At 36.5% G+C, this 72,089-nt stretch overlaps 3 protein-coding genes and 2 long non-coding RNA genes across 7 annotated transcripts; 1 reads left to right on the top strand and 4 right to left on the bottom strand.

Moving 5' to 3' along the window:
* Positions 1-664: 664 nt before the first annotated feature.
* Positions 665-4,253, bottom strand: LOC142555314 (uncharacterized). The gene is made up of 2 exons (XR_012822375.1): positions 3,882-4,253; positions 665-904 (listed from the first exon to the last, which is right to left on the bottom strand). It is a non-coding gene; the product is annotated as an uncharacterized LOC142555314 (long non-coding RNA).
* An 865-nt stretch (positions 4,254-5,118) lies between these two features.
* Positions 5,119-6,960, top strand: LOC142504356 (uncharacterized). Its single transcript, XM_075617234.1, has 3 exons — positions 5,119-5,402; positions 5,494-6,061; positions 6,742-6,960. Exons 1-3 carry the CDS (start codon positions 5,119-5,121, stop codon positions 6,958-6,960), a joined length of 1,071 nt encoding a protein of 356 aa, XP_075473349.1.
* A 31,593-nt stretch (positions 6,961-38,553) lies between these two features.
* LOC142555109 (uncharacterized) lies at positions 38,554-39,578 on the bottom strand. Its single transcript, XR_012822329.1, has 3 exons — positions 39,277-39,578; positions 38,869-39,169; positions 38,554-38,791 (listed from the first exon to the last, which is right to left on the bottom strand). It is a non-coding gene; the product is annotated as an uncharacterized LOC142555109 (long non-coding RNA).
* A 366-nt stretch (positions 39,579-39,944) lies between these two features.
* LOC142504354 (protein FAR1-RELATED SEQUENCE 5-like) lies at positions 39,945-40,978 on the bottom strand. Its single transcript, XM_075617233.1, has 2 exons — positions 40,030-40,978; positions 39,945-39,952 (listed from the first exon to the last, which is right to left on the bottom strand). Exons 1-2 carry the CDS (start codon positions 40,976-40,978, stop codon positions 39,945-39,947), a joined length of 957 nt encoding a protein of 318 aa, XP_075473348.1.
* Positions 40,979-55,248: 14,270 nt separating this feature from the next.
* On the bottom strand, positions 55,249-57,934 carry LOC142555108 (ylmG homolog protein 1-1, chloroplastic-like). 3 transcript variants are annotated; one of them, XR_012822327.1, is made up of 3 exons: positions 57,165-57,934; positions 55,834-56,264; positions 55,249-55,700 (listed from the first exon to the last, which is right to left on the bottom strand). XR_012822327.1 is itself a non-coding variant. In XM_075665778.1 (2 exons), exon 1 carries the CDS (start codon positions 57,843-57,845, stop codon positions 57,201-57,203), a length of 645 nt encoding a protein of 214 aa, XP_075521893.1. In that variant the 5' UTR covers positions 57,846-57,934; the 3' UTR covers positions 55,249-55,700; positions 57,165-57,200. The 3 variants fall into 3 exon arrangements, 1 of the variants encoding a protein (XP_075521893.1); XR_012822328.1 differs by having other exon boundaries at positions 55,249-55,566; XM_075665778.1 differs by lacking the exon at positions 55,834-56,264.
* Positions 57,935-72,089: the final 14,155 nt, after the last annotated feature.

Genomic DNA, 72,089 nt, shown 5'->3' with positions numbered 1-72,089 from the left:
CAAGTCACTTTTTCTACACACCAGCCAGGCTTTTCAGATATCATTTAACCAATCATGAACATTAACTGATGTCTCTTAATGATTCAAGAATGTCTCCGAATAAGAAGAAGATACACGTCAGTCATTCTCTCTCATGATTCAACTTTAGCATGAGCCATTAATTGTTATACTTGGATATTTTCAAAGAATTATTCATTGTTGCATACTATGAAGGAAAAAGATACAAAAAATGTAACTTTTATGTCGGTTAAAGTTCTTTACTGAATGTTGAAGAAATCCGAAATATTGGATGAAGTTCAACTATTTAAAAGCAAGTTTTATCTTCACCAAATTTTACTGGAAAAACAAGATCTCTAAAACTCTAATCTAAACAATACTCAATATTCTCATCTCTGCACATGATTCAAGAAATATTTCATCATAAAAGATCACTTTGTGATAGCAACCACTCAAGTTACTCTATATAAGCTATCTATTTGAAATGATATATTATGTTTGATCCTAGGGTTCAAAAGACAACTTGTGAAACGTCTACTGCTTAAAATAACTGCTTAAATATATTTTTTTAAAAGCTCGTTTCGAAAATACTCAAACACATGCATGAAATAAAAGAAGTCAATCATGCATTTTAAAAACTCATCCAACCATTGAATAAAAATAACTGCAGTTAATTAGATCTTAAAATAAAATTATTCTCCTAGGTCCACTGTTTTAAAAGAACTCAACATCTGTCAAAATCATCAACGTATATAGAGATGCAAAAACATCTAAAATATTGTTTACACCCATGACTCCTTATTATAATATGTGGAAGAAATCAAGGTCCTCGGGTTAACATGTGCACCCCCAGCTCAGCCTACTCAGTCTTCAGCGCCTCTAATCTCCTCATCAACAAACTGCTCACCTGTACCATTTACGCCTAATGAGTCTAAAGACTCAACACACCTGAACCGTTATAACAAGTACATATACATAACATGCAACAGTGAAAATACTTTAATTAACATACATTTCAAGATCTTAAATGCATGAACTTAAACATATCATGTCAAAGCATAACAGGTCCAAAACATGTCTCAACATATCAACATATACGTGTTCAGTTTCTTTATTTGAATTCAGATCATTAGTTGTGACTTTCGTATCAGCTCTAATCGATGGATTCATCTACGTATAACCGCGGTACCCGGCGGTGGGGACATCAACGACAGTATTATCCATCCACTGAGCCTTGGCCTTACATGTTCATGTTCGTGTATGTATTAGTAACAACCAATTCGCATCCTTCAAAACATATCATCATATTCATTACTTACAAAAATCATGCATATACGTAAATTTCCTTAAAATCAAGCATGCAACGTATTTTTCGTGTTTTAATAAAAAGTCATGTTCGTGATTACATGTACATTTAAAACATGTCAATTTTTTATCAGGGCACTGTCCGGACTGCTAACTCGACCCGGGTGCAAAATGACCATTTTGCCCCTAGAAACCCTAATTGACCATTTTACCCCTGGACATCAAAATTTAGATCCGAAACCAACCAAACTTCTTAAAACACATCAAAATATATTTATAACCATTTCCTAGACATAAACTCAAGCACATGCATTAATTCTTATTATTCGTTTTAAAACTTGGACATAGGTCCCGGTTTTAATCCGAGTTAACCCGAAACTAAACCAAAATTTTCCAAACCTAAACCATGACTTGAACCCACATGACCAGCCCTTAAAATACTTATTTCAAACCATCTAAGACCCACGAAAGCCCTCGACCAGCTGCTGGAATTTTCTGAACGCAATAACAATCAAACCCTAGTGCACCTAGCTCCCGATTTCTCGACCCTAGACCAAACTCGCTTGGACCAGCCCCTAGCCGACTATCCTAAGACCTAGACCGAACCAAGAGCCCCCTTCTGGACTGACCAAAATCATGCCTACAGTCCCTGCACGATGGATCGCTCGAACACCTCCAAACCACAATCTAGCTTGCTACATAACACACGATCCCACCCACACCTTGCGTCCAACGGCTCACGGACCATTCTAAGCCTCGACACGTACCCACCAGGGTCTGAACCACAGCCCGGACTGAGCCCATGCACGCTGCCCTCGCCTTCTTCGCACAACCTAACCGCCCCAAGCCTTAGAACGACGAGATGCGATCGGCCACCTGCCGGACGGGTTCTAGCTCGACATTTCCCATCTGAATTCATGGTATACCTACTGTAAATCGCCCATATTTCTCAAGCCATGGCAGTCCCTTACAAATCAAGATCAAGGCGTGAGAAATATGCAAGAATGTCCAACGTTTTCGCATAAAAGCTAAGCAAAACCGATGCATAACACTATATCCTTAATATATCATGCAAATACAATTCAACATACATAATATTGTGTGATCAATGAGAAAATAAGGGAATCGAGCGTTCCTTTGCGCCTAAACGCTCGAAGATTTGCACAAACGAAACGAGGGACGAACACCGGAGGGACGAGATCACAACTCTCATGATTTTTCCTTGAAGATGGCATGACAATGCTGTTGCATCTTGTGAGGGGCGCTGGTGAATGAGGTGAGGGGTGGCCAAACATAAGAGGTGGGGAGAATAGGGTTTTGGGGTAGAGATTGACAAAATAAAAATGTATATTGGTTCCTTAATTAAAATTATTAAGGATGTATAGGAGTTTAGGTCCAACATAAATTAAAACAGGTCCATTAACCCCACTAACACACTCGTAAAATATTTCGTTTAGGTACGCTTTTTAAAATATTACCCAAACCCTCAAAAAGTCCTCTATTTTGCCAAAAAATGCATACCGCTTTAAAATATGACTTGATGAGTAAAAATACCACAAAAAGCCCATGTTTGAAGATCTCTTATATTTACATCATATATTAGATAATTAAAAAATAATTATTTAATAAAAACATTTTTCCTTAATTGTCCCTGATCTCCGTTTCTCGTTTAAGCGTGAAATACTTCTAAAAGCCTTAATACATGAAATCTTAATAAACCGTGAAATAAAACACATAACCATGCAATAGTCATGCATTTAATGCATAAAAAATAAAATAATTAAGATACATAAGAAATTTGATAACTTGCATGCATGTGGTTCACATGGACCTTCAAATTTTTGGGGCGTTACAACTTATGTTTGTAATTATTGTTGAAATAGAAACTAGAAATCTCAGTTTAGGCAATGTGTAAGTCCTAACTTAAGTGCACTGTTACAAAATATTGTAAAACCAAATTCTTTTATTGAATTCATTCCTTGTGTGGAAGAAGGGGAGAAGTAAAAATGATTTTACCTTTGAACTTCATAATAATTTGTGTTATTTACTTTAAGTGTTTTATTATTTTTATGCTGCTTCTATTTATTTCTCTATATTATTAAAAAAAAAAAATCTTGTCAAGTGAATACATTGTCTCACTAGTTCCAGTCGACAATATCTGCACTTTGAAAAATCATTTTAAAGTGGTCAGTTGCATCTAGCTAGTTTGTCAAGAAAAAGGCCATAATAGTCAAAATTTATTTAAGGCTAGCTTAAATTTAGCACAAAATTTTGAAAGAGGCTATTCACCTCTACTTACTCTTTCTCTGATCCTCACATCATCTATATCTTGCTAAATAGTGTCTGTTATTATAGTTAATCGTTTTTTTCATATCTAGTCCATTTGTTTCGGGATACTGATAAATAATAGTTCATGTTGCAAGAAAAATTTATTAAACTTAAAAACAATTTGAGAAACTAAAGAATAAAAATGCGTGAATGGTACTCCACTTCGACATCAAATTCACCATTGGGCTCACTAAGGAGAGAGAACAAAAATATAAGTGCAAATATATTGCAATATGAAAGTTGATGAATACCTTCTCCGGGCAGCGAATGAGAGTATTCATAGGAATAAAATCAATTATGACTTTGAGATCCAAGCTCTGAGGACTTGTACTTTGATTCGACGTCCGCTAATCCCACACATTAATAACAACCATTCCATATGATTATATCCTTAACCCTAGGTTATAAGTGAGATTATTGTTCTTCTCATGATTGAAGGCTTGGCCAACTCATACTGTGTAGCTCCGACCGAATCCTCCGTTATTCGAATAAGGTTTTGACAATTCGATCCATATCACCCAAGCTGTATATTTCGCTTTATTCCTCGACTCTACCACCTCGGCCTCAGGCTGCCTATCCGATAGGCCTATCCACTCCTGGACCTCTCGGTCTTATTGTCTTGGTTTATTATTTGAGTGTTGCAACACTGAATTTGGAAAAACAACCAATGTGAGTCAGAGTTGATAAATGCCACATCACCAACGCGTTAACATCTTTGAACGGATGTTCAAATTTTTTGTTTTGACACGCGCCATACTCAAATCCATTGGCCATGCTTGCACGCTCCCTTACAGTGCGTGAGTTTGGGAAATTGAGCCACTGTAGCTTTTCAATTCCTTGTTTGATTTTTCTTCTATTTTTTTAAAAAATCAATCTAAACTAAAAATAGAGATAAAATTCTTTTATAAAAAAACTAATGGTTATAATTTTTTATATACAAATTCAACGGCTAATTAATAAAAAAATTACCAATGTGATTTTTTGATATTTTTTTAAAAAATTCCAATCTGAATTAAGTAACGGCTAATTTATAAAAAAATTTAAGCCGTTGAATTTATTTATAAAAAAATTAGCAGTTGGTAATAAAAATTAGGTAACGGCTATAAAAAATATTACCTATAAATACTCATCACCTTAAACGACTTATTTCAATCATTCACACATCTAAATCACTCTAAAAATCTTCTCTCTACTATTTTATTCATCTAAAATTTATTTTGAATATTTCTTTCTATTATCCTATTTTCCTCCGAAATGGATGAAAATAACCGAGGATTTTTTAGAAATTTCGCGAATTATCCAAAAATGCCGTAAGAAAATACTTCTTCCCAAAATTCACAAGTTCCACCAAATTATCCATATTTTCCATACCCACCAAATTATCCACATCACACATATCCAACAAATTATCCCTATAATCTAGATCCACCAAATTATCCATATAATCCATATCCACCAAATTATCCATCTAATCCACACGCAACCGGTATGCTTTTTACATCTCCTACAGAGAATGAACCTCCCACTCCGACTTTCGTCCCAGAGACTCAATTGTCCGACCGTGAATTCCCAATTGAAGTCGCCAATATGGAGAATGTGGATTCTGGCGCTGAGGGTAGGAAAAAACGGTCAACCTGGAGAAAAGTTGAAGACGATGTCTTAGCGAGATCGTTTGTCACTATCAGCGATGACCCAATCATCGGCAATGATCAAAAGGCGGAAGCATTCTGGGGACGTGTTGCAAGCTACTACAATGAAAATCCGTCCCGTAGGTACACCCAATAGAAGTACAAGTGTCATACGATCGCACTGGCACAATACCATCCAAAAAAAATTATATCACTTCAATGCAAATTACAATAGCATTTATAGTGCATATCATAGCGGCCACAGTGATGAGGATATACTATGGCTTGCGTATGAAAAATATCGCGAGGAAAATAATGGCATCGCATTTAATCTCGAGCATGTCTGGAGAATCGCAAAAGACCGTCCAATGTTTACTCCACAGTCCGTTGATCACCTTGTTGGCACGAAGAAGGCAAGGACCTCGGAGTCGGGAGTGAGCAACATTTCATCCAACCAAGATGCGAGTCTATATGTAGACATCAACGAAGAAGAAAATCGTCCAATGGGTCTGAAGGCAGCAAAAAGAAAGGGAAAAGGAAAAACAAAATCGGACATCGAGTGTATGACAACAAATTTGGACAATATGTTCGCAAAGTTTACTAAGTATAAAAGCATAAAAAAAGCTGAAGTTGAAATGAAACAAAAACAACTCGAAGTAGAGGAGATGAAAGCAAAAGCTGCCATAGCCAAAGTTCAACTAAAAGAATATGCAATCCTCTCGAAAGATACTTCGCAAATGACATACGGGCAATTTATCATCCACGAACGTCTATGTCAAGAGATTAGGGGGAGATGGAATATTGTAATTTTCAGTTATTGTAATTTTAATTCAATGTAATTTTTATTTCAGTTAATGTAATTCTCGGGTCAATTAATGTATTTGTTGCAAAGTAGTAGTTGGAATATATCCGTTGCAAAGTAGTCGTTGGAATATAGCCGTTGCAAACATGGTCGTTGGAAATTAGCCATTGGAATATAGCCGTTGCAAAGTAGTCTTTGGAATATAGCCGTTGCAAATTTGGTCGTTGGAATATAGCCGTTGAGAAGAAATTATATATATAGACACCTTGTGCTATACGATTCTTCATTCTACAAACATACCAGTTGGCAAATACGTAGATTTGAATTTGTTTACTCCAAAATGTCTCAATATTCCAGTAGTTCCAGCTCTAGCTCAACAAGTGAAAACGAAGTCCAAGTTGAAGTCACTGACGGAGATTATGATCCGGGGAAAGAGCTAATGTCATTGATACTTCAACAAAGCCGGCAAATAGTCAAAGTATATCAAAGTAATAAAGTGATGCGGCGAAGAAGAAGGTTCATCGAAAGAAATCGTGAAGTCGGGCATGCCAGGCTCTTTAATGATTATTTCTCCATAAACCAGTGTATCCAGATCAAATATTTCGAAGACGATTTCGCATGCGAAGAGAGTTATTCTTTCGAATAGTGAATGCACTTGAGAATCGTTCATCGTATTTTTAGCAAAGAGACGATGCTGCGAGAAGAAAAGGCTTGTCACCACTGCAAAAATGCACAGCAGCAATTCGTCAATTGGCGTATGGAGTCCCGGCCGACCATCTTGATGAGTACCTACGCATGGGTGAATCAACTGCCATCAAATGTCTTTTCAAGTTCTGTGAACATGTGGTTGAACTATTTGGTGTTCGATATTTGAGAAGACCAAATGCTGATGATGTTTAACGTCTTCTTCAAATGCATGATGAAAGGCACAGGTTCCCTGGAATGTTGGACAGCCTTGATTGCATGCACTGGGAATGGAAAAATTGCCCAGTTGCTTGGAAAGGCCAGTTTACAAGAGGCCATGGGTCACCAACAATCGTGCTTGAAGCGGTCGCGTCTCAAGACTTGTGGATATGGCATGCATTCTTTGGTGTCGCCGGTTCACGTAATGATCTTAACGTGTTGTACGAATCTCCCATATTCAATAACGTCTTGCAAGGAAATGCCCCGAAGATTAATTTCGTGGTCAACGAGACTCAATATACGAAAGGATATTATTTAACAGATGGAATATATCCGGAATGGGCCACTTTCGTGAAGGCTTTTCCTTGCCCAGAGGATCCAAAGAGGAGGCTTTTTAAGGAAAGACAAGAGTCTGCAAGAAAGGATGTTGAACCAGCATTTGGGGTGCTCCAAGCTCGATGGACAATTGTCAGAGGTCCAGCTCGTTACTGGTACAGAAAAAAGTTAAAACATATTATGTTAGCATGCATTATTTTACATAACATGATTGTTGAAGATGAAGGGGTTCACGTGACAAATTGGTACAACGATGAAGGTAACGAATCCGCACAACCCGTCCAGGGCTCAAACCGAGGATTTCATGAATATCTCCGAACAAATTCCGAAATACGTGACACTCATGTGCATCACCAACTTCGTGCCGACTTAGTTGAACATATTTGGTCACAATATAACAACAATCCTTGAATTAGTATTTTGCATCTTCTCTTAAGTTTAATTTATATATTTTTTATTTTTATACAAGTGTTATTTATTTCTATATGTTGTACTGTTTCATTTTAAGTTTATAATAAATTTTTAATTTTAAATAAATGACACTCATAAAATAAAATAAAATAATTTTACGTACTAAATATATAAAAACGTTTTATTATTAATACAAAATAATAATGATTTAAATTTTGTAAATATTTTGAAATTGAATTTATTTAATATAAAGTAAGAATATGTCAGCGGGACCTACAAATAATGAGTGTTAATGTTAAAATGAGTGTGGGAGAATAGGTGTGTTAATATAATGTGTATGTAGCATGTGGACCCTACGATTTTTGATGAGGTGGTAGGTGTTATAACCATAACGAATGCGGGTGCTCTTAGTACTCTGCTCTAACCGACCTACGCGCCTAGGTTTGGGCCCTAGTGAGACCCGTTAAATACCTGGGGCATCAACCTTGACGTTCTCCCTCTCCTCTGTCCACTTCATCCTTCAAGTAAGTTCTCAAGTACTTCTTTATTACATCTTCCAATTCTACCTCGGGTGCTGCTAATGCCCTAGTTTCTCCTCAGGAAGGGTCTGCGGAGAAAAGCTCCTTACATTTTAAGCAATCTCGAGTTACTACTCCATATGTAGAGCCCAAAATCAGTACACGTAAAAATCATGCATTTATTTAATTGTTAAAATTATTTATTAAAGTTTAAAATGATTTTTAGCGATGGATGATTTATGAATTTGATTTTTTAGCGATGCATGATTTATAAAATGTTTTCTTGAGTTTTATGTTTAAGAAAGTGATATTTTAAATGATTTAATGAGTTTTAGCATTTTAATAGCCTAAATAATTATTTGATGATTTTAATATTTTAAGCCTTCCTAAAATACTAATTTGATTAGTAGAAGATTTTAAATTTTAAGATATGCCACTTGTGCATTTTATTGTAAATTAGGGGGGATATATATAGTTAGTATTTGATGAAATTTTTTTAATTAGCAGGTTAAATAGTGTTAGCTATTTTAGTTACTTTAATTAGTCCTAATTAACCTCCTAATCGTACTCACACACACGTTAACACTCAATCACACACACTCGGCACCCACAACACACACACACACATACACGTCCACTTTGGAGAGAAGAGGTAGGGTTCTTGAACCATTTCTTTTCAGCAGTCGCCACTCCCTTTCCCCTTCGATTTTCCCAGCAACTTTGCATTCAGTTTGTAGTAGAAATTGTGCCAGCCACAATTCGTCTCAGATCAACCCTCGCATCCTTCCCGCTTCGCAATCGCTGTTTCAAGAATTTTCGAAAGATCCAGGCATGTATATTCTATTGTTTCTGCATCGATCTCGTCCTATTATGTGTTGTGATGTTTATTATGCGTGAAAATCCATGTATGTTGTGAATAATTTTGAGCAAAAACATTTGAAATGATTTTTAAATCAAAATTTTTTAGATCTAAAAATGTGTCTGCTATCATTTCGATTGCTGCGAAAATTCAGTCAATTTTCTGGGAAATTTTGCAACATATAAAATATAGTACTCTTTGATACCTTCGATTTGACAGTAAATTCGTAATTTTTGGACAAGAAACTAGTGAGTTATGATCGTTTTCGTGAACTACTCAAATTGTGATTTTATAAAAATGCGTTCTTGACGTGTTCTTGAAGTTTATTTGTTACAGCCTTTGTTGGGGAACGTTGGGTGATCGCTGCTGCGTTTAGGTATATTGAGTATGAGATTGGATCAATTTTGGTGCTTCGTTTCGTGTCGATAGGCACTTAGTTGTATTAGAAGTCCTAGGAAGCGTTTTGGTGTCCAAGTATCATTTTCACGGGTTGTGTTGCGTTGTATGATTTGCATCGTTGTTTTGAGGCGTCGTGTAAGTTTGAATCATCGCCATAGCGTCCTATGATGAGTCTTGTTGCATCGGTTCGAGTTGTTTGAGCATGAATTTTAAAATTGCATCAAAATGTGTTTTTTTGGGTTGGTTGTGCGCAAGGTTAGCGCCGCAGCGCTCATCAGGGAGGGCCGCAGCGGCCGTTCTGCACAAGTCTAGCGCCGCAGCACCAGACCTGAGGCTTTGTTAGCGCTGCGGTGCTAGTGCCTAGCGTCTAGGCGCTAGGCAGTGCCGCAGCGCAGCGCTGTCCAGCACCTAGGCGCTTGTCCATGACTTTTTAAATCACTATTTTAGGCCCTTGTCTTCTATGTTTTGGGAAATGTTCACTCATCATTTTAGGATTTGTTTCGGGAGTTGATGTCATGGTTTAGTACGATGATTAAACGAGGTAAAGTCCCAAGTGATTTAGAATGTCATAAATAAATTATCATTTCGGGTGGTGAGCATGACTTTTACGTCCAAGTATGAAAATTAAATGCATGTAATTGTATTAGTATGTGCAACAGTGGCCCCAAGCGAGATCCACTGAATACCTCAACACCATGTAAGTATGTTCGACATGCAAAAGAAAATATTTTATGTTTTTGAGGTATGCTAAATATCTTGTAACCAATTATGAACGGGTTTCGAAGCAGATGAACGTGGCCGGTGACCTCTCCACCCCGGTAAAGCATGATCGGGTTTAGATCAGGATTGAAAAGCGGTAAAGCATGACCAGAGACCAATCCACCCGGTAAAGCATGACCGGGGATCTCATGTATGTGGTAGTAGATTTTCCCTGCCAGCCCAGTACGGTGGTTTAATCTGATCAGGCACATTTATGTATTGGTCTCTTGCTTTGAAACGTATCTCTACTGCAAAATGATGAAGTTTATGCATGTTCAAGTATGTATGATGGAAGCAAGTTTATGAAAAGTTTTATGATACGTTGGCACGTCTATGTTTACGTTAATACGTTCAAGTTTCAGTATGTACGCTATACTTTAAAATGCATGTGGTTTTATTATGTATTACTTGTCTAGTTTATACATGTTGAGTCTTTAGACTCACTAGACTTGATCGATGCAGGTGAGGACGAGTATGAGGAGACATGGGGTGGGGACCAATGAGCCGGGTTGGACTGAGCTGGAGGCTAAACCCTGAGGACCGCCCATGTTTTAAGAATTTATGAATGTTGATTCAAACACTCTGATTTTCAAGAGAGTGTTTATGTTGTTTAACCGTTTACCTTTTGCAAACTTTTTTTGTAATTGTTTCAACTTCGAATATTTTTAGGACGAGCAGTTTATATTTATCTCAAATTGAAAGTTTATTATTTGTTTAAGAAAATTTTTATTTTTCCACAAATTTTAAAATAGTTTAAAAGTACGGTACGTTGCAGTTGGTATCATAGTGGTGTTCTTGTAAAGGGTTATGCCTACTGCCAGTTGCGAGAAGCTCACGAAGTCACACCTCAAGTCTGTAAGTTTTAAAGTTTTAAATTATTTCATGTAGTAAGCATCAAATCATGATTTCAGCATGTACATGTTTTAAGTTCAAATTACGTGCATCGTATGATATTAATATTATGTTCGTGCATGCTGGTTTACGTTTGGATAACTTTTGGAACAGTATGCCTCCTAGACGTATGGTTGCCCGTGGAGGAAGGAATGAGGATAGAGAGCCTCAAGATGGGGAGAGGGCCACTCCTCCTCGTCCCCCGCCAGATATGTAGGCTCAGATTATTGCATGGATGACTTAGTTCTTCGCACAACATGCGGGGAATAATGCTGCAGTGGATACAGGGGCGAGGCCCATACCAGAGGCAGTTTATGAGAGGTTTAGGAGGATGGATCTTAAATAGTTCTCGGGGACTACTGACCCGATGATAGCTGAAAGATGGATTAAGTCCATCGAGGTAATTTTTGAATTTATGGAGCTGCAAGATGCAGACAGGGTCATGTGTGCCACATTCCTTCTGAGAGGAGACACAAGACTGTGTTGGGAGAGCGTATCATTGTCAGTGAACTTGCAAACACTGACGTGGAATGATTTCAAGGAGGTTTTCTACTCCAAGTACTTCACTTAGGAAATACACTCCCGCCTGACTAGGGAGTTCATGACGCTGCGACAGGGAGACAGCAGTGTGGCAGAGTTCGTCGGGAAGTTCGAGAGGGGGTGTCACTTTGTGCCCCTGATTGCAAATGATGCCCGGGAGAAATTGAGGCATTTTATTGATGGGTTGCGGCTAATTTTGCGCAGTGATGTGAAAGTTGTTGATCCGACCACCTATGTCTTTGCCGTATCTAGAGCCTTGGCGATAGAGCAGGACCAAAGGAACATCGAGTTTGATAGACAGTGCAAGAGGCCCTATCAGGCACCTCAAAGCAGCAACAGTAGCGAACTCAGTTAAGAGGCCTTTCCAAGGACAGCAAGGGAAGAGGTCGTTTCAGGGACTGCCGAAAGGCAAGGGTCCTATACCTCAACAAACGGCTCCACAGAAGCCCGATGAATACCCAGTGTGCCCGAAGTGCCACCGCCAGCATCCGGGAACAATATTTATGGGGATCGGGCAAATGCTTCAAATGCGGAGCCAGCGATCATATGCTGAAGGACTGCCCACAGTGGAGGCAGCCGACCTAGGAGAGAGTGTTCGCCATGCAGGCAGAGGAGGCAAACCCAGACACAACCCTGTTGACTGGTAACTTATTTAATTCAGCACTGCATTATTTTGCTATGCATGTTTCGAAATTTTATTTGGGAATATAAGTGTGCTAGATAGTATTTTGGTGACTTGTGTAGAGATTTTTCTTCTACTATGTTTGTGGTTAAGATTATAATTTTGGGATATAAGTTTTGTGTGTTGTGCTTACGTCTCAGGAAATATTTTCATAAAGAGAGTCGCCACGAAGATAGATTCTGGGGCCACTCACTCTTTTATTTCAGAGACGTTCGCTAATCATCTGGAAGTCAAGTCTATTGGACTCGACGTGAGCTATTCAGTTACAGTCCTATCAGGGGAAGAGTTATCAGCTACTAGCGTGGTCAGAGACATTGATCTGGAACTGCAGGGCCACCTAGTGTATACCGATCTAATTGTGTTGCCAATGCAAGAATTTGAAATTATCTTGGGAATGGACTGGCTGACGAAGAACAGAGTTCTTATTGACTTTCAGAAGAGGTCAGTGTTGGTAAGACCGTTGGGCATGGAGCAGTTTCTCTTTGAGCCGGATAGATGAAGAAGTTTCCCTCGCATGATCTCTTGCATGCAGGCACTGAGACTTATTCATAAGAGGTGCCAGGCTTTCTTGGCCAGCATTATTTCCGCACCTGACGTACCCACTCTGTCGATATCTGATGTACCAGTAGTCAAAGATTTTCCCGACGTCTTTCTAGATAACGTCACAGGCCTTCCACCAAAGAGAGAGAGATGGAGTTTGCCATTGATCTCATACCAGGCACCGTGCCAATCTCTAAGGCAACGTACCGTTTAGCTCCAGTTGAGATGTTAGAGCTCAAGCAGCAGATTCAAGAGCTCCTAGATAAAGAATGCATCCACCCTTGTTTCTCACCATGGGCGCACCAGTGCTCTTTGTAAATAAGAAAGATGGGAGCATGAGGCTATGCATCGATTATCCGAGAGTTGAACAAAGTGACGATCAAGAATAAATACCCACTTCCAATGATCGATGACTTATTCGATCAGTTGCAGGGAGCTACAGTTTTCTCTAAGATAGATCTGCGATCAGGGTATCATCAGTTGAAAGTAAAAGATGCAGATGTTCATAAGAAAGCCTTCAGAACCAGATATGGGCACTACGAGTTCTTAGTAATGCCATTTGGACTAACGAATGCTCCAGCAATTTTTATGGACCTCATGAACCGAGTATTTCAGCCCTACGTGGATCAGTTTGTCATAGTGTTCATTGACGACATTCTTATCTACTCGAAGAGCCATGAGGAGCACAGTCAGAATTTGGGTACAGTTTTGCATGTCTTGTAGAGTCGCAAGTTGTTTGCAAAATTCAGTAAGTGTGAATTCTAGTTTGGAGAAAGTAGCGTTTTTGGGTCACATTATATCTAGCAGTGGTTTTGAGGTGGATCCAGCTAAAGTGGCAGCAGTTAAGGAATGGGTTGAGCCGAAGAATGCAGTCAGAGATTCGCAGTTTCCTAGGCTTAGCAGGCTACTACAGGAAATTTATTCAGGGATGAGGCCAAGGACAGTGTACTCTACACAATGTCTGATGGTATTGTGAGATATAGTTGAAGGATATGGGTGCCTAGTGTTGATTTGTTCAGAGATGATATTTCGATAGAGGCACATACATCTCCGTATTCTATCCACCCAGGAGGTACCAAGATGTACAAGGATTTGAAGATTTTGTATAGGTCGCCAGGTATGAATCGAGACATCCGTCGATTTGTGTCTGAATGCCTCACTTGTCAGCAAATGAAAGTAGAGCATCAGAGGCCAACAGGAAAGCTTAGCCACTCCTATATCCAAGTGGAAATGGGAGAATATCACCATGAACTTTGTTATTGGTTTGCTGAGGTCAGTCAGAGGATTCAATGCCATTTGGGTTATAGTGGATCGACTTACTAAGTCAGCACATTACTTGCCAATGAAGATGACTTTCTCCATGACTCAGTATGCAGAGCTCTATATCAGGGAGATAATCCGATTGCACAAGACCCCAGTTTATATTGTGTCTGATAGGGACCCGAGGTTCACATCGTCCTTTTGGAAGAGTTTACATGCAGCCATAGGGACGAAGTTGCTATTCAGTACAACATTTCACCCTCAGACAGATGACCAGTCTGAGCGAGTGATTCAGATTTTGGATGATTTGTTGAGAGCTTTCCTGATCGATTTCCATGGGAATTGGGAATCAAAGTTACCTCTAGTGGTGTTTACCTACAACAACAGTTTCCAATCTTCTATAGGTATGGCTCCCTACGAGGCACTGTATGGGAGGAAGTGCAGATCACCTGATTCATTGGGATGAAGTCGGTGAGAGATCAGAACTTGGTCCAGAGATCGTTCAGCAGACTGCAGATGTGGTGGTAAATATTCGAGACAGGATGAAGACCACCCAGAGTCGTCAAAAGAGTTATGCTGACAAGAGGAGGAGAGATCTTGAGTTTGCCATAGGATATCACGTATTTGTGAAGATAGCCCCTATGAAGGGTGTCATGAGGTTTGGGTAGAGAGGCAAGTTGAGTCCGAGATTCATTGGGCCGTTTGAAACTCTTGACAGGTTTGGGACACTAGCTTATCGTGTAGCCTTACCGCCGAATCTGGCCGGTGTACACAATGTGTTCCACGTTTCAATGCTGAGGAAGTATATAGCAAATCCTTCGCATGTCTTGAGTTTTGAGTCGTTGCAGTTGGCTCCCGACCTGTCGTATGAGGAGAGACATGTCCAAATCATAGACAGACAAGAAGGAAACTTCGGAACAAAGTGACCAAGTTGGTCAAAGTCTGGTGGTTGAATCAATCAGTGGAAGAGGCCAGTTGAGAGGCCGAGGCAGATATGAGGAATCGCTACCCGGAACTGTTTGGTAAGATTTAATTTCGAGGATGAAATTTATTTAAGTGGGGAGGAATAGTAGAGCCCAAAATCAGTACACATAAACCCATGCATTTATTTAATTGTTAAAATTATTTATTTAAGTTTAAAATAATTTTTAGCGATACATCATTTATGAATTTGTATTATTTAAATTATTTATGTTTATGTGATGCGCGTTAAAATTTTTCTTGAGTTTTATGTTTCAGGCGATTATTCGATGCAGGATCGAGGAAAAGAGATCGGCGACGATTTTGAGCGATTTTAAAATGTGATATTTTATTTTAAGTCACTAAAGTGACATTTTAAATGATTTAATTAGTTTTAGCATTTTAGTAGCCTAAATTAATTATTTGATGATTTTAAGATTTTAAGCCTTTCTAAAATACTAATTTGATTAGTAGCATATTTTAAATTTTAAGATATGCCACTTGTGAATTTTATTGTAAATTAGGGGGGATATATAGTTAGTATTTGATTAATTTTTTTTAATTAGCATGTTAAATAGTGTTAGCTATTTTAATTAATTTAATTAGTCCTAATTAACCTCCTAATCATACTCATGCACATGTTAACACTCAATCACACAAACACTCGGCACCCACAACACACACACACACGTCCACTTTGGAGAGAAGAGGTAGGGTTCTTGAACCATTTCTTTTCAGCAGCCACCACTCCCTTTCCCCTTCAATTTTCCCAGCAACTTTGCATTCAGTTTGTAGTAGAAATTGTGCCACAGTTCGTTTCGGATCAACCCTTGTATCCTTCCCGCTTCGGTATCGTTGTTTCAAGAATTTTTGAAAGATCAAGGCATGTATATTCTATTGTTTCTGCATCAATCTCGTCATATTATGTGTTGTGATATTTATTATGCGTGAAAATCCATGTATGTTGTGAATAAATTCGAGCAAAAATGTTTGAAATAATTTTTAGATCCAAATTTTTATATCTAAAAACGTGTCTGCTGTCATTTCGATTACTGCGAAAATTAGGTCGATTTTCTGGAAAATTTTTCAACATATAAAACGTAGTAATTTTTGATACCTTCGATTTTGACAATAAATTCGTAATTTTTGGACAAGAAACGAGTGAGTTATGATCGTTTTCATGAGACTTCTCAAACCACGATTTTATGAAAATGCGTTCTTGACGTTTTCTTGAAGTTTATTTGTTTGAGGATTCGTTGCGAAACGTTGGGTGATCGTTGATGCATTTAGGTATATTTAGTATGAGGTTGGTTCGATTTTGGTGCTTTGTATAGTGTCGATAGACACTTAGTTGTATTAGAAGTCCTAGGAAGCGTTTTGGTGTCCAAGTGTCATGTTCACGGGTTATGTTGCGTTGTATGATTTGCATCGTTGTTTTGAGGCGTCGTGTGAGCATGAATCATAGCCATAGCGTCCTAGGATGAGTCTTGTTGCATCGGTTGGAGTCGTTTGAGCGTGACTTTTAAAATTGCATCAAAATGTGTTCTTTTGGGTTGGTTGTGCGCAGGATTAGCGCCGCAACGCTCACCAGAGAGCGCCGCAGCGCCCGTTCTGCGCAATTCTAGCGTCGTGGCGCTGCCCTTGTGGTGCCGCGGCACTAGACATGCGACTTTTCTAGCGCCACGACACTAGGCGCTAGGGAGTGCCGCTCACTTATCATTTTAGGATTTGTTTCGGGGGTTGATGTCATGGTGTAGTACGATGATTAAACGAGATCAAGTCTCGAGTAATTTAGAACGTCATAAGTAAATTGTCATTTCGGGTGGTGAGCATGATTTTTACATCCTAGTTATGAAAATTAAGTGCAAGTAATTGTGTTAGTATGTGCAGCAGTGGCCTCAAGCGAGATCGAGCGAATCCCTCAACGCCATTAAGTATGTTCAACGTGCAAAAGAAAATATTTTATGTTTTTGAGGTATGCTAAATGTCTTGTGACCAATTATGAACGAGTTTCGAAGTCGGTGAACGTGGCCGGGGACCTCTCCACCCCGATAAAGCATGAACGCGTTTAGATCAGGATTAGAAAGCGGTAAAGCATGACCAGGGACCAATCCACCATGTAAAGCATGATCGGATATCTCATGTATGTGGTAGTGATTTTTCCTGCCAGCCCAATACTGTGGTTTAGTCTGATCAGGCACATTTATGTATAAGTCACTTGCTTTGAAACATATCTCTACGCTAAATGATGATGTTTATGCATGTTCAAGTATGTATGATGCAAGAAAGTTTATGAAAAGTTTTTCGATACGTTGGCACGTCTATGTTTATGTTATTACATTCAAGTTTCAGTATGTACACTTTACTTTAAAATGCATGTGGTTTTATTATGTATTACTTGTTATTTCAGTTTATACATGTTGAGTCTTTAGAATCACTAGACTTGATCGATACAGGTGAGGACGAGTATGAGGAGACGAGGGGTGGGGACAAATGAGCCGGCTTGGACTGAGCATGAGGCTGAACCCGAGGACCACCAATGTAGGAATGTGGGGAATGAAAATGGTTTTACAAGGGAGGGAAACTAGATGTTTGAGGAAAAATATTTTATGTGATCAGGGTAGCAATGCAGCATGGCTGGATTCTCAAATCGACCTAGATGCTCCTCGAGATCAGTACTCCTATCATATTCTTGAATATGAGGTGGCTTATAATTCAAGTATAGGGGCTCCTAGACTATATCCATTGAGAAAGGGTTTCCCCTCTTTAGAGGTTGGGGTTGCCCCATCTCATTCCTCATATGTCTCACTTTCTCCTTCAACTTCTTCATCCACTTCACCATATCGAGGTCCCTGGACAAAAGTTTCCAAGACGCCTCTTCGTCCTCCCACTCTCTTCACACTTCTCATATTGCTTCTCTTCTCGCTTCCTCTTCGTACCATCCTCTTACTCACGATAACATTTCTCCTTGTATTGCTAAATCTTTTCCAAAACCTGCCAAACTGTTGTTTTGATCAGATAGGTGGGCTGACCTAAAGTCAGATTTCCAAGGCCAGCTCCCCATTTCCTCCAATTCTCCGCATCAGAGTTCTCCTCTTTATGGTTATCATTGATAATTTTTTGGGTGACAAAAGATTGTTAATCTTAGATCTGGTTCCAACAGACGGAGCAAACTATGACAATAGTGCTCAGAAAAATGGTGTAGAGTGGGAGCCCGATTTCCAAGCTGATAGTCCTCTTTGAATGATGATGTCCGATGTGGACAAGCAACGACAAAGCTCCAACAGTTGGATTCTTACACACACTCAAACAACAAATGCAAGAGTGGTGTGTTAGAGGAGTTTATTGGCGTGACCACTCTGACTTTCAAGTTACAATTGAGCGCATGAAAGAGAGAAAACTCAAATATAACTGCATATAGATTGAAATATGAAATTGAATAAATTCCTTCTCCATGTCGTGAATGGGAGTATTTATAAGGATAAAATAATGACGACCTCGAGACCCGAGCTCTAAAACTTGTACTTCAATTCGACGTTTGTTAACTCCACGCATTAATGACCGCCATTCTATCAGCCCCTAAACCGCAGCGTTCGACACTGACGTTGTGTAACAAATATAGAATTGATAATAATAGGCTCTAGACCAGTATATTTAACAAGTAATTCATAACTAAACTTGTCTTTACGATTGGAAATGATCAAAAAAAAATTACAGAAGTGTAGAAAAAACGATGAAAGTCCTAAAAAATAAAAATTTAAACGTGAAAACAAAAATATGAAATCTTGACCAACTCCAGAATTGGTTTCACTTGTCTTCTTCAATTTCCTTTTCGTTCTTATTTTGAAGAGAATGTAAGGGATGAATGTTTGGGAAATACTCATAAAATGGCGCCGATTGAATACAACATATAAGATTATTTATAAAATCAAATACATGTTACTTTCTAAACATATCATGACAGAACATATCATAAACAAATCATATTCTTATAGCACTTAAATTTCTTCTAATTTTTTTAATTGTTTATTGATCAGTCCCTTTTCTGTTATTTCTCTACGGGGTGTGTCATATAACAATAATAATCCCCCCTTATATAGACCGTATCATATCATAATTTTTGAAATTCCTATCCACTTAAGATTTCAAATAATAATAATGCCTAAAGTCATAATTTTATTTCAAAAACTTATATACATAAAAGAAGGCATGACCACTGTTTTAATGGTATATACTTATTATGAAAACACTAAGCTGACTAACACATTTTCTTCTCAATGATTTCGTATGCTGCTAAAACCTCAAAGATTATATTATTGACTTCTTGAAATTTGTATTCGAAGATCAGACTGTTGCTGCTAGTTTGTGACTCAGATCTTCTTCCTTCCATGAAAAACCTTCCTCTTACTCGAAATTTCAGAGTGCTATAGAAAGTGTGTGACTCGAAAATTTGGGTTTGAATTTCTTCAAAACTTGGAGGGAGTAGGTGTTAGAGTAGATGCCCGTCAATCCAAATTGTGGCTCGGGCTTTATTAACTCTAATGTAAAATAATCTTTATTTTAATAATATTTACGATTTTATTCAATTGTCACATTATACTTTATCTGTATACCCATGCAAGCTGCATAGATAAAGTTCATGAATATACAATAGGTACCATGAGGTCTGCATCACAATGTAAGATCATGAAAATCATTAGGGAGTGTACCGTATATTCTAAATCGGTTCCTAGTTGAATCAGCCGCCTAAAACAAGGATAAAGTTCGCTCGAGCTTGAGACTAGCATCTGTGGTGCAAACACCATGTTTCATTGGCAAGGTCATGGAGATGTCCATTCACACATATGGGTGATCATGTGATGATGCACTGAACAACCCTCTCTCGACTGTCCAAGTGGTTCTCACTTATCGAATGGATAGTCCGCAGTTATGGTTGTACACCATTAGTCCTTTGACCCGGGACAATATATGGGCTATACGTACTAGCATGTACTTTGATCCATTTACAGACTCCATTGAAGGTCATCAGGTGGCGAGGTTGGGTGTAGTTTTGAAATATGTAGGAGCAAATGCATTGTAGTCGGGGATTCACCGTTCGCTTATTGGTAAAGATATTATATGTGATCTGATAAGTTAATAGTACAAGGAGTCTCAGGCCAGAGCAAGAAATGTTCTCTAGAGAAAGGTGTTTCTCTAGTTGCACATACCATGCCACTTTTAGTACTCAAAGATAAATCGCATCGTTATCGAATTCATATGCAACTCTCGATATATCAATGGTTGCAGATTCCATCGGGATATATGTGTTGAAGGAACCGTACTGTACGCTAACCATGACTAAAGGTTCTTGCAAGCACTATCAGTGATACCTAGGGGTTCATGGGCCGATGCTACTAGACACTCTTACCATGATCCGATGGGTGCAATCAGAAATGAGTTCTGACATTCTTGATCAAGGAGTTGATGAAAAGAATGGGGTTAACTAGGGTAAACCCGAATAAGAATAAATGTTATTTTGAATCACATGGAGATGTGAACCCACGACTAGCTAAATCCCTGAACCAATGAGAGTCACACAAGTATCGGATTTTGTGTTCCCGTTGAGATAGTCGAATTTCAAGGAGTTAGAATTTGGCGACTATAGTTTGATGGAGATCAAACATGAAGCTTATAAAAGAGTTTATGAGCTGATTCCATATGATAGAATAAATTAAAGTTAGCATGATTGCTAAATAAGGAAGAAGAATAAATTGCTTCTTTTAGTAAAGGATTTTACAAAACTGACAGCTGCCAAATATGATAACTATCATATATGGTAAGTTCCAAATTTGGTAAATGAAAATTTTGATCTTCGAAATTTTCGATTTTCATTATATGAACAAGGCTTGTTTCCTTGATACATCGGCGCTCTCGGATCATCGATCGGGGTTTAATGAGTTCGTAATCATTTTTTTGTGAATTTAAAATTTACTAATTAAATGATTGTGCTAGTAGTGGTGACTACTAACATGCACAAATTCTCGTATGTGTTCTAGAAGAGTCTAGAATTAAATTAATCAAAGAGTTATTTTATAAATTAAATAATGATTCTTTAATTTAATTAATGTACATATATTTTTTATATTATGATATAAAATATGTGTATATGATATTATTATATCATGTATTTTTAAAAGTTAACAAATATATTATATATAAATTATATGTGAGTTTTAAAATAATGAAATTATTAGAGTTCTTGTGGAACAGGGACTCCTAATGGGATTAGGAGTCAACCTATATACATACACCACAAGGACTCATAATTGAATACCATAATTTTTCACAAAAATTCCTTTCCCCAATTGCAAAGAAACCCACAGCCACCGCTTGAAAGTTTGGAAGAAATTTTGCAACAAAAAGCAAATTAGATTTGCTTAATTATTGATACAAACAATGATATTTGTTAATGATTGATTAATAATCAATTAAGCAAAATCTATAGTTATGAATTCTTGGAACTCATGGCCACTTCACAAATTGTTTGTGAAAGTTTTGGCCACTTCCTTTCTTCCACTGTCGTGCCGCTTCGTCTCCGGATTTTGAAAATTCGAAGACTACAGTTCTCACATAAATCGTTTGGATTTTCTAGTGCGAACCAAACTGAAGAAAATAGATTCTGATCGTGGATCTAATTAGGTGATCAAATTGGAAGAGCTATTCGTAGGAAATTACAAGAAGAGCTATATCCGTCTAAACATCGGAATAGTTTGGAGTCCAACGTTAAGAACACAAATGTATAATTCTAAATGCCCTATGAATGTTTCTAAATATACGACGCCCAAAAAACGTTTCGATTATCGGGACGCAAAATTTTTTAAATTTCTACTGCGTCTTAGGTGAAAGAATACGATGTCGCAACAGTAGGCATTGAGTAGGGTTATCACGCTATCTCTAAAGTATAACATCTCTAAATTTCAAATTTTGAAGTTCGGTTGTCGATGGTGATAAGCTAGATATTCTTATCTCGTGGATCATGAATATCTGTTATCTAAAATAATATAGAGATGTGATTATCTAAAAAAATTCGTGGAGATATGCTATCTTGAAAACATGGAGATATAGTTACATAGAGAATAATTGATATTTGTTGTCTTGAAAATCATGTTCTAAAAATACCATATGATTATATACTTAACCGGTTCGTTCGAAAATTAAAAAAAAAAAATTGGGTCCAGAAAAAATTTCGTCCCTTGGATGTACGCCACTGTCTGCAGGGGTAGGATGGAATAATCCTACTTAACCCCAGGTCATTGGTGAGATGATTGTCCTTATCATGATCACATGTTAGGTCAAACCATACTGTCTTGCTCCGACAAAATCCCATATTATCCGGATAAGGCGTTGACAATATTATCCACGACTCCCAAGCTTTGTATTTCACTTTATGCCAAATTTTGAAGACGAATGCTCTTTGTTATGTTAAAAGAGTTTGGGCAGAAACAAGATATATTTTGTTATGCATGTAGATGATATCTTTTATTAAAACTTTAATCATGTATGGAAGGATTGTATGAAATTTTAGATGGATACTGGTTCTTTAACTAAACGCTTATGGTTTATTTTGTGTACTATTTTAATGGTTAAGTTGGATTGTTGGTTTAAAGAGCTTTGATTGTGACAGGTTGATGTGTTTAAATTATAGGTAAATTCTGCCGAAAATTTTTAAAATTCATATTGTCTCCAATTTTTAGTTAAGCTTCGGCGTAAAAGTTTTTATCTTCATTTTATTGAGTCAAAGGTGTTACATTGAGTGACTTCCATTCAATAGGCTTATAAAATTCCGGACCTCGATCTCACTTTCTTGGTCCTAAGTACTTTGCCCTAACCGACCTACGCAACTCGGTCTGGGTCCTGGTGGGACTGGACAAATACCATGGGACATCACCAATGACAATTGATAAAGGACAAGGAGTATAAACGAAGGTTCGGAGACTCGAGAAGATAAATATTACTTTGAAGAAGCTGATATATATTAAAAAATTCTTGAAAAACACAGTGATTGATTTCAGACAGCACAAAGAGTGTCATTCAACGCCAATAAATGATGTATAAAGCTTTCAAGTCACCATGGATATCCATCTTCCTTAGAAGAGAAACATCCATACTAATTCTTTGACATCACTGCATAATCAGCTCACTCAAGGAGGACATATCCAAGCACCGAAGCACCTCTTAAATATCTAACTCAGGTCATCAAGGATCATGCATTCTCGCTGTGAAACAACCGGTTGTTGGCTCCTCACTTAAACCTTCTCACCACTTCTATTCGGAAGAGATGTAGTAGTAGATGGTAGAAGTTAGAGTAGATCTCCATGCTTGTCATCTTGACTGATTGAGATTATGCTAGGAATTCTAACCGAGAATATGGATTCAACTGGATATGGTTTCTACAACATATTATACAAATCCAAGACTTTTATTAGAATCCTCATGCAATATAAGAAGGAGTGACAGATGTAGAAGGATTTGGTCTTGAAAACTTCCATAAGCAATTTCTGTCATGTGTTCGTTTAATTGTTTTGCACAATTAGTTTTGCACACTTATTGTCGGATTACAAGCTTTGTTCTTCCATCATTTTCAAAATACTCACTGCATCATCTTGAGTTGTTTCCGTAGTTTTATACAAAGTTACTCGAATGATCATTTTAGGTCAAGAAATAGCTCCATTGGTTGATAACATAACCCGAGACACTTTTATGATCAGTCTCAAACTGACCCTAACAATTTTTTTTAGAAAAGAGAACATTATTAATACTTGTATACGGTAGTAAAAATTAGTTTGTAATCTTAATTTTCAAGAAGAGAGAAATGTTGAAGTTAATTAAGTTTGTTGGCTTTTGTTTTCTCTGCAAGATTTATTTAAAAAAGAAATATACAATCTTGGTCTTTTATATTAGATTTTTTGTAATTTTTGGTCTATATGTTATCATATTTTAATTGTCTGTTGTTTTTTTTCCCTCCATTATTTTAGCCTTTTTTTTTTGCCTGATGGTGCCTTCTCCCGATTTAAATTATTTTTTTTCCAGCCACACTTTTTAACTTTAGCTAAATTTTTCAGGGAGAAGCAGAATGTCTTTTTAAAATTAGATTAGTATTAAATGTGCAACTTAATTATAAAATCCACGAATCAACCTTAAAATAGTAATTTCAATTTGCATAATCCAAAAATAATTAAATCTTATAAATTTTAATTATATTTTTTTTCCCTTCCTGGTGATCCATCACACCTACATGGGATAATGTTTTTGTTTGTTTGTCTATACTGACACATTATCATATGAAATAGTTGTGACAACCGGCTCATTCTCTCTTTTTTTAACATGAAAGTGATATTTTTAAACAAATTACGAATAATAATTATAAACACTTGTCATGATCTGTAATGTTATATTGAAATAGTCCTAAACTTGTCGAAATCCCAAAAAATATTCCAAGTCGTGTCTGACTTTCATAATCTTATGAATATCCATTTATTGAATAAAAAAATAATAAGTGTTGTGAGACGATTTTATAGATTCATATTTATAGTATAAGTCGATCGGATCCATACATGCAATAAAAGTAATATTTTTGACATAAAAATAATATTTTTTATGAGTTGAATGGATGGTCATATGATGAGTCACCGAACAACCTTAACCCTCAGAGTTTTCAAGTGGTTATGACTTATCGAGTGTGTTAGTCCCCGTTAATGATTGTACAACATTAGTTTTTTGACTCGAGAAGACATAGAGACTCTAAGTACTATTGTTGCATTTTAAATCATTTACCGACTCCCTAAGGGTCATGAAGTGGTGTAATTGGGTGTAGTTTTGACATGCATAGGAGTCAATGCATTGTATTCTAGGATTCATCGCTCACCTACGACTGTGAATATCCTATGTGATCTATGAGTTAATAGTATAAAGAATATCTTACCTGAGTAATTGTTGTTCTTTAGGGAAAAGTGTTTATCTAATTGCACATACGATGCTACTATGATTACTAAAAAATACATCACAAATTTATAGTATTCATATGCAACTCTAAATATACTAATGTTTACAAATTCGATCTGGATATATAAATTGAAGGTAACATACTGTACACTAGCCACAACCTACTTGTTCTTGCAAGTACTATCAGAGATACCTAGAGAATCATGTGTGAGCTAAATGTTATCTCAAATCACATGAGTTGTGAAACCATAAATATTTGTATCCCTTAAACATTGAGGTTCACACAAAAATTGATTTATCTGTTTATATTGAGATAGCCAAATTCAAGTACTTGAATTTGGTGATTATAGTTTAATAGAGATCAAACATAGTTTTTAATCTTAGACTTTCTTTTGTTTAGACACGATTGAGTACTTGTCTCAGAAGAAAGTCTGATTATCATCAGTTTGATCGTTTTTACTAGAATTGAAATTAGACTGATTATTTGTTAATAAATTTGACAAATAAATACATTGTTTAATTGCTTATCTGATAACAGGTTTCCTATTTGAATATTCTTCGTTGGCTATCGGATTTGGGGTTGTGGCTGTTAGATCTTTGGTGGGGTTGTGGAGTGGATGACTCTTTTTCTATCTGGATCCTCGGCTCGAACTCGTATGTTTTTGAATTTGCAAATAAGTCACAAAGATCAAGTTTGTTGAGGTCCTTAGAAGCCACCATCTTCACATCACACTCTCGAGGCATTGCTTTCATTATCTTCAATGCAAGTTCACATTTAGTGTATTATTTACCAAGTAATAAAATTTCAATAAAAAATACTATTAAATCGTTCATCAAACTCATTGAATCAAACTTTTGAATATTCGTGGTCAGCTTGTTTACTTTGGTTTGATCATTTTCGTCGCAGAGTCGAGTTAACTTCTCCCAAATTTCTTGTTTTGTTGAACATATCTTGATCTTGCTGAACATATTCTTGATAAAGGTCTTGTATAGAATGTCATTGACCACATTTTCCAAGTTTTCTTTTTTTCCCTCTGCGGTCCACTATGACCGTTTCTTTTCAACCATCTATGTCACACCCTCTGATATTGATATGGCATTGTTAGCTTTTAGGATCTTCATTAGGCATTATATGATGACATACCACATCTCATCTTCTTTTGCTGCTAAGTTTTCTTGCATATGTATTTTCTAATCATCATAATCTTGTTTTGAAAACTTTCTTATTTCATTTAAATATTCCATGATGAATATATGGATATCAAGGCTCAATAAAAATCCTATCTGATATCATTTGTTGGGATCGAAATAGAGTTTAGAAGGGGGCTGAATAAGTTCTTTTAAAATATTTGCTAAAATCGATCTTGCCTTGACAATTTTAGAGTTGTTACGGCACTTTTTTGAATGACTAGTTTTTTTACTGGACCACTAAAAAAAGTAAGTGCGGAAACGGTCTGGATAGATTATATATATATATATATATATATATATATATATATATATATAGGAGAGAGTATTTTATGAATGTTCAAATATGAACTATTAATAAAATCTGCAGTTTAATATCAACGGTTAGAAATATTAAGCCAAACAAAATGCTTAAATAAATGAGAGAGTATTTTATGAATGTTCAAATATGAACTACTAAAATACTTTTGTTTTACAACTTTTGTAACAACCCACTTCGACTAACACTTATCACTACCTAAATTGAAACTTTTAGTGATCACACAACAACTTTTGGCTGTTTAAGAACCATCTGTACACCAGTAATAACAACACAATCTAACGGTTAGCATTTTGTGGCTTGAATTGGAAGGGTAACACAAGTTATAATCTGATATTCATGTGCAAAGGTGAGCAACTTGATATATAATAATTTAAGAGTGCTCGAAGATCTTGGAATAGTGCATATTCTGAGAAGTGTTATCTTTCTTCTGTTTAGAGTCTGCATATTTATAGTTGAAAAGCTCCAACGGCCGAAAATGCTTTTCAGTGATGACAGAATGACCTTGTCGCTTTCAACAGAATGACCTTGTCGTTTTCAATCATCGTACACAACATTAAATTCCCATTTAATATCCATTATATTTTTCTGGATTTAGAACTTATAATCTCTGAAATTTGATTGAATTCAGCTTGAGTTCAATGTATCCATCTAGATTTGCTCATATCTGACCAGTTGCAGTGCAATTGGAGTTTAATAGTTGTACTAGTGAATTTCATTTAAGACCAGGCCCAGTTAGAAGTCAGATTATATCTTGTAGCTAGCTAGAGTTCTGATATAAAGTTGAGTGATCTAACTTGATCAAGCGATTGGAAAACTTATAAGTACATAAGAGAAGCTGCTGGATCCTGAAATATCTTAATGACATTTATTTTTCAATCACCAAAACATATGTCAAAATAAACATTCTAAAATCGGTTACGCATGATCGTCAATTGAGATTTTGATGAAACCATGATCATGTATTGTTTGATGAATAAGTTGAAGAGTCATAATACAATTCTAACTAGTAGAAGTTCTAGTTAAACAAAAACCCTATTAGCAGTTTTGATAAGATAGAAACAATTAGTGAGAGTTTTAACTAAGTAAAAACCCATTGATATTTTTGATAAGGTAAAAACCTCAAGTGAGAATCTTAGTAGGATTCTAAATTAATCTATGAAATTAAAAATATAACAATGCATGTCAAATTTACATGGTAGACATTTTTTCTCTCGTTCACACCATAGTTTCGACAACCACCCTTGGAGTACATCCCCATGGCCGAGACACCATTTACACCACCGAACGTCGCCTCTGATCCACATCATCATTGTTGTACCGCCATCTTGAGGCCGTTAATCTCAACACAAAATTTCTTCTATTTTTCTGGTGCAAATTAGAAAAGGAAACAAGCGAGCAATCGTGGACTTAATTTGGAGATGAAAAATGAAGCTTGATAAAGTACATCATTCATTTAGATTTACAAGAAGAACTATGTCCGCTTGAAATTCGGAATAGTTGAAGCCAGTGTTAATCACGAATGATAAACTTTTAATAAACACTCTATGAATGAATTTAAAATCATATGACACTTAAGTGTGATTTGATTGTCAAATGACAACATTTTTAAAAGTTTGATGTGTCTTGGATTCGAGAAAACAATGCACTAACACGAGGAGAGCCAAAAATATTGAGATTGCAATTGATGTTGATCCTATTGATTCGGTTGGACCATTTACAAGGCAATGAGCTATAAAATCCTTCAAAATATTAATCGACTGCAATATGTTCAAGAACATGCCAACTGAGCTATTTTGAGTTTTTTAAAAATTGGAAGGGATGATTAAACTTTACCATTAATATGTGTCCTGAATTCAATATATTTTTTTAAAATGTGAGAATCCACAGTTGCTACTCTTCGATGTGCATTGGATAAACTCCGAGCAAACGCAATAGCCTGCGAATCACGCTAACTAAGTAAACCGTACTGACAAGTTATGTACGACAGGCTCGCCAGATAAGGTGTTGGTAGGAGGAATAAAACTCTAGACCATTGACTAAGCGTTCACCTACTCTTCCAACTTCAACAGTCCTTGAGGCCCCTGATTTCAATTTTTTATTTTTTTAGAATTATTTCAATATTTTAAAATTAATTTTTTTCTTTGAAAATTAATTTTTTGTGTCCACTGACTTGTTCTATTTTGAGTTTTAGCTAAATAATTTTTCAAACTTTGATTTTGGTGTACTAAATTTTAATTTATGGCTATTTCGATCCAGTTGCTGACATGACACCGGACAAAAATATTTTTCCGCGTCAAACGTCAGCTACGTTTTTACCACATCAGTATTTTCTGACAGTTATATCAACATTTTTTGATATCTGTATATAAATATGCATATATAGCATGTAAATTGTTTAAATAGAACAAAACAAATGTTGAAAATGATTGAGATGCAAAGTAAAACGCATGCTTTGTTGAAAAATAGTTGAAAGGAACGAATAGGAAAAGGAGAACATGGTAGGGTCCCAAGTTTCCTATACCATTTAAAATTAAGACTCCTTAACTAATCTAATAATAATTAGGCTTAATATATTTGCTCATCCACATGCATCCATTCTTCATCACACCTTTATTAGGACCACTCCATTTTGGCTCCTGACTCAGCAACAGTTGTAATCCTTAATTACTTTTATTATTATATTATTTACTTCTATATATTATCATTCATCTTGTTTAGTAGCCACAATCGTCTATTTCAATGGATAATGAAAGAGAAAAGGGATTGAATTTAACTGTATTTGAGGTGCAAAAATTTAATATTTAAGAAATTATGTATACAATTCTATTTATTTTTTGAGGAAATTATTTTTTTCTGTCTTATAATTTACATATTTTTCATTTTTTGTCATGTTGTCGATTATTTTACGGTCTTAGTCAACTAATTTTCATTTTTTCGGTTTTTAATCATTTTTACTGGTGTACTGAGGTGACATCAGAAAAACAATGACGTGGTGATGTGCATTGATGACGTGTCTGATGTTATTACAGTACTTTGATGAAAAATCATTGAAATTGTAAAAAAAATAAGTTGGTGGACTAAAATTGTGAATTGACTGATAACAAGATCGAAAATGAAAAAAATTGCAAATTACATGATCAGAAATATAATTTCCTCTATTTGTTCTCATTACAGGCAATCCTTCACCTCAACAACTCAAAATAACCAATCGAGATTCTTGAATAAATAGTGTAGTGATTATTACGTAATTATAGCGATATTCTAACTGCCATAATATAATGAATTGAAATTACGATGATGGTTTGAAAAGCATACATATATAATAAATCAAAATATTATTGGCCTCGTTTTTAAATCAGTTCTGAATAATATATATTTATTTAACCAAATATTCGATATATACGTAGAAAAGTGGAAGAAGATTGGAACAAAACCTTTGAAAATAGGTTTTAAAAAAACGATAGTGTATATAAACTAAGCCTATCAAATCCGTCGACCTAAATCGCGAAAAATAAAGTTTCGAATCTAAAAAATGGGAGTTTTGTAATTATAGGTTATGTTTTTTTTTTTTTTGGATCTTTATCTTGTGTCTTTTAAGAAGATTGAAAATTGTAACGCACACGAATGTCAACTCATGACGTGCATTTCAAATATTTCAAACAATGGGTTGAAATATTGTAATTTAAAGAAGAAGATACAAAGTGCCTTATTCATTATAACTATGTGACATCTTCTAACTGACAACCACTAATTTGAAGGAACATATACTATTGATTATACAGAAAAAAGTTAAATTTGAAATATGAAAATTTTGATAATAGGTTAATTTTATTTAAAACTCAAATGTATGTTAGCAGACTACATTTGTCAGTTTTTTGTACAAAGTAGCTCGAATATCATTTATTAGTGAGTTTTTATATATGATTTCGAGGAGGAACATATTATTTGAAAATCTATTCTATTTAAGTAAATATACACAAATCATTGAAATTAAAGACTTAACAATGAATCTGTTGATTCTTTTTAAATATCACAAAAACTTCTATTAAACCGTTTCATAAGTCAATTTTGTGAGACAATATTGCAGTATCGTTTTCTTGCACTAAATATACGGTGGAATTTTAAAAATTTTAGATTTGACATTTAAAATATGATTTGTGTGTCGTATGATTTAAATTCGTATATATGAAGTTTAAAGTTATTTATCTTTGCGTTCTAAACGTGTAACACCAAACTATTTTAAGATTAGCGTAGATAGTCATTCTTATAAGTCACTATAAACAATCAACTGAATTAAACGACTTCTTAAACTTTCAAATTAAGTCCACGATTGAAAAACATTCTTTTACACACAAGGTTCCTCAGGATTCTTAACAAAATCAAACTCTTTGACCCGTTATCGAATCGAAGGTTCCAACTCATCAATGCTCGTTGGAGTCCATAAATGGATCTTTGAAGTTTGTATACATTATGTTCACTTTCCAGTGATGTGAATCCTTCAAGTTGAGATATATAGATCACTTCCTTAACATCACCATTAAGGAGCATTCTCTTCACATAAATCTGTCATATTTTCTTGTCTTTGAGTATATCATTTTGCTACCAATCTAGCTTTGAAGTTCGCTACTTACATCCACCCCAACCTTCTTTTCTAAATCCATTTGCATCATAGGGGAAAATTCCCTCGGATGGATCTACCAATGACCATACTTGGTTCAAATACATTGAGTCAATATCGGACTGCAAGGCTTCAAGCTATTTGGATGAATCGACATTTGATAATGCTTCCTTGAAGTTCCTTGGATCGCATTAACGATTGGGCTAATCTTGGCCCTCTAGCAGCCTCATCCTTATAGGTGGTCTGGAGATCCTTTTTGATATACTAGGAGCGTTTTTGACTGGTTGTTGAGGCTTGGGCTCTACTATTTCAGGTGTGGGTGTTTCTCAAATCTCCTCGAATTCTATCATCCCAACTATTCTATCTAGTAGAAACTCATTCTCTAAGAAGGTGGCATTCTCAGAAACAAATACTTTTGTTTCTTTGGCATCATAGAAATATTGACCAACAGAGTTCTTTAGATATCCCGCAAAGTAGCACAAACTAAATCTACTATCAAATTTGTCTCTCACAATTTTTTTTACGTGATTAGGGCATCTCCATATACTAATATATGAATATTTGGTAAGCTTTCAAATCCATATCTCATATGGTGTTTTATCCACTTTTTTGGTATGAACGTTGTTCAACAATATTGTCGCAATCTCAAGAGAAAATCCCCAAATGGATGGTGCCAATTCATGTATCCAATAATAGATCGAACCATGTCCATCAATATTTGATTATGACATTTTAACTCACCATTAAACTGTGGTGTAGTTGGAGGAGTCCATGTGAGAGAATCCCATTATCTTTAAAATAATCTTCAATTCAATACTCAAGTATCTACGTACCAATGAGATCAAACTATTTTAATAATTTTTTCCTAATTGTTTCTCTACTTCAGCTCTGAGTTCTTTTAGCTTTTCAAATGCTTCATACTTGTATTTTACTAAATACATATATTTATACCTCAAGTGGTCATCAGTAAATGTAATGAAGTAAAAATTCTCATTTTGATGCTAACACTTCGCGTGTCATACATTTCTGTATGGATCAAATTCGATATATCATGCACACATTCTACTTTACCTAGGAAAGAGGTTTTGGTAATTTTTCTTTCAGACACGATGAAACGTTTTGCCCTTTTTATTGCTTTAAAAGTAATAGAATTTTTTTTTAACACTCAATTTTCGGCCATATACATTTTCCACATGAAAATATTTTATAAAATATTTTACCCTTTTTAAAATAAAATACCAACCATCTAGCATTTTAAAAATCAAGTGCAATAGCCATAAAATGAAATCGTCAACTGTTGTACCAAACCTAAAAAGCAATAGTTTGAAAAGAATAGCCCATATTAAACCTCTCAAAAATCTCTCAAAAGCATAAATAAATAGTCTAAAAATCTTTAGCTTAAATCATGAATCATAAACATAAATGCGGAAAAATAGAAGCGCTGGTTCTCGGGTTGTGTGCGCCATTAGTCCAGTCAAATCATCCGTCAAGACCTCCCTCAACCTCACCTGCATCCATCACACCTAGTGAGTCTAAAGACTCAACACACCATAATCTTAATAACAAATAATACGTAATACAGTCAACATATAACAGTGAAAAATACTTGTACTTAAAATATCGTTTTCATGAAGATGCATAAACTTAAGCATAAACATTTTCATGACATGCATTTCATAAACCTTAACATTTTTCCTTTTTCCTCAACATGACATGACATAAAACATTTTTGATGATCATAAACATTTTTCTTTTTCTTTTTTCTTTTTACTTTGTTGAATTCAGATCGTTAATTGTGACTTTCCTGATCATGATCATAAATCGATGGATCCATCTACATGTAACCACAGTACTGGGCGGTGGGGGCCACCAGCAACACTCTCACCGGTCAACTGGGCCCTGGCCTAACATTTTTCGAATAGAAATACGATCGTCGGGGCTCCCTCTGGGGCCTTTTCCCATAAATGGGCTCCCTCTGGGGTCTTTTCCCCTCACGATATCCCCATTCTTACTGTTACTACATAACTGTTACCACATATTCGTAATGATGGAAACACGATCGTCGGGCTCCCACTGGGACCATAACCCTCACGACGTCGCCAACATTAACGAATTAGTCACAATCACTTCACTTCCTTCAACATTTACATTCTCATCACTTTATAAAAATCATGCATAACGTAACATTTTGTTTTTGAAACCAAGCATGCAACATGTCTTTTAAATGTCATTCCTTAAATCATAAAAATTCGTGGACATTTAAATAAATCATAATTAATCATGAACATCTCATAAACATTCAAAAATAGTCATAATATCATAAAATAGCATTTAGGGCACTGCCATGATGTTTACTAATTTTTAGGTGTAAAAAGACCGTTTTACCCCTGAACTCGACATTTTTCGATCTCGACCTTTTTCTTGATTTCATTACTCTAACATGTCCCAAATAATTATTTAAGCTTACATGAATTTTTCATAATTTTATTTAGCTTAAATATTAGACTTTTTCATTTATCTTTAATTAACTGTTTTGACAGTGTTTAAATCCCGTAAAATCTCAAACTTTAATATAAAATTCCTAAATTCATAATTTAGTCTTTTTATATTATTTTAGCCCTTATGGACCACGAAACAACCCCCCCCCCCCCCCCCCGGTGAGCCGTTTTCCAATTTTTAATTAGTTTAAAACTCTAACTTGACACCTAAACTTCGACCCCGAGCCAACTTTCGATTTTCGCGAGTTTCCCCCGAACCATGTTGATCCAAAACTTGACCAACATACTATAGTACCCTACTGGACCCTAAGTTCACTAAGAAACCAACCCAAAACCCAAATACGTGAACCCCTCCCTCACCCATAAGCTGGCCGAGAGATTAACTTTGCTAGGACTCTAAGTTTTGGTGCATGTGGCTCTAGCCAACGCCCCGACCCTTGAACCAAACCCATGTGCACTTGCTTAGGACCCTAGGGACTCCTTCTAACCCAGCCCGTGACCCCCGAACCGAGCCCCTCAACTCCTGGACACCTGCACTCTCCCACGCTCATGCTGCGTGTTTCTCGAGTGGGAGTCCTAGCATGGCTAGGACTCCTTCCCCAGCCCATAACTCGAGTCCTAGCTTGGCTAGGACCCACTCCCTGACCCATGACAGCCCCTGGTCGAGCCCTAGCCCAAGCTAAGGCCGAACCAACCCCCTGAACCCTGAACCCGATTGCCCCAACCCTTATGACAGCAGTTCACGGTTGTTGCTTGTTCTTGTTTCCCTTTTTTTTCTTTGTTCCAGCCGAGTGTTGGGTGGTGTGTGGGACTCTAAAACATGTATAAATCTTATTTGATCTTACCCTAATCATGGCAGCCCCTTAACTAAACAATAAACAAGTTATTGGATTCAAAGAATCAAGTTTCCTCATGTATACAAGCAATAAACCGAAATTTTCAGAAATAATTCCATGAACTTCATGCATACAATAATTCAAACAATACTATGATATGATGGATGAGAAAAGGAGATGTATGGCGTGCCTTTGCGTTTTATACGCACGAAAAACCGTTGACGACGAAGAACGGGACGCAACCTTGGCTTTGTTTTTGCTTGAACCTTGCGACTTTCCTTTCTAAAGTTGTGAGTGTGTGCGCCGTGAGATAAGAGTGGTTGGGAGAGAGTTTTCAGAAATTAAAAGTGCGTGTATGTGTCGTGACTTTAATGTGATGGAGAGAGTTTGAATTGATAGAAAGTGTGTGGCCGTGTGTATGTGGGTGGGGGAAAGGGTTTTGTTATTTTAAATACTCATATAATTATTAATCAAGGCTTAGGGCCTAATAAGCCCTCAAATTAGGCCCAATTATCTTTGATTAAATAATAAAAATTATTTTGTTTAATAAAGTTTGTGAATTTATTAGCCGGATTGCCAAAACTTTTGCATTTTGTTGAAAAACCAACACCGATAAAATTTACGTCCCGGCGTATAAAACCACCTCAAAACCCCTTATTTTCAAAAATAATAAAAAAACATCACCCTTAATTTAAATAATTAAAAACAATTAACTAATAAAAACATTTTTTTCTATTTTTCAGCCCTCGGTCTCCGTTCCTCGATCGCAACTTGAATAACCTTTAAAAATATATTTTAATGCAATCATAGTAGAAAAATATATTTTAAACATGTAAATATGCATAACATAATTAATTCATGAAATTAAAACATTTAATTAAAATACAAATAATTTAATAATTGCATGCATGTGGTTTGCGTAGACCTTTAAATTTTCGGGGCGTTACACATTACATACATGTAGCAAGAAATTTTATGCTTGATAAATCAAGCATGCCCTCTCCCACTAATTTGTGCATAATTTTTTTGGAAGTATCTCCTAGCCCAGCGTGCCACAAATTTATTTGATTTAGATTATCTTGTTTTATTTAGTTTGTTGTTGAAATCATTTGGACTTTGTTTAGTAGAATATCATCATATTCTATGAAATTTAGTATTGATAGAATACTTCTGGTCTAGATGACTTTCCAATATCCATGCTTCTTGCAGTGGAAAAAAATAAGTTCTGATTTATCAAGTTTTTGTGGCCCATTTAAGTATTCCTCTGAGTATACTTTTCATTGGGCTTGTTTTTCTTGTAAAGGGCATAATGTTTCTTTTCTTTACCTTGTAGGTATTTTTTAGTCCAGACGATGAGGCCGCTAGGAAAACATAATATTTCTTCTTTATGGTAGCCTCGTAAGTCGTAAGCATATTTATTGGCTCTTCAAAACTAGCCTCTATCTTATTTATATCGAAGTTAATCAAAAAACCCGACAAATTAAAAAGGGAGTGACAATAAGAAGATGTCATCATAGAACTTGTTCGGGAATCACCAATTATATGCCCACCACTTTCTCAATAAACCCAACCATATGTACACCTCGTTTATAGGCCGAGGTCCCCATCTTGTAAGTGTGTAGTCATGAGATCCTTGATAGCAGCATGTCTCACTGTACGGGTTTGAGCACCACTTGATCGGACCCAAAAAATATATTGTTTCTAAAATTGTGTTTCTTCCATATTTGTGTTTGTTCGAGTTCATCCGAGTCGTCGAAGCGGAAGGAAATGGATGGTTGAGATTGAGAATTTTGTAGATCAAAAACTTGATCCCTGTGATTTTATTTTCAATCATTAGATGCATATGTGGACGGCCAGGATCTTGCATCTGTTTAGATTGTCGAGGTGATGATTCGGATTCTCACTTAAATTTCTATCTTCCGATTACTTGCGATTGGTTCATTCGATTATACCTAAACATGCACTGCCTGAATCCAGTGAAATTGCGACACGTGGCATTTAATTTTATTAAAAAAATCTTTTCAGAAAATCGCTACAAATCACCACTTTGAAGCCCAAACCTTACCATGGTTAATGAATTGAAATCTACCCACTGGTGAATTCCCTCGACGCCACACAATCGACGGTGAATTCCTTCAAGTTGATCTACCTTTGTTCTTCTTCGCTTCTTCCATCGGACGCCGCCTCTTCCACCATGCGCCGCTAGCAACGCTTCCACCGTGTGTCGCCTCTTCGTTGCCTGCACCGCTAGTTGTTTTCCATGGCTTCCACCGTGCTCCGCCATTAGCAACGCTTCCATCGTACCTTGCTGCAGGTACAAGGAAAACATGAATACTGATCGTGAAGCACATATTTTCTTTGAGTCGTTTCATTTTTTGTCGGTCTTTGACTATATAGAAAATGAATACTGATGTCTTGAATGTATTTGTGCTTTATCCCTGCTGCTTTTCATTATCTTTTATCTCCTTCGGTTTCGACTTCATATCCGCTTTTTTACTAGTATGTGAGGCAGAGGAATTTATGATGTCACTCAGGTGTATTCTCTAATTATATAATTAAGGGCCCTGGATGCATACTATTGAACCTTGATTGTGTATACTTGTTTAAGTTTTAGCATGTCTTCTCAGTTTGCCTGTCTATTTTTTCTCATAAGGGCAGCAATCTATCCTTTATGACAAATAAACAACTAAAGTTGATATTTCCAGATTGCAATATTCTTATCTTGGAGAAGATTGAATTTATATGTTGAGAACCATGTGAATACTTCGAATTCCTTTTTAAATTTTTTAAAATTGATCGCACACAAGAATCCATGTGGCATAGCATACTGGCAAAGTTACGTCACACACTGCATAGCATGTGGCATAGCATACTGGCAAACCATGTGAATACTTCGAATTCCTTTTTCATGTGTTGGTTCTTTTAGGAAATACTCATATTTACCATATCGCACATGCAGCTTTGAGGATTGAGTCGAAACGATTTGTGTACAGCAAAGCTAACTTGCTAAGATGGTAAATTTTTTATGTTCGTGTTTTACATTACTATACTACCAAACTTTAAATTTATTCATGCTTAGTATTGACTTTATCTGAAAATGTTTTTAAAATTTAGGTAAAAACGTATGTTGTTTTTGCTGGAAAAAAACCTGGTGTTTATGATCGTTGGGAAGAGACACAAGTGCAAGTAAATGGATTTCGTGGGGCTTCCTACAAGGGATATCACAGTAAAGCAGAGACATTGAGAGCATTTGAAGAATATATGGAAAAACATTATGCCGCTTCAAGTTCGACGTCCACTGAAAGTTCAACGTCCACCGAAAATTCTAGTAGAAAAGCCAAACATAACGAAAAAATTGCTAAATTGATAGATGCTCAGGCAGACCTAGCCAGTGAGCAGCAGAAAAATGCCTTAAAAATGATTGAGATTTCTGAAGAGCTCAAAGCAATACTTGAATCTCTGAAAATTAGTGATGATGTCTAGTGTTTATTTCTTTTGACATGTTGGCTTAGTTTGTTAATGTACTGTTGTGATTTTTATTATGTTGTTACTTAGTTGTTTCTCAATGTACTAATGAGATGTTTCTTATGTTATTTCTTATGTTGTTTCTTCATATGTAAACGCATCACGTGTACAGTTCTGAAAGTTTTGTTTTAGCATCTAACAATTCTTTAACGGAATAACCAATTAAATTATGGTCTTCTTGGTACATAAAAACTCGGTCTAAAACAAAGGAATAAATTAATTGGTTCACACTTAACACATCTTTGTGACAGAATATCGGCAAGTGATTCCAGAATCACAGCAACAAGGCTCCTATAAAACCTTAGAATATTAGCAGTCGTCTCCATTATATGATAACATATACTTCAGTGAATATTTCTCTCATAGCTAGTTCAAGATGCCCATTTTTCAAAGTTCTATCAAACCTTGCTCAACGGAAACAATAAATGACAATCTCATTTAATTTGAAGCACTAAGCAGTAGAATAATCGAGCATTGAATTGATGTTAATTGTATCGGAATTCATTCAACCATCAGGAACTACAAACTCATAAGAACTACGATTGGCCATTACAGCCTAGAAAAGAAAAGGAGATTTGTGACCACAATTTCTGACCACAATTTCTGATACAACAACAAAGATTCTGCCAAAGCATTACTGAGAAGTTATAAACTCTTTGCTTTTGGAGTCCCCCCAATCTTCCTTCAATTTTCATGACTAAATCCCTAAACAACGTAAATTTAATTTAATCAAATATAAATTTGTAAAAAAATACCTATTTGATATTTACAACAGTCCTTACTTGATGTCCTTGTGATGTAGGAGGAGCCCCAAACGAATAAGATGGTAAATTAATTTGAGAAGCTTCAAAGAAATTAGTATAACCTACCTGCATTTTAAATATCAAAAAATATGTAATACAAATATGCATACAATTATGGAAAAAAACTAAGTTACCGTTTCACTTGAATATTGCATTTGGTCATTGTGCCCAGATACAGATGGAAATTGCGGGGATGCAAACTGATTTTGCGATAGTGATTGTATGAAGTTTATTTCCCGTGTTTTGTTGCCATCTTCTGAACATTGACCTTTTTTTTTCCCTATTATTTCATGTAGCGCGTTCAAACCAATATAAACATCAACTAGTACATAAAGTGTATAATATGATCATGTAGATGAATAAAATAAATTGTATATAAATACTTACTTGAGATTTCAGCTTTTCCTTTCCTTTACCTTTTCCCTTTTTGCTCGTACTATCCCAGTGTCGTGTAATATTTGCATTTGTAATCACTTTCGCTTTTGCAGTAAGAGGGTTACGAATGCATACTTCGCCTATTTCATCTTCACTCGGATCATCATCACACTGCTCGTTTATACTCAAATTTTGCACAAGATTGGAGATTTCATCTTTTGCGGTGTCAACCAATGTATATAATGTTTTTCTCGCACACTCATAGGGTTTGCTCAATTGACTTAGATCATATACCGATCTCAGTATTTGGTTGACAAATTCCATCTGAGATACATGAGCTCGGTATATGATCTAAGTCAATTGCACTGCCACTTTCTTGCAAATCGGTGCTAACTCGACTTTTTATGTTCTTCATCCATCTCCTCAAAATATAGCACTTGGGTATAACATTGACATCCATGCAATTAAACACCATCAAAACATGTTTACACAGAATGCCCATTGTCTCAAACTTACAACAACTGCACTTTATCTCATGACTTTGCTTATTGAACACCACATGCCTAACCATTGAGTTTTCATCATGAGATTTTACTTTGATCTGAATCCAATTCCAATCATTGCCAAAACAGGCTGGTGGTTCAAGAGATTTACAATTCAAAGAATTCACCAATTCAATTTCAAATAACTGATAAATAGAAATTGTATAAACATCAGCAGCATGAATCAACAAAGGATGGTTTTTCAAAATCTGTGGAGGCTTACCGTGACGACAACGAGTATCCTCTGTCTTCTCTTTCGACCGCCAATTTTTCTGAATCTTTGTATAATTAAGCACAAATTCATACAAAGAACTCATCTTATTGCCTGTATTTTTTAAAACCTTATTCGTGACTTCTCTCCTCGAAGTAGCCAATAGTCCCGCACTGAACTTCCCATTACTAAAAGCAGTCGCCCATTTTTTCCTGATTCTGTACATCCTATTCAACCACTTATGACCATCCAAATTATATGTATCAATCATGTATTTCCATGTTGCCTCAAATTCATATTCAGATTCACAACAATTCATACATTTATACCACAACTTCTTGAAATTTGAATCACCATTTAAACTACCAAAGTGTGAAGGAGCATTCTGATTTATATGCCATTGACATAACCGGTGATGTGAATCTGGGAAAACCGTTTCAATGGCATTCATCATGGCTTGACATTGATCTGAGAAGATAGTTTGCGGTTGCTTTCCATTCATAGAATCAAGAAATGTTGTAAACAACCATTCAAAAGAGCTTTCGGTCTCATCTGACATAAATGCCAAACCAAACATAACATTTTGCATATGGTGATTGATACCAACAAATGGAGCACAAATCAAATTATACTTATTTGTTTTGTAGGTCGTATCAATCGACAATACATCACCAAAAAATTCATAATCAACGGCACATCTATAATCCCTAAAGAAAAAGTTCATCACTCTATCGTCATCATCCAACTGAACATTCCAGTAAAAGTAATTATCCTTATTCGCCTTATCTATAAAATATTTAATAAGCGCAGTGGCATCTCCATTATCAACTTTTGTATGTTTTTTCAATCGACTCATATGATCATATGCATCCTTTCTGATAAAACCTAAATTCTCTATCCCACATGCTTCATGTTCCATAAAAGAAACAGCATTGGAGACAGATATTCCAGCATTTACCATGGCTTCTAAAGTCGATTTTTTTGCATGTGATATATTGCGTGCCGATCTCAACAAGTGATTTTGATCAGATGCAAACATTTCATGGTTATGCTCCTCCACAAATCTACTCCACCCGCCATTCACTTTCTTTTTCCCTTGTGATCTTCAATTTCGCTTTGCAAGTTAGTTCTAGTGATCAACTTTTGATAAATTAGAATCCTTTTACTAGAATTTCTTTCGTCTTTTGAACCTTCGCATGAACAGATGAATTCTTTGGACTGAAGTTCATTAGTATGAGAAAAACATCGTTGGTCACCCTTCCTCACACTAAAACCTTTGGCATGTGCATATTGACAATATAATAAATAGGCATCTTCCACACTATTCATAACCGTACCCACTAGTAGTTTACTCTTCAAAACATCAACAACCGAATTTTCATTTTGTACCTCAAAGTTTTCAACCACGTGGTGTTCAGTTTGCTCGTCATCTTCTTCATCGTAGTTTCCGTCCAACTCCTCAAGTGAAATTGGCTCGTTATCCTCCATATTCCAACTATGCAATCTGAAAAAACAAAAAAAAACAAAAAAATGAATAATACCAGTTATTTATACAACGAACGATTTCAATAAAACAACACATTGCAACCACTTCTATAAAATCATCTACTACATCTTCTCAATACCTTAAATATGCATTCCCAAAATAAAAATAATTTATTCACTGATTCCAGTTCATGAACAAAAATCTGTTGATAAAAATAAAAATAATTTTGTCCCAAATTTTATTCAATTGACCAACGTTGATATTAACTTCGGCTTCCTCTTCCTTTCTTCGGTATCACAACCAGAGCTACTCCGCTGTTGCTTGGAAGACATTATATAACAATTGCAGATCGAGGGGGGGGGTTTCCGATGAAGGTAACATTATAAAATTCATGAAATAGAATATAACCAGTACAGTAATACAACAGAGAACAAGTGAAGAATTCAAAAACTCGACCACTTCTTGTAAAAAATTATACCTTTAAAGGAAGCTGATGTCCCAATTTTTGTTCAACCTCGCAACGTTGAAGAAGTGTGAACGGCGGAAGAAGAAATGGGAAAGGGTAGTCTACAATTCTAAAATGAAAGATGTATGCGGGAAGTGAATTAATTTTTGAATTATTGGGTCAAACCCGTCAAACCCTAACCATAGTTATTGTTTTTTGTTATTTTTGGTTTAAAAATAAAAAGGAATAAATAGTCCACGTGGCACAATTTCAATGGATTCAGGCAATGCCTGTATATGCACAATCGAATTCACCCGATTACTTTGATCGTGTAAGCACAATCACTTGCGCTCGACAACAAATACTCGGCCCTTTCCCATCATTTTCACTATCTTGATGTTAATATGTCAAATTGTCTTCTCGTTTTCGACCAGAAAACTTTTGTGCTTGGACCAATTGCATTTTACCTTAGTAAGTTATTTGTGGTTTAAGATTTCTAGCTTTGACACCCGAGCACTTAGTGAGGTGGCGAGTTTGCATATGCTTCCCCTTCTACCGATCAGACCATCGAGCTGGGTCGGGAGACTCCCCATGAGAAGCACCTTAGGCTGACCAGGGCCTTAGAGGCTGATCTGTCTATGGCTAACCTGAAATGGTATGAGGTGGTCGAGTCCCACCTCGACCATGGTCTAGCTGACACTTTCTGAGATAGAGTTGGAATACCTGAGGGTTTTGCAGATGGCTATGCTCGAGCGGAGTGATCTAGCCCTCAATCCTCATCTTGGGCACCATTCCTTCTAGAAAGATCAAATAAACATGGGTCTTGTTTTCTCATCCCTAGAGTACTCCATGGAGTATGTAAATACTATATGGTTGGCCTGAGCCGATTAACCCCAAACTGTTACTTGACCCTCCTCTCCTTAGCTATTCTGTTAACAATTTTAAATTTTAGGATTACCACAAGTCTTCTACTTAGATTTGTGCATATAAAGAGGGTATGCTCGGGCCGATTTTATATCAACATGAAAACCGATAACCAATTTCTAGGCGGTAATCCTTCCTCTCACAAAGGATGTTCGAACCATTTGTTCTTTGTTTCCCACTCTGAGATGTATCAAAACTCTTGCCCCATGACTTGGGAGGATGAGATAACATCTCGAGAACCTTACCCTTTCGATCCCAAGCCTCAGATCCAAAATATTTGGTCAATATGTCGGCTAAATGTTTCCAAACACTGATCTTGATGCAAGATGATGTTATGTGTCATATTGTATTTTTTTCACAAGAGGGTTGAACCAATACAAGACATAAAAATGGTTCAGCTACCATAATTTTTTTTTTTTTTTGCCTACAGTTTTCTTTCACTTGTAGACGACATGATGTAAGTGTGGAGATGATCAAGGTAATGAAGAAAAAGAAAGATGGTCTCGCTGAGCAGTTCGAGCAGGATTCCCTAAGTCTCCGGACATGTTGGTCTAGAAAAAAATAAAAGGTGGTCAAGCCTGTGAATAAGGCTTCTTTGTGGCTCGGGGACTCATCTCTTCATGATGTTGAGGAGCTTGGGGGCTCTTTGAAGAAAACTCGGGCCGCTAAGAAAAGGCTGTTGTTGAGGTCGGTGATTCTCCACCCTGCTCACCCTTGCCTGGATTCCCGCACCTTTATATGGGCCTGAGAATTATTTGTTACTCGATTTCTCAGGTGTGATGGATCTGACGTAGATGCAACACTTGATCTCAGATACCGACCTCAAGCGGGTTCCGAAACTGTCTAAACAAGAACTAGATGAGCAGATAGCTCTCGGTTTCCTCTTAATAATAGTTGTTTCTACTTTCCTTTCTTCCTTGAATTTGTCAGTCGGTCAGTCTTTTTTTTTTTTTTTTTTTTTTTGTAGTAGTAGTAGTAATAGTAATAGTAATAGTTGGGCTCGACCTTGTTAATGAAATGCTCTTTGCTATGTATTGAAAATTTTATCTGAGCAGGACCTCTGCTTGAGGTATAACTGAGGATAAGTACAATGTAGTGAAATTTTATTAATTATTGAATATTTCATCTGAGCAGGATCTTTGATCGGGATTAAACTAAAACAAAGCATAATGGAATTTTACTAATGAACCATCGACTCGGGGAACAATAAAAGGAATAAAATAACGTAATTTACCAAGCACATGTACAATTTACCCAAGAAGAACCTTTGTATTTTTTTTAATCAAGAATAAGTAAAATTCTACATAATGATGGATAATCGACCTGAATAGGAGCTATGCTAGGGGCTTAATAAAGCGTAGCAAAATGTTGTGCAATTTTGCCAAGTAATAGGACAATTACCCAATTAGGATATCTTCCCAGGGAATAAAGAGTAAGTAAAATTCAATGAGATTTTACCAAGTGTTAATTCATAGACCAGACCAGGATCTCCGCACGTAGTTTAATAAAGAGCAAGTAAAATGCAATCTGATTTTACTAAGTACGGGTCATCGACCTAGAAAGGATCTCCGCCATGGGTGAAACTAAGAGTAAATAAAATGCAATGATCTTTACTAAGTGCGAGTTCATCGACCCAAGAAGGATCTCCGCCCTCGGTGTATTAAAGAGTAAGTAAATACTGAGTTGGTCGGGCTTTTGTGGTCTTCCATGCTCCGGTGTACTTACGAAATGTGCCAGACTATGATGGGTTTAAGGTGCCAAGCTGGTTGAGCTTTTTTGGTCTGCTAAGCTCCGTAAGACTTACAAAATGTGTCAGGTTGTGCTGGGATTCAAGGTGCCGATCTGGTTAGGCTTTTGTTGTCTGCCAAGTTCTGTTGGACTTACAAAATGTGTCATGTTGAGCTTGGATTTAAGGTGCAAAGTTGGTAGGGCTTTTGTGGTCCGCCAAACTCCGTTGGACTTTCGAATTATGCGAGGCTGTGCTGGGCTTTAAGATGCCGAGCTAGTCGGGCTTTTTAATTTTTCCAAGTTCTGTTGGACTTATGAAATGTTTCAGGCCGTGATGGGATTTAAGGTGCCGATATGGTCTGGATTTTGTGGCCTTTCAAGCTCTGTTGGACTTATAAAATGTGCCATGATTTGCTGGGCTTTAAGATGACGAGCTAGTCGAGCTTTTGTGTTCTACCAAGCTCCGTTGGACTTACAAAATATGTCAGGCTGTGTTGGGCTTTAAGGTGCCAAGATGGTTGGGCTTTACAAGTTCGAACTTGTGGACAATCTTGTAAGATGACCAAACATTGTTGGTCTTACATTTATTTGTATTTAGGAGACTGAATAAAGAATTTACGTAGACTAATTTATTGGCAAAAATATCCGCTTAAAACAAAAATCCCAAAAAAAATAATCTAGAAAAACATAAACATTTTTTTTAAAAAAAGAGAGAGACTATGATTCACTGACTTGTCCTGTGAGTCTTCTATGAGTAGCATATTATGAGATGACTGGCATTCCAAGGTCGTTTAGTCCTCTTTCCATCAGCATCTTCCAAGTAATATGTCGTTATTGCATATTTTTCCACAATATTGAACGATATTTCATACTTAGGATCCAGCTTTCCTTTCTCTCGTTGCCACTGAATCTTCTTTATAATCAAATTTACCAACTCAAATGCTCGAGGTCATACCCTTTATTATAAGCTTATACAATTCTTCTGCGATAGGCACTTAGTCGAACAGTTACTCAGCTTCTCTTTTCTTCTATTATATCCAAATCCATGGCCTGGAGGTGGTCATTATCCGAGCCATAATTTATTACTCAAACACTATCTTGACCGATTTCCGCGTGTAGGATAACTTCCTAGCAATAGACCATATTATAAGGAGTTTCTTATGTGCTTTCTTGTTCAGTAGTGCGATAAGACCATAAGAAACTTGGGAGCTCGCCTACCTAATTTTCTTTTAGCTGAATTGGGCCTGATTTTCAATGTTTGTATGATTGATTGTTTTGTAACTTTGAGTTGGACATTGCTCTGTTGGTAGGATATTGACATGAAGAATTGCTTGATCTTCATTTCTCTGCACCACTCTTGTAATTTCGACCCACAAAACTATCTTACGTTGTCCGAGATAAGCCGTCTTGGTATGCAAAATGATAGAAAATGTTTTTCCAGAGAAAATTTAACACTTCCTTCAATGTTATCTGAGCTAACGACTCAGCTTCCACCCACTTTGAAAATTAACCCACTACTACCAATAAGAATTTTCTCCGACTTGTTGCTACAGAGAAAGGACCCACAATATCTAAGCCTCATTTATCAAATGTTCATTGCGACACAATGGATTTCATGAGTTTAGCGAGTCGCCACTATAAATTAGCATGTCGCCGATAACTTTGGCACATTCTCGTTGTGGCTATGGCATTTTTCTTCGTAGTAGGCTAGCAGAATCCAACCAGTAGACCTTTCTGAGCCAAACCCATGCTACCCTGATGATTTCCGCAGTAGACCTCATGGATTTCTTTAAACACATAATTTGCTCTTTTTTCTCTGTTTTCTCCTAAAAATTTTAAAAGGGCTAGAAAAAGACCTCTTGTACGAAGTGTTGTCTAGGAAAACAAAACAAATGGCTCTTCTCTTGATTTCCCACCTTCTTTTCTGCTTGGTTGAAAAGGTCCCTCGGCTCAAATATTGATGAATATTGTATCTCCAATCTCCTTACTTTATTTCCAATGTGATTTATTAGTTTTCTCGAGAGTCTAACTCCTGCTCGGAAACTTCAAATTTGTGGAATAAGACTAATGAACTTTCTATTTTTGCAAGCTGATCGAATTTCCCATTCTCGATTCTGAAGATGTGCTAGATGATGAGCTCGGTAAATGCTTACCAGGATCGGTTGACGGATTGAGCGTGTTTAATCATTTTGACATTCTTCGGTTCAAATTTCCCTTACCTTGTTGAACCACGAGCATGGAATCTGAGTGGGGCAAGGCTCGAGAGGTTCCCATGCTCTGGACAGCCTTAAACCCGAGAATGAGGGCTTCATACACCGGTTCGGTATTCGATGTCAGTTCAGCTTGATGGATAGATTTTTTTTTCTCGCCCCAAGGTGAGATCATGTGTACCCAACCCCACTGCTAATCTGACAGGAAGATGCATCCACAAATTTTCCACTGCTATCTTTCTTTACTTGAATAGTTTCCGCTATGAAATATACCAATTATTGGGCCTTAACAGCGGTCCGGCGTTCAAACTTCACATCATACTAACCGAGCTTAGTTACCCATTTAACTAGCCTTCTTGAAGTATCCAGAAGAAGACAATTTTCCCCAAAGTGTTGTCGGTGAGCGCGATGATAGGATGTGATAAGAAATACAGCCTTAATTTCTTAGCTTTGATGACAAAAGCCAAAGACAAATTTCTTGCATAGTGTAGTTGATCTCGCTCCCTTCAGAGCATGACTAACAAAGTAGATTGGTTGTCGATCAGAACTATCTGTTCAGACCAACACCAAACTCGTAGCTCGGGGTTGTTTATTCAGGACATATATTCATGAGATAAATCTGGACAATGCCGAGTGACAGCTATATAATCATATAACACTTCACATCGAGTGGGTTTATTCAGGACGAGCAGCTTGCCTAATTAAGATTTCAGCTCTTGGAAATCTTGTTCACTCTGCATTCTATTTAAAATTAGAGGCTTTGCGGAAAATCTTAAAGAGAATAAGGGCCCGATCGGGCAATCTGGAGATAAATCTAGATAATGCCGCAATCTATCCAAGCATCCTTTTCATTTCATGAATATTCCGGGGCGATCCCATAGTGGTTAGGGCATTTAGTTTTTCTAGATTAGATTCAGTGCCTCGTTGAGTAATCATATATCTTAAGAACTTGTCTGTCTTCATGCCAAAATTGTTTTTTCTTGGGTTTAGCTTCAATTGGTAACTTGCTAGAGTAGCAAAGGTTTCATCAAAAAATGGATGAACTCTTCGGCTGTTCTAGCATTCACCAGAATATCATCCACAAAAACTTCCACATTGAGACCGATCTGATCTCTAAATACTATGTCCATGAGCCTCTTGTAAGTGGCCCGAATTTCTTGAGCTCGAAGGTTATAACAAAATAAGAAAAAGTTCCATCTGAAATGATGAAACTAACTTTATCTTTATCCTACTCAGCCAAAGGGATCTAGTGGTACTAATGATAATGATCCAGAAAGCGTAGTAGTTCATGCTCGACAGTAGAATCGACGAGTTGAAATTCGGAGCAGTGGATACAGTCTTTTGCGCAATCTTGATTAAGATCTTGGAAGTCCACACGCATTTTCCATTTTCTCGCCGCCTTAAGTACGAGCACAACATTAGATAACCAGCTCAGAAATTGTACTTCTTTTATGTGGCCCGCCTTTTACAATTCTTCCACCTTCTCTCTTATAACCACATCTTTTTCCGACCTGAAGTGCCTCATTTTTTCTATCACATGTCAGGCATATAAATAAATAAATATATATATATTTATATTTTCTTTTTAAAAGCTCACATTTCGAAATTCTCATTTAAATATTTTGCATGCATGCAACACTACTGAAAAATATATCATTTAAAAATAATCGCAAATATTAGACAGTAAAAATAGGGCAGTTTAAAATGGCCGAGCTCATCCAACAAAATATGCGAAAACATAAACGAGTGAAATCTTAAAAATCGACAGCATATAAAAACCAGTGTATAAAAATGCTCATGCTCTCTCAAAACGCATAATAACATCATGTGCGGAAGAAATGTGGTCATCGGGTCGTACTCACACATCCAGTCCTGCCGCCTCAGAGTTTGGCACCTCAAGTCCCCTCATAAACGTTCTCACTTGCATCACACACGCCTAGAGAGTCTAAAGACTCAACACACATGTACCAGAAATAACAAGTACATATACATAGCACACAGCAGTGAAAATATACTGTAATCAGCATACCTTTCATGCACATAAAAAGCGTAAATTCAGACGTACCCTATGAAATAATCTCTATATGAAGTGTGAACGTTTCCCCAAAACATGTAAGACATGGACCTAAAATAGTGGTTTAAAAATCATGGACAAGTGCATAGGCGCTGGACATTGCTGGGCTGCGGCGCTGCCTAGCATGCCTAGCACCGCGGTGCTAGCAGGGCCGCAGCCATAGCGCTGCGACGTCACAAGGGCAGCGTCCGTGGCGATAGGCTTGCGAAAGCCGGGTGCTGCGGCGCTCCCCATAGAGCGCTACGGCCCTAACTCTGTGCAAACTCGACCCCAAATGAACAATCTTGATGCAAACTCTAAGCCACGCCCTATCGACTCGAACGGATGCAACGAGACCCATCATAGGATGCTATGGAAATGATTCAAACTCACACAAACGTCCCAAAACAACGACGCACAACATACAACACAACACAACCCATAAACACGAATTTTGACACCAAAATGCTTCCTACGACTTCTAATGCAACCAAGTGCCTAATGACATGAAACGAATCACCAAAAATCATCCAAACATCATACCAAATATACCTAAACGCATCTGTGATCACCCGACGATTCTCAACGAAGTCTGCAACAAACAATACTCAAGAACATGTAAATAACATGTTTTCATAACAATACAATTTGATCAGTCACACGAGAAAAATCATAACGTACTCGTTTCTTGTCCAAAAATTACGAATTTACTGTCAAATCGAAGATATCAAAAAGTACTACGTTTCATACGTTGAAATTTTTTCCAGAATATCAACCAAAAATTCACAGTATTCGAAATAACATCAAACTCAGTTTTTAAGATCTAAAAATCGTTTCTAAATCGATCAAACGTTTTTGCTCAAATTTTTGCATATTATACATGAATTTTTGTACACAATAAACATCAAAACATATACTATGAAAAGATCGATGCAAAAACGAAAGAATATACATGCCTTTAATTTTTAAAAATCACGATACGGCAGATAACGATGCGAGGGAATGCGAGACTCGATCCGGGACAGCTTGCGGCACGATTTTTTGTTCGAAAAACCAACGTAAATCTTCAGGAATTATGCAAGGGAAGGTGGCTGCTGAAATAACCTAAGAACCCTAGGTTTTCTCCTCCAAAAAGAAATGTATATGTGTGTTTTGTGGGTGTTGAATGTGTGTGGGTGTATATGTGTGTGCGTGAGTGTTAGTGAGTAAGGGGAGAAAATTTTGCTTAATTAAATAAGTAATTGACTATTTAGAGGCTAATCATTCTTAGATAAATAATTAGTAATAAAAAAAATAATACTAATCTAATTACTTAACCCCATTAAAAGATTAAATAAACAAATTTGCAAAGTTTAAAAATCCAACTACTCAACTTAGTAATTTAGTGGAAAAGCTTAAAAAATCTCAAAATCACCTAATAAATTAAGTTAGGTTTTAAGATGCTTAAAATTTCATAAATATTTTAAAATACCAAATTTCATGACTTGAATTAAAATACCACATTTTCTCAAAATCGCCTAAATCGTCGCTGGTGTCTTTTCCCTATTCCGCATCAAATATTCGCCTGAAACATAAACTTAAGAAAATATTTTAACACGCATCAATTAAACATATAATAATTTAAAATAAGTTAAATCATAAATCATGCATGGTTAAAAATCATTTTAAAATTAAATAAATAATTTAACCAATTAAATAAATGAATGAGTTTACGTGTACTGATTTTGGGCTCTACAGTTACTCCCTCGATTAAACAAATTTCGCCCTCGAAATTAAATCTTACCAAACAACTCCGGGTAGCGACTTCTCATATCTGCTTCGGTCACCCAAGTGACCTTCCTCCACTGATTGATTCGGCCATAGATTCTCTATCATACCTCATATTCCTTCCACCATAATGTACACCAACCCTACTGTAATTGCGGTCTTTTTCATGAAAAAATTCTGTTTTCTTCTTCTTTACCTCAAATATAATTTTCCGAGGTACCCAGCACTTCTTTAAAGTAAATCCCGACTTAATGGACATATCCTCACCTCCACTCCTTCTTTCATTGATTAAGAAATGTAAGTCAGTACTGCTCACATTCATATTGGCTACCGGGTGAAAGAGATCTTCATCCACTATCATTGTTTTTTTTTCCTGAAAATTTTAGGACTCCCTTGTTGATTATTTCATGCAAGACATTTTTGAAAGCCCAACAAGCATTAGTACTATGGTTGAAGGAATTGTGATACTTACAGTAATCTCTTCCTTTAATCTCCTCTCTGGTGGGCAGCTTATGATCTGGGGGGAACATTATAAACTTTTCCTTCACCAAGTGATCAAATATTTCTTCTGTCTTTGACGAATCGAAAGTATATGGTGTTTGCACTGGAGGAACGTTTTTCTTGGAAAGTTCTTCGCTCTTGCATCTCAAGAAATGGACGATGCGTGATCCGGAATTTGCCACTTCCGCCAAAGCGACTTCCTCAACTTCTTGGAAATAAGAGCCCAATGTAGATTTCTTTTGTGACTCTCCTCCCTCAGTAATTCTTCATATTCTGATACTTTGGCAGCAAGCTCATAAAAATCATGAAATTCCATCCCCTGGAACTTCTTTCTAAGTTCAAAATCAAGCTCTCGCTGTGCCATCTTCACACACTCTGGTTCAGGAAGGAACACTCGGCATCTACTTCTCACTTTCTTGAATTTAAAAATGAAATCATTAGCGAATTCCCCCGGTTTTTTGACCACCCTCGACAATTCCGCTATACTAATCTCAGGTACTGTTCGGAAAAATTGTGTATGGAATTGACATTCCATATCATGCCAAGTCATAATAGAATTTCAAGGCAGCGTCGCATACCACATGAAAGCACTGCTAGTCAAAGAATTTGGGAACAATCATAATTTGTAATAATACAAATTCTCCAGATTTGCTAACTCCCCACATTGGATTGTAAACATTGCCACATATTCCACGCTAGATTGACCATCTTCCCCAAAGTATAAAGTGAAGTCTGGAATGCGGTATTCTCGTGGATAAGGGTTGTCACGATCAACAATGTCGGAATATGGTTTGTGAAACTCTGGTCGGTTGATTGGCCTCACTCCTGGGCCATACAACTCTTGAATAACATCATGTACCGTGTCAAAATCCAACACTGGAGTTTTTCGTAGCTGGTGTGGGGAATAAATTGCCCCTCGGTGTTATTCCCCGAATTTCGTACTGCATACCCGCGCATTCCCCCATCACCATACATCCCTGGATGCAAGTTAGGAGACGTCACAGAGAATATATTATCGGTCACTTGTTTATTGTTACTGAAATTTTGGTATTTCAACCCCAAATCCTCATCCTTTTTGTGCGGAGGAGTGTACCTTCCTTCCCTGGCAGATTCAGGAATCGGTGCTTCTCCCCAGCGGCGATTTTTACCTGCTTGAGAAATTCCCGATCCTTGGCCTTGATCTTTAAATAGTTTAGTGTTAGCTTCTTGAAGTTTATCATTTTCTGGCGTAATAATCTCGCCTTTTGCAGACTTTCTCAATTCCTTTACTTCTGCCACAAATTTCATCATGACAGTAGTGAGAGCTTTGGTCATTTCTTTAAGATCACTGTGGATATTTCTCTCCATGGTCAACATAAAGTTTGTTGAAGCCTCATCGCCACCAGAAACTGTAACTCCTTCCTTCACAGCCTCTTCTTTGAACTGGCGTACAAGTCTTTCTACCTTTCTTCCATCTGCATCAATTTCTTCTTCCTTTGAGCGGTGACATTTCCCCTGTGATGGAGGAATTCCTTCATTCTTCTCAGTACGCTTTGGAGGCATTTGGTCCCACTGGGCGTGCCAATTTGTTTGACTCGAAAATTGCGGATCGTGCCAAATGTGAAATGATCCGACTCTTTTAGCAAAACGTTGTAGGTCTCGATTCGGTCGTAAGTTCTTACTCCTTCGAAATGGCTCAAAAACGCAAACACAAAATGAGGAATATGACAAAATTACAGGAGAAATCCATTAACAACATCAAATATCATTATGTTGCAATGAACCTGACCAATATTTTTACAAAGAAGATTGATGAACATATGGAATATTTAGAATACTTTGCTACTGGAACTAGAAATTGACATAAACAGACATAAAATTGATAAGGAATTCTGCAGAGCTTTGCTGTAGATTTTGTTGGATGTGTTTGTTAATGTTCTTTTTTTCTGATTACTCCTTCTGCTTTTGTCACACTCCATGGAGGAGTTTCAACTACATTCCACGATCACTCATGTTGGGTCATGGCTCAACTCCTCAGATCGTGCTTTTTTTGGACTAACTGCCTGCAACTTTTGTGGGCTTAGCTTCTGTTGGACTGTGGCTTGGAATTCCATGTGCTTTGGTAACTCTTGTGGGCTTAGCTTATTTTAGGTATAAAAAATGCCCCCTATAGCCAATTTGGCCCGTGGGCCAAAATATTTTTAGGCAAGACAGCAATATAAAAATCTTTCCATAAAGTTCTATATCTTTTACAGATTCCTAATTTGTAAGTTTTGAGTTCGAAGATTTTACATGAATATATATGTGCTTAATTTACCGGGTTTTCTGGAATTGAACAACCTTTCCTTGCGTATAAGAAGATTTTTACTTGAAGAGGCGACGTGTTCCGGCTTTCAGGAGCTGGGATTTTAACGACACCGAGTATCTGTCTTACACACAGTGCTTCGAAACATCAAGGCCAGGAAGGTTTCTCCGAGCACAAAGATCCTTCTAACGCTAATGAGGTATTCGCAGCTCCTAGCCGCGGAATCAGACGACAGCTCTGCTCATCTTGCAAAATGCGTGTATGTATGCATGTATATTTTCTTGATAAAGTTGTGCTCGGTTAGGTGTTTTGAATAAGAGTGATTGGTTAGTTTTAGGTAAAATAAGTATGATGTCAGCGAGCCTCGGGTGATCAAGAATGATAAATGGCTGGTTGGTGAATCCGTTAGTAGCAGCAATAAAAAATAGTGAAATGAAAGTAAATTCAAGGCCAAGGCCGATGCCAGTTATCTCAGTATCAGAAACTAAAGCTATTGATGAAGATTTGTACACCATTTCTCCTGAACTCCTCCAGGCACACACCACCAAAAGAGTATATGTTGCTGCTTAAACCACCAAACAGGATCTGCTATATTTTTAAGGTCCCATTTAGGATGGTTTAGTATTTGCTAGTACTCTGAAAACATGTGAAATCATTTCGTACCAAAGATAAAACATTACATGACATGCTTGTTTCATCCACGATCTGACTTAAGTTTTACAAATGATTGAGTTATTTATGTTTTCTCTAAATGTGGATTATAATATTATACATCATTCGTCGTAACATTCCATGAGCCAAACGATGACTCCTTGTATTCATCATCCACAGTCGGATACATGCGACAATATGTTGATATATAGGACTTTCTTACAGTTTTATGCATCTAACGGTGTTAACTAGTCATTGTGTGTTCATCTGGCTATGGAATAAACAAACCCTTTTCTTATTTATCCAAGTTTTAGATTGGATAACGCGCTTAGATTGAGAAATGCTGGGAAACATGGTAAATAACCTCGTAAAAAAATCGGTTTAAAAAATTTAACCTCTTTCTTTTTTGAAACATTGTTCCATGCATTGGAACATGTGTTTATAGTTTCTAAGCATTCTTCTACACCTGATACTATGCGTTTTTTGCAAATGCGAAGATCAGCGGACCCAAAAAATGATTAAAGAAAGTTGTAAATCAAAAAAAGAAAATTTGAGTGTGGTCGTTTCTTAAAACTCTCCTAGAAGTTCATTATGGGTTTTGTATGTCGTCACCTAAATCTGACCATTTTATCAGATGGAAACTGAATCGGTGTCATCATGGTTAGAAGTACGTTTTACTGTCTCTGTCTCTTACTTTGTGCCGACTGCAGAGAAGGTTTGGGGTATCTTTTCAAGCTGCATCCATCCCAAATGCTCCTTCTAAGCCCGGTTAACATCGCGTACTCTCGTCTTCTGAATCGATCTAGTTCTCATATCTAAATGATGTTTCGATATCTTATTCTAAGTATGTATACATGAAATAATAATTGTATCGACTCACTTCTCACGTTTCGAATAGTGTTTCAATCTCATATTTCATGTATATATACGTGATGGGAACAAGAAATTGTAACGATAGATTTGCATCTAAGATCAGATCTTGAGAGTTTAATCTACAGTTCTTGAAAGGTCTCCATTCTCAAAACAAGGGAACATTATCTAATCCTCACTTCCTTCCACTTGTTCTGTTCATAGCGTGATGCTTTTTATGTTGCGTTTGGATGTGAATATTGATTTGTATGGAATGATTTGAATCGATGATGGATTTGAAACTTTAATTAAAAAGGAACACTATCTCGGATAGATTTAAATTCGAAATCATATATTCGAATACGTCAATCCAAACACGCTCAGTAGGGAGCAGACAATTTAGATGAGGAGAGGATGGCGAGGGACCAATTGAATACACATCATCAATTCTTTAGTTGTTCTCTCCCATTTGTCGTGAATCCATCTCTATCAATATGTTGAATCCACTTAATTCATCTCTTCTTGACGTAAAATGGAGACTCGAACAATGTAAAAGTTTCAGCATAGAATCTGCGGTTTGCTATCTCCAAAGACAACCGCTTAATATTATTTGCTCTTGTTCACAGCACGGATCAAGAAAATCGAGAGCGGCTGAAACATACCCAGAATAAGCGGCCTAAATATATTTGAAAGGAGAGAAACAAGGATTTTTACAAAAAATATGCATAAAAGTCGAGTCTTTTTCGAGCAAAGGAGCAATTTTTCCCCTGCCGGATCTGCTCTGGCTAAAGAGGAGAACAATAGAAACAACAGTGAAATCAAAGGCGCTTCAAGAATGCACCTTGAGACTAATGATCAGGAATTTAATAAGAGTTTGTGTGGAATGGAAAGGGAAAATGAAAAATCAAAAGCATTCACCTTCAGTAAATAACGCTCAGGTACTAGCACAATTAGAGTCCCGCTACCGAATTCTAGGATAAACATGGAACTTAGTTATGTGAAGAATCGAAACAGACTTTGAAATGGTAATATCTCTCATTGTTAAACAATTGAATCCCTAGTTTCTCCTGTAATATTAAAAGGGCACAGGGCGAGAAATTCACTAAATTCAAAGTTTTTTTCTAGAAAGTATGGTTGAAGGCCATATCGAAATGAAAGTTAACGCTGCAAGTATAAGAAATCTAATACAAACAGGAGCTAGAGGCCGAATCTCTACAACGCTTAGATCGCAAATTCTCGAATGCAAGCAACAGAACACGGTAATAGCCCCATATACCCCCCAACAGTGTTCAGATTCTTGTGAACTTCTAGCTGGAGACCGCACTGATCGGATTACATGAATACATTTTCTAACCGTCCACATATGAAGATGAGTAAGAACTTCAAATAAATTTAACAGCAACACGATCAATTCAGTTGTACTACAAATTAAAGGGAACGGCAATTAACTGAGCATCAATTAGCTTTGACTATTTTTGCCACAAACTGGATTTATACATCAAAGCATATGAATTATGTCAGTATCTCAGATTCCTCCACGACAAGCACAGAGTGTCTACAGAACTTTATGGCCTAACCCACCCAGAAGGCTATATTTTGAACTCAGGCATCGCTCCCATGCTTATAGCCAAATATTGGTACTATAATCGACAATCGACCAAACAAAAGGAGTAACTTGAAAGGGCTTATGTTGAGCTGGTGTTGATAATGTGGTGCATATTAATATTATAGTCTCAATCAGCATGCAAGCATCAAATACTGACAGGTGAGCAAAGACAGGTAATAGTGAGTAATTTCGGCTAGTCAGTGGGTGAACATACGTGTCATATCCACTCCACAAGCATCTAGGACTGGAAGCCTAGTCTTTTGGACAATCGGTAAATAACTCTAATCCTATGTTATAGAAGTCAAGAGGATGCCGATGATACACTTAGTTATCATGATCATTCATAGTATTTGTTTAAACTTTTAAGCTTTGCTTCTAATAAACAAGGGTTGCCGATTATATGCTCCTACTCTGAACTCAAAAGATTCTGTCAAGACTCAAGAACCATCTAGCAGGGTTACCAAATCAGAGAACCAAGAACTCATAACAATACGTTAACAATGTCTCAAAATTTTACAAATGAACACCCAAAATTATGTAAATAAAAGTGGCATAATTCAGCGAATACAACTCATTGGTAAGATAATGCTTTATCAAAATTTAAAAAAAAAAAAATTAACTTGGCTCCACTAGTCTCCAATACTTGGCCAACTATTGCCGTTCAACTCAATCAATTGCCTCAGGAAGCTTGCCTGCTGCTGTTCAAAATCGAACCCAACGTCCCCAAAACCGCAAAAGCCAAAAGCGGACTAACATCCAGCGTGTTGAAAACTGGGGGAATAATATTCCTAAAGAGATTCAAATACGGATCACACAAGTCCCGAATAGCAGATAGCGGCTGCCTATCCCACGGTATATTGGGAAACCAACTCAACAAAACCCTAACCATCAAAACCCCACTGTATATATCCAGCCATTTCGCCATCCCCGCCGCCACCACCGTGAAGGGCGTGTTCAAAGACCCTGTCGGCACGTTCTTCATCGCAGCAAAAAACGCGGGCCCGGCGGCGGAGATCATTGGTTCCTTCAACTGTAGGCCTAAGCTCAAAATTCCACGGGACAACAACTTGGAGGCTGCAAGCGTGATTGCCAGGAGGGTTGTGACCGTACGGGTTGACCCGGAGAGTAAATATTGAGCGGGAATCGCATTTTGGCGAGGCTTAATTAATGGATTTTCAGGTATTCGGGGAATTGAAGCGTAAATTCTTGATTTTGATGGGATTTGAAGCGGAGAAAAGAATAGGGGTTTAGGTTTTGAGAAGAAGGGAAGGCGGTGATTGACGGAGGTGAGGAGGGTTTGAGAAGCTACGAGAGAAGAAGCCATAATTGTTTCTGTGGGTTTAGATTGTCAAATGATAAAATCTCGATAACCTTTCGATTGATTCGATGGTATTTGTGTGAAAGGAGGTGTTTGGTAGTTGGTACTTTGGTTTAAAGGTTTATTTCTTTGAATACAAAAAATCCATATTAGAAGATTCTTTCATAAAAAATAAATAAATAAAATTCTTTCAGATCTGAATAATAAAAATATTATTTTTCATGCGAAATATCGACTAGTTTGACATATTTTATAGATATATATTCATGAAATCGTCTCACAAAAAACGTATTATATAAATATTAATTTTCACTCCAAATATAAATAAGATCTAACTATCATATAGATCATAATATCATCTCACATAAAAATGCATGGATGTATTCATGTAGAGATTTACTTATGTTTTTAAAATAACATATTTTTATAAAGTTTATTGATTTTTATTAACTTCTATATAATTCTACATGGCTTGTATTACATTTTTATTTAAAATATTTTGTAGAACCGAGTGCTTACCGCTTTACCAAAAACTATAGCTGGTGGTAATGGTGCAACTCAAATCTTTTAAACCGCACAGCAGCTCAAGCATCACGGTTCGATCGCTCTACCAAGCACGGAAAATTATTGCATACAACAATCTTCATTCCAATAATTGCACTCCGTGTAATCAATGGAAATTGAACACGTGACTTAGGCTCTGATACCAATTGTAGGATTGAGTTCTTACCGTTTTACCAAAAGCTATAGCTGGTGGTAATGGTGCAACTCAAATCTTTTAAACCGTACAGCAGCTCAAGCACCACAGTTCGATCGCTCTACCAAGCACGGACAATTATTGCTACCCAACATATTTTTACATATATTTACAAATGGAATTTTTATATGAAAAATAAACTAATTATATCTAAATATAAAAACATAAAATATATTTAATTAAGGTAAATTTGTGAAAAATACTTGTGTCAATATTTGAATTAAGATTCAGTATCTAAGCATAATTTTTTAAGAATCGGTACCTGACAATATTATAATTTTAGTTTTAACTCCCTACAAACCCAAGTTTACATTTTTGCTCTTTTATTATTTAAATAAATATATTATTTTATCCACAAAAATTACACGTTCTTCTTTATCTAAAATATAATTTTTAAAAAATATTGTTTCTCAATTATCATAGAATAAGAGTAAATACTTATTTTGACATACAATTTACCTATTATGGGGTTTCAGATACTTGATTTTGCTCTTTAAATACTCCAAATGTAAGAAAATACTACATTTTCGAGTACTCACCACAAATTCAGTCATTATTTTTCTTTTAATGAAAAATGCATTAGGATGACTTATTCATGTCATTTTAATTTTTTTTTAAAAAGCATAATTAATAACTCATCGTGAAATAAGATTAAGTATTTATTTTGACATATAAAGTATCTATTTTGGAGTTTCAGATGCTTAATTTAGTTCTTTAAATACTCTAAATGTGTAAAAAAAAATACTGGATCTTTGAGCAATCACAATGAATTTAGTAATTGTTGGTCTTTCAATGTCTTTTCATTGAAAATTTGTTAAGATGACTTATTCATATCATCTAAATTTAAAAAAAAAAACACAGTTTCTCACTCATCATGAAATTAGAAAAAGTGCTTATTTTGAATGATAAAATATCTATTTTGGGGTTCCAAATCTTTGATTTAGCTATTTGAATACTTCAAATGTGTAAGAAAATATTTGAGTTTCAAGTAATATTAAGTGACTTTTGATGGTGTCATTTGTGAAGTTAAAATGTGATACCTAAATTGATAGAAAGATGATAGACATAAATTAATTGTGGCGATGAAAATAAAAACCAGCAGACCAGCAGCACTCTTTAAGAAAACAGTAGACAAAAAGAAAATCAGAAGCTACTGGTCTAGTAAAACAAAAGCAGTAGAAAGGATAGAAAAACAGAATCAGTAGAAGATGTTGCCTAACGTGACTACTTTAAATGTTACCGTTAAAGTTACCAAGTACTAGTATTAATTGCAGCATTAAATACTATACGGAGTCATTTAATTCACTTTACCGAGTTTAGTATAAAACAGGACTGATTGTTTTATAGCTTTTCTGCAGGAACCTTTTTTTGGTAATAAAGCTGACTCTATCAGAAATCTGAAGACATCTTCTGATCATAAACGTTGAACTCAGTCGCTTATATATACATGGAACAAACCCTTACAGAAAGAGAACTCTACGCATAATATCTTTTCAAGGATCAACGCTATTTCACTCAACGAGACAACCTCGAAATTCCTTGATAACTTTGAGTTCAACACAAAGAAAAGTAGCACACGCTTCATAGCAAATATCTGATCTTTTGAAGATCATCTTGTGCTACTGATTCTTACACTCTTCACAATCTTTTACAACACTTATACTTTATCAGGAAGAGCTTGTAATCTGAAAAGAGTCTTTTCAGAACCTTTTGTATCGCGTTCTTTTTGAGTCGAGTAACTAAGAGTTTCAGTAGGCAAAGGTGTAAGTCCTTCTGAAGTGGGTGTGTACAAGAGTTGTACTGTAATATCCAAAGTCTTTTAGTTATACCTTCTGGAAACAGGAGAAGGGGAGACGTAGAAGATTTCATCTTCGAACTTCCATAAACAAATACTGCCTACTGTTATTATTGTCTTTCACTTACTTCATCAGATTGTTTCCGCACCTATAATTGTAATCTAGGTGAAGGTATACGCAACAAGATAAACTACTATCTCTAACAGGATTTTAGTACCTCATCAAAAGAAAGGAAAAATGAGTAGAGTTTATTCACCCCCCCTCTAAACTCAACTTCGATCCTCAACAATTGGTATCAGAGCAGAGTTATTCTTGTTCTGAAAAATATTTAATAGACATGGCTCATTTCAGCAAAGTTCCAATGTTCTCAAAAGAAGATTTCGATGATTGGAAAATCAGAATGCACGCTCATCTTGCGGCTCAAGATGATGATATGTGGTATGTCATCATTGATGGTCCATTAAAGATCTTAAATCCAAATCCAGCTATTGCTATCACCGAAGGTGCACCTCAGATGCTTGAAAAACCAAGATATGAATGGACAAGTGAGGACAAGAAGAAATCCAATCTTGACAACGTTGCGAAGGACATTTTATACAAGACACTCGACAAAAATACCTTCAGCAAAATCAAGATGTGCCATACTGCCAAGGAAATCTGGGAAAAATTAATTCAGATCTGTGAAGGAAACGAAGAAACAAAGGAAAACAAACTGTCTGTAGCCATGCAGAAGTTTGACAATATGAAGATGAGGGCTGGAGAAACTCTGAATGAATTTGATGAACGATTCAGCAGCCTCGTCAATGAACTCTCAGCTCTTGGGAAAGACTTTGGCAATAGAGAAATTGCATTAAAGGTAATGAGAGGTCTACCCAGAGAATGGGATGTCAAAACAATGGCAATGAGAGCTTCCAAGGATCTCAACAAGTTAGAACTACACGACTTGTTCTCGGATTTAAAGGCATATGAGTTTGAACTTGAAGTTCGAAGTGGAGAAGAGCCCTTAGCAAATCCACCAACCAAAGCTCTCGCAGCTACTGTTAACTCTACTACTATAGTTGCTCCAAGTTCATCTTCTGCTACTGCTTTAGAGAACACTTCTGAGAGAAGTGCTGAACAGATAAGCAATGACGCAATGTCATTATTTGTTAAGAAGTTTTCCAGATTCATGAGAAAGAATCATAGAACATTTCAAAGTCCCAACCGCAATTTCAAAAAGGAATCATCACCTAGTGATATGGCATGCTTTAACTGTGGAAAAGTTGGACACTTCATTGCTGATTGTCCAAAACCAAAGAAGGATGACCAGAGGAAGAAGGGTGTCAAACGCAATGATAAAAAGACCAGAAGAGACAGGAAGGCAATGGTTGCAGAAGAAAGTAAGTCCAAATGGGCAGACTCAAGTTCTGAATCTTCTGGTTCTGAAAGCCATTCGAGTGAAAGTGATGAAGATGAGATCAAATGTCTGATGGCAAATACTGAGTGAACCTCGACATCCGGAGAGGTATTTGACTTTGACTCTGATGAATTTACACGCAATGATTTAGTCAAAGCATTACACGACATGGTAGAAGAGTATTCTAGACTTTCTCAATCGTTCGAGGAAGTTAAGATCGAAAATCAGGACTTAAAATATCAGAACAGTAAGTTAACTTGCTTGCAAGTAGACAGCTGTAATGATTTACAAGTTGAGATGAGTAAATTAAAAACGGAGAATGAAAGAGCAAAAGCAGATTACCAGAAGATGCTTTCTGAAAACCAGAAGTTATCACTACTGGTAAATGCTTGGAACAAGTCTTCTATTTCACTGGAAAAGATGCAAGAGTTACAAAAACAATCTGGAGACAGGAGTGGTCTCGGATTTTGTAATCATGAAGGTACTTCTGAAATGAATACTAAGCCAAAACTGGATATGTGCAAAGGGAAGTATATTCACTTTGTAAAATCCAGCGTGGTACAGAAACCAGAAGTACCTACTGTTTCAGTAGAAAGGAATGTAAATCAGATGAACAGAAGAATGCACTATGGTCTAGGTTATGTTAAACCTAAGGAAAAAGTTGACCAGAGTTCTAGAATCATGAGTGGATTCAACTCAGGAAGACAACCTCCTATGAAGGTTAAAAACTACCAGTACTATAATTCTATACCTGTTCAGAAGAGATACAGGCTGGACAACAGAAACAGAAGGGAAGAACAACATACTAGGATGCACAATGTTAAAAACAACAGACCCTTTGTTGCACACACTTCCATGGATACCCGAAGTACAAAAATTGTACAAATGTGGGTCCCCAAAGGACTGATAAGGCTTGGACCCATATAGATTTGGGTACCAGATACTAAAATTTGTGTTTGCAGGAATAGCAGAAGAAAACAGAAATCAGTAACTCTACATGGTATCTGGACAGTGGATGTTCCAGACACATGACTGGACAGAAAAACCTACTCTCCGAGATAATGAGTTGCACTGGACCAAAGATAACTTTTGGAGACAACTCAAAAGGAAAAGATCAATGCTACATTTCCGACTAAATGGAAGCAACAAATCTTTGTGATTGTTGACATTACAACTCCAGGAGTTTGATCCAAGGATCATTACGTAAAGAATGACATCTTCAAACTTCCTTCTGAACATTTTTGTTTCGGCTCCTGGATCAGACTCTAACTCTTCTTTAACTTGAGCTTTCATTTTAGATTATGAATGTTTAACTTCGTTTAAGTTGTGCAGGCATTTATAGTAATCTTCGGAAGACACAAAGACTCTTGCGACTGTTCATTTTCAACGGTTCAGATTGAAAGTTTGCCAAAAGTCGTTTGGTGTTTAATATCCACTTATTAATTGCATTTACCGAGGGGGAACAGTATCTTAGTCAGACTAAGATTTTTATACCTTTTTCAGAAAACAGATAGAGTATTTATCTTTTCGATAAAACAACAAGTTTGCTGGTTTTGTCACAGTGCTCAAATATTTCAGCACTCTGAAACTTCCAGCAGACGTTATCATAAAACGACAAATCTTCTTCTGATTATTTTTAGTAACCGTCTGGACAGCCCGCCTATTTCAAATTTTTAAATCATTCGCGTCTCTGACAAACTTTGCAAGTCTTTTCAAACATTCAACCATAAACATACTGACACGTGTCCTTATGTTTACTTGACGGCTGTACATTCATTTTAAAATATCACCTTCTCATTTTTCACTTTTACCGTTTCAAAACTGTTGCTACTCAGCTACTGCTTTCTCTTAATCATCTTCTATCTACTGCAAATTTTATCTGATCATTTCATCGTAGAGAAATGGCCGGAGCATACACTCTTAATGCATATCAAGTCAACTTTGCTTCAATTCTCAATGTCAAAGATAAGAATCTTGTTAAAATGTTTCAAGACCTTGAGAAATCAGGACTTCGAAACTTCTTGGAAGCACCAGCTGTGATATACAAAAATGCTCTTCTGGAGTTCTACGCTAAGGCAACTGTGCATGAAGGAAAGATCGTCCACTCTCAAGGAGATGCATCCATCTCCATTGATGCCGCACTATTGGGCGCAACTTTTCTCCTCCCACTTTCAGGTACTTCTGAACTATCTGATATTTCCAAGCTAGAAATGTCTATTGCTCTTAGCACTTTCTCAGCCACTGGAGAAGAATTGTCTCCTTCTTGCCACAAAAAGTTACTCAAAATGGAATATCAAATTCTGGCTGATATTGTGGCGAAGGCTATATTAGTCAAAGCTGGCACGTTCGACAAGTTAACAAAGGAGAAAGTTCAAGTGATGGCTGCCATCACTAAGGGAACTAAAGTGGATTGGAGTCATTTCATATTCAGAATCATGAAAGACATGGTCATCAAGAAAAGTTCTGGATTTGCTGTTCAGATCAGCACAATGCTCAAGGATGTTCGTTTCGCTTTTACAAGTGAACAGGATGCTGTTTCGGTAACAATGATTGATGCTGAGAATGTACTCGCTTTAAGGCCCAAGCCAACCGTGGCTGAATTTGTTGCCTTGAAAAAGGAGATTGGAGAGACTCTTTCTGAGACTCAGAAACCTCAACGAAAGATTAAAAGGAAAAGAGTGATCGTCTCTACTAATTCTGATAAAACAGTATCAGAAGAGTCTGCTGCTGATGTTCAACCATCCCTACCAACTCAAATAAAAAAGAAAGCACGGACTTTTCTTAAAATCAAGAAGACAGCAGCAATTTCTGAAATTGAGAAAGTGCCAATCAGACAGGTGTTTCCAGAAGTGGTTCCATCTGAACGATCTAATGCTCCTACTTCAGTGCAAGCTGCTGCATCTGTTCCAGCAACATCTACTGCTTCTACTTTCAGACCAATGTCTGGAATAGTGATTAGAGAACCAACAAGGGGGTCTTCTGCATTTCGACCCATTTTGCCTATTTCATCAACCGACAAAGGCAAAGGAAAGATGATTGAAGAACCACAACTTTTTGGACTCAGAACAACTGTGACCACAGGTGTTGATCTTCATTTGGCAGAAATAGAAAGCTTTGCCAATGATGACATGAATTTCTTTGACGAGTGGCACAAGGTCCGAATTTTTCATTCTTTTGCTTACTTCAAGAAGAAAGGATCCTATGGGAAAATAATGAACGCTGAGAAGAGGGTCTTTCAGCTTGCCAATACAGAAAATGTAATCGAGGCCTTGCGTAGAAGAAGCTACATCCTCGAACAGCTAAAATGTCAGAAGTTGGAATCGGTTCTGAAAATTCTTAAATCAAATTTTGATCCTACAATTCCTACTTCTGTTCAGGATCAAAACGTCATTCTGATTCTAACTGAGAAATTGAAACAGATGAGTGAGCAACTTCTTGATCAAGAAAAGGGCTTTGGCGAGCCAATTGAATATCAAGTCAGCCTTGTTCCAGACTTTCCAGAGATCCAGACAGTTGAGGAACGGACTACAGCTTCACCAAAAGCTTCTGTTCTCAGTACTCCTGCATCACCAACAAGGCCTCTTCAGTCATCATCTCTTTTGTCTGTGCATGAACTGGCTTCCGTTGAAGAAGTCATTGAGTCAATTGTTCCCACGTCCCCTACTACTCAGGAAGCAGTTCCAGCTACTTCATTGCCACAATCACCCTCTCCAACCGCAGAACAACATATGGTAGAATCAGATGTTGTATCTCTTTTGCCAAATCTAGAGAAATTTTCTGCTGCTCGTCAAGCTGAAATGAAAGTTCTTCTGAACCAGCAATCTGAACCCATAACTGCAGAACAATCAGCTTCACCTACTGCCGTTGCTCCAACAGAAGAGAACTTGGTCTCCAACTTGGTTGCTCCTGATGAAGAGATTGTTCCTACCATAATTGCTGCCGAACCAAATGTCTCTGCTATTCCAGATGAAACCTCTGCTGACCCTGGTCCTTCTACTGCTATGATGGACACCACTTCCCTCACCACCAATCAAGTCTCTACTGCACTGATTGTCACTGATCCTGTTCAAACTTTCACGAACACTCACGCTGCTGAAATGAGGCAACGCATGCTTGCGCGAACCCCCTCACCTGTATCAGAATCATTCAATTTGGAGTTTCAGATTGACGTTCTGCAAAGGGAACTCAATAACCTGTCTGATTTAGTCAAGCGGATGTCCTGTGAAAGCATATCAGAATTTAGTGGTGCTCAGCTCTTCAGAGAACGAATGAGCAAACAAATATATAAAACGGCGGAATCCGTGGAGAAAATGCATGCTGAAACCATTGTTTTCAGACAAGCTGTATCGAGAAATTATAGTCACATCGTGCTTGCTCAAACTGATATATTAAATCGACTCACCGAGCATGATGATCTCATTCGATCATTTTCCACCTCCATGGAAGTAATGGATGCCAAGATTGATTCTCAAACTCAATCTCTCACTACTCTCAATGATCGTATCTCTACTCAAGCTCCGTATCTGGAGATGTTAACCAATGGCATTCAAAACTTGTCTGGAAGAATAAATGATCTTATGGCCCATGTGATTGCCGCTGATGCCAAAAAGGGGGAAGAAAAACGAAGAGATCCATCTGAAGCAGAACTAAGGCAATCAAAAGCTGAACCTTCAGATAGAAGATTTCAGGATCCTCAAGATGAAGAAGTCATTTAAAGGGACATTGGAACTGATTGACAATTTACTGTGTTAAATTCATTGATATTATTCTTTTGCTAACTGATTATCTGTTATTTAACGCTTTCCTACTGTTTAGGTTTTGGCATCACCACAAAGGGGGAAATTGATAGACATGAATTAATTGTGGCGATGAAAATAAAAACCAGCAGACCAGCAGCTAAAAACCAGCAGACCAGCAGCACTCTTTAAGAAAACAGTAGACAAAAAGAAAATCAGAAGCTACTGGTCTAGTAAAACAAAAGAAGTAAAAAGGATAGAAAAACAGAATCAGTAGAAGATGTTGCCTAACGTGACTACTTTAAATGTTACCGTTAAAGTTACCAAGTACTAGTATTAATTGCAGCATTAAATACTATACGGAGTCATTTAATTCACTTCACCGAGTTTAGTATAAAACAGGACTGATTGTTTTATAGCTTTTCTGCAGGAACCTTTTTTTGGTAATAAAGCTGACTCTATCAGAAATCTGAAGACATCTTCTGATCATAAACGTTGAACTCAGTCGCTTATATATACATGGAACAAATCCTTACAGAAAGAGAACTCTACGCATAATATCTTTTCAAGGATCAATGCTATTTCACTCAACGAGACAACCTCGAAATTCCTTGATAACTTTGAGTTCAACACAAAGAAAAGTAGCACACGCTTCATAGCAAATATCTGATCTTTTGGAGATCATCTTGTGCTACTGATTCTTACACTCTTCACAATCTTTTACAACACTTATACTTTATCAGGAAGAGCTTGTAATCTGAAAAGAGTCTTTTCAGAACCTTTTGTATCGCGTTCTTTTTGAGTCGAGTAACTAAGAGTTTCAGTAGGCAAAGGTGTAAGTCCTTCTGAAGTGGGTGTGTACAAGAGTTGTACTGTAATATCCAAAGTCTTTTAGTTATACCTTCTGGAAACAGGAGAAGGGGAGACGTAGAAGATTTCATCTTCGAACTTCCATAAACAAATACTGCCTACTGTTATTATTGTCTTTCACTTACTTCATCATATTGTTTCCGCACCTATAATTGTAATCTAGGTGAAGGTATACGCAACAAGATAAACTACTATCTCTAACAGGATTTTAGTACCTCATCAAAAGAAAGGAAAAATGAGTAGAGTTTATTCACCCCCCCCCCCCCCCCCCTCCCCCTCTAAACTCAACTTCGATCCTCAACAAAAGAGTATCCAAATACATGATTTTACTCCCTAAATACTCATATCGAATTTTCTGCGGATGCCAAATATATTTTGAAGTTAATATTGAGTGGCACTGATGATGACATTCATTAAGTAAAAATTTGACAACTAAATTAATACCAATAAAATATAATTCGAGTCCACAAATACTTGATTTTATTCTTTAAATATCCAAATAGGATCTAACTATCATATAAATCATAATATCATCTCACATAAAAATGCATGGATGTATTCATGTAGAGATTTACTTATGTTTTCAAAATAAAAAATTTTATAAAGTTTATTGATTTTTATTAACTTCTATATAATTCTACATGGCTGTATAACATTTTTATTTAAAATATTTTGTACGACCGAGTACTTACCGTTTTACCAAAAGCTATAGCTGATGGTAATGGTGCAACTCAAATCTTTTAAACCGCACAGCATGAGAAACAACACGGTTCGATCACTTTACTAAGCACGAAAAATTATTGCACACAACAATTTTTCTCCCAATAATTGCACTCCTTGCAATCAATGGGAATCGAACCCGTGACCTTGGATCTGATACCAATTGTAGGACCGAGTTCTTACCGCTTTACCAAAAGCTATAGCTGGTGGTAATGGTGCAACTCAAATCTTTTAAATCACACAGCAGCTTAAGCACCACGGTTCGATCGCTCTACCAAGTACGGACAATTATTGCACCCAACATATTTTTATATATATTTACAAATGGAATTTTTATATGAAAAATAAACTAATTATATCTAATATAAAAAACATAAAATATATTTAATTAAGGTAAATTTTTGAAAAATACATATGTCAATATTTGAATTAAGATTCAATATGTAACCACAATTTTTTAAGAATCAGTACCTGATAATATTATAATTTTAGTTTTAACTCCCTACAAGCCCAAATTTAAATTTTTGCTCTTTTATTATTTAAATAAATATATTATTTTATCCACAAAAATTATATGTTTTTCTTCATCTAAAATATAATTTTTAAAAAATATTGTTTCTTAATCACATGCATCAATCACACCTAGTGAGTCTAAAGATTCAACACACCATAATCTTGATAACAAGTACTACATATACAGATCACATACAACAGTGAAAATACTTGTACTTAAAATATCGTTTTCATGAAGATGCATAAACTTTAAACATAACATGTTCGTAAACCTATTCATGATGCATAAACTTTAAATAAAAACCTTTTCATAAACATATTCATATTCATCCTCAACATATTTCTATACGTATTCCATTTTTCTTTCGTTGAATTCAGATTGTTAATTGTGATTTTCGTGTTCGTCTACGTGTTGGGCGATGGATCCATCTACATGTAACCACAGTACTGGACGACGGGGGACACCAGCAACACTCTCACCGGTCAACTGGGCATTGGCCTTACGTATTAACATATCATCGTGTACATATACATATTCGTATCCACAGAGACACGACCGTCGGGCTCCCACTGGGATCATAACCCTCACGATATCTCCAACATATCATCGTATTAGTCACAATTACTTCACTTCCTTCAACGTTTCATATTCTCATCACTTAATAAAATTTAAACATGCATATAAAATTTTTGTTTTAAATCAATCATGCAACATGTCTTTTAAATGCCCATAATTAAACCATGAAAATTCATAAACATTTTAAAAGAAACCTTTTAACATATAAAAATCCATCAATCTTTTAAATAAACATTTTAACATATAAAAATTCATAAACATCCATAATCATTGAAAATAATCATTTTAGCATATAAAACAGCATTCAGGACACTGCCATGACGTTTATTAATTTTCGGGTGTAAAATTACCGTTTTACCCCTAGACGTAAAATTTCACGTTTTTGAAAATTTTTTAATTTCATTGACTCTAACATGTCCCAAATAATTATTTAAGTTTACATGAATTTTCTCATATTTTTATTTAGCATAAACCGAGGACTTTTAATTTAATCTTTAAATATAACATATTAATGCGTTTTAAACCAAACCTTAATATAAAATTCTCAAATTAAAAACTTAGACTTTTAATAATTATTTGAGCTTAAATATAATTTTTCATAATATTATTAAGCTTAAAACTAGGCTTTTCAATTAATTCTTTAATTAACATTTCGTGCAGGCGATTAAATCCTGAATAAATCCAAAACTCATTATTTGGATCCCAAATTTTATACATAACATTTTTATTATTTATTCTACCCTTGTGCACCTGAATTCAGAAAACCTGCGCACGGATCTCACCTTCTCACCCAAGACTCCTAGCTACCAAGGACTCCTCCAGCCCTCTAACCACTTATCACCCATGACCCTTACTGACCCTAGACAAGTCCCAGAACCAAGCCACCCCCAGCCCGAGCCTCTGAGCCACGCACGAGCCATCAGAACGAAGATAGCAGCCTGCACGCTACTACCCTCACGATCCCACGTTTTCTGCTTTTGGCTCAAGCCACGTCGAGCCCAACCACTGGCCCGACCCCTGCCCATCACCCTAGGACCCTGATGGACCACCTAGCTCCCCCCTAGACCGAGCCACCCCTTGAAAACTCTCGACCAGCACCATCATCCTATGGGAAGAGTCCTATGCAGCGTGGACTCTTCCCTAGCCTGGTACACGAGTCTTAGCCATGCTAGGACTCTTCCTAGGACCTAGCCCATACCAACCGAACCCTCCTCAAGACCTGGTCGAGCCCCTAAGCCTCATGCATAAGAACCGAGCCTATGCACCACAACAAGCACACAAGCCTTAAAAAAAATCACACGGTTCTTCATCCCTCCTGTCCTATGGTTCCAGCATGGATTTATTTTAAATTTTTATCATGTTTTGGCTATAAACAATTCCATATTAATACCCTATCAATGGCAGCCTCTTAAACAACACAAGAACATGAGTTTGGAAGCAAAAATCACAAGTTAATCACATGCATGTGCATAGCTACGAAAATAACAACTTTTGTGTCATGTTTTCATTAAAAATATACTTAAACAATTACTATGGTGTGATAGATGTTTGAAAGAAAGAATATGGCATGTCTTTGCATTTTAAACGCACGATTTTACGTTGACAGATCGAAGAACGACGACGAGGAGGCGACAGATTGAATTTCCTTGAAGAACTATCGAAACTTTCTCTTCAAATCCTTGGTGTGTGCCGTGTGTGCTTGGGGAGAAAGTGTTTGATTGTTGGGGGAAAGTGGGGCGTGACATAATAATGGATTGGGGTAGGTTTAGTATATTATATAGTTAATTAAATTACTAATCAAAGCACTGACCCATTAACAAAGTTAATTAGGCCCATTAAGCTCATTAGTACTTAATTAAAATATTTTATTTAATAGAGTTTGTGACTTTATTAGCCGGTTCTCAATATGTTTGTATTTTTGTTGAAAAACCAACACCGATAAAAATTACGTTTCGGCGTATAAAATCACCTCAAAACTCCTTATTTTCAAAAATAATAAAAAGCATCAATCATATTTTAAATAATTAAAAACAACTATTTAATAAAAATATTTTCTATTTTTCAGCCCTAGGTCACCGTTCCTCGATTGCAACTCGAATATCCTTTAAAAATACATTTTAGTGCAACCATTCAAAAAAGTATATTTTATACATGTCAACATGCACAACATAATTAATTTATGCAATTAAAATAATTAATTGAAATACACAAGGAATTTAATAACTTGCGTGCATGTGATTTGCGTGGACCTTAAATTTTTTGGGGCGTTACAGGTGTCATTACCAAAGTCCACTCGATAATATTCATGGAGTCGAATTAGGTACTATTATTGTAAGTGAATGATCGTTTGCTGGGCATCTTGAGGTGCTTCAAACAAAATATTCTCCAAGAGCTGCAATTGCTCGTGTTCTAAGAAAATATACACCGATGAATTAGATCGAGTTTGGTATAAAACAAAGCGAAAAACACTCGAAATAATCATTCGTTAAAACACTGATATATTTTATATCTTGTGTAACTGAATGACTTGAAATTACTAGGGATCAGTTCTGGCTTATATCAGTTCAGTTATGGACAGAACTGAACTGATATCAACTGAACTGATCAAATCAGTTAAGAACAAAAACAAGCAGTTAAACAGAAAAGACACAAGATATGTTTATAGATGTTCGGAGACTTCAACTGCTCCTACGTCACCCCTTCTACCATCTCGGATAGGATCCATTAGAAGACTTTGATTTATACAACTACTTTTACAAACCCACCCAGCTTAGCAATTACCCACTGCCTAACCGAACTCCTAGACTAGACTGAAGGCAGCACCTTCCAGTCAACACTTGTTTAATGTCTGTGTGTCAAAGACAACATACACAAGTTTATTGTCT

This window comes from Primulina tabacum, chromosome 9 (assembly GCF_025594145.1).
Source record: "Primulina tabacum isolate GXHZ01 chromosome 9, ASM2559414v2, whole genome shotgun sequence".
NCBI classification, from domain to species: Eukaryota; Viridiplantae; Streptophyta; class Magnoliopsida; order Lamiales; family Gesneriaceae; genus Primulina; species Primulina tabacum.
Note: the sequence above shows the minus strand (reverse complement) of the source record. Positions and strands in the feature narration are given on the sequence as shown.

Coding starts and splice junctions, on each gene's coding strand:
- LOC142504356 (XM_075617234.1), top strand. CDS start 5,119: ATGCTTTTTACATCTCCTACAGAGAATGAACCTCCCACTCCGACTTTC. Junction 5,403..5,493: donor AATGAAAATCCGTCCCGTAG/GTACACCCAATA, acceptor AAATTACAATAG/CATTTATAGTGCATATCATA. Junction 6,062..6,741: donor TTAGGGGGAGATGGAATATT/GTAATTTTCAGT, acceptor TCGTATTTTTAG/CAAAGAGACGATGCTGCGAG.
- LOC142504354 (XM_075617233.1), bottom strand. CDS start 40,978: ATGGTAAATGCTGGAATATCTGTCTCCAATGCTGTTTCTTTTATGGAA.
- LOC142555108 (XM_075665778.1), bottom strand. CDS start 57,845: ATGGCTTCTTCTCTCGTAGCTTCTCAAACCCTCCTCACCTCCGTCAAT.